The sequence below is a fragment of the Equus quagga genome, chromosome 1 (genome assembly GCF_021613505.1).
Source record: "Equus quagga isolate Etosha38 chromosome 1, UCLA_HA_Equagga_1.0, whole genome shotgun sequence".
NCBI lineage: Eukaryota > Metazoa > Chordata > Mammalia > Perissodactyla > Equidae > Equus > Equus quagga.
In genome coordinates, this window is record NC_060267.1 from 29,479,352 (window position 1) to 29,532,318 (window position 52,967).

Sequence of the window (52,967 nt, forward strand, 5' to 3'; positions counted from 1 at the left end):
CCGGAGAGAATCCCTGAGGGCGGGGCGACCCCCAGCTGCCGTTGCCCACCCCTTGAGGCTAGGGATTGCTGGAGATCTCAGAGAGGACTGGGGCTGGAGAGAGTTCCAGAGACCCAGCTTAGTAGCCTAGGGGGAAACCCTACAGGCTCACAGCAGCCTTAGGGAAAGCCTCTGCACAGCACCAGTAGAAGGCACCCAGCCGCCAACCACAAGGCTGGAAGACCCCAGGGCAAAAGCAGCATAGCTAGGTGTACTAACCACAGACTGTAGAAGATGCCAATAGCTCTCCTGCGACCTATAGAGGACAAGTGAGATTTGGTGGGTGCCGACAGCAACGGAGCGACAAATATAAGTGATCCCACCCCTGGCTGCTGGAAAAGCCCATAACACCGTTGCAGACCCCAAGGAGAGAGCACATCTAGGTGGGCTGCAACAGTAGGCACCTGCAGCCTGAAGCCCCCCTGTGACGGCCCCCACGGCAGGGAGGGAATCCAAAGGGCCACTGTGGCTACGAAGAGGGGCCCAGGCCCAGTTAGCAACTACGGACAGGATTCCTGGTTGGTGAAATATAAACAGCTGCTCCTCCCACCGCAGCAGCTGAAACAAGTGAAAGGAGCAACTAAACTCTATTTCCATGCGGAGGCACAAATCAACAACATCAAGCAATATGAAAAAATACATTAAATCTCCAGAACAGAAAGAAAGCAACAAATACACAGAAAACAATCCCAAAGAAAATGAGATGTATAACCTAAATGACGATGACTTCAAAGCAGCCATCATTAAGATTCTCAATGAGTTAAGAGAGAATTCTGACCGACAACTCAACGAGTTCAGGAGCTATGTCACAAAAGAGTTTGATACGATAAAGAAGAACCAAACAGAAATATTGGAAATGAAGAACACAATAGAGGAGATTAAGAAAAATCTAGATGCTCTGAACAGTAGGGCCGATAATATGGAGGAAAGAATTAGCAATTTGGAAGATGGCAATATAGAATTGTTGCAGGCAGAGGAGGAGAGAGAAGCAAGACTTAAAAGAAATGAAGAAACTCTCCGAGAATTATCAGACACAATTAGGAGATGCAACGTAAGGATTATAGGTATACCAGAGGGAGAAGAGAAGGAGAAAGGGGCAGAAAACCTATTCAAAGAAATAATGGCTGAGAACTTCCCAAATCTGGTGAGGGAGATGGATCTTCAGGTGACAGAAGCCAATAGATCTCCAAACTTTATCAATGCAAGAAGACCAACTCCACGGCATATAGTAGTGAAGCTAGCAAAAGTCAACGACAAGGAGAAAATATTAAGGACAGCCAGGCAAAAGAAACTAACCTACAAAGGAACCCCCATCAGGCTATCAGCAGATTTCTCAGCAGAAACTTTACAGGCTAGAAGAGAGTGGAATGATATATTCAAAAATCTGAAGGACAAAAATCTACAGCCGAGAATTCTCTACCCAGCGAAAATATCCTTCAAATACGATGGAGAAATAAAAACTTTCCCAGATAAACAAAAATTAAGGGAGTTCATTGCCACAAAACCTCCTCTTCAGGAAATCCTCAGGAAAACCCTCATTCCTGAAAAATCCAAAAAAGGAAAGGGGCTACAAAACCAAGAGCAGAGGAGATAAGTAGAAGGACAACAACAGAGAGTAGCAGCTCTACATCAGAACAGATTAAACCATGGGACGAGAAACAAAGGAAACTGAAAAAAACCGGAAAACAAGACACAAAATGGGAGTGGTAGGCCCCCACGTCTCAATAATCACTCTAAATGTAAATGGATTGAACTCCCCAATCAAAAGACACAGAGTGGCAGGATGGATCAAAGAACAAGATCCAACAATATGCTGCCTCCAGGAAACACACCTCAGCCCCAAAGACAAACACAGACTCAGAGTCAAGGGATGGAGAACAATACTCCAAGCTAATAATGAACAAAAGAAAGCAGGTGTCGCTATACTAATATCAGACAAGGTAGATTTCAAAGCAAAACAGATAAAGAAAGATAAAGAGGGACAGTATATAATGATAAAAGGGACTCTCCACCAAGAAGACATAACACTTATAAATATATACGCACCCAACACAGGAGCACCAAAATTTGTAAAGCAACTCTTAATAGAACTAAAAGAAGACATCAACAACAATACAATAATAGTAGGGGACCTCAACACACCATTAACACCAATGGACAGAACATCCAGACAGAAAATCAACAAGGAAATAATAGAATTAAATGAAAAATTAGACCAGATGGACTTAATAGATATATATAGAACACTTCATCCAAAAACAGCAGGTTACACATTCTTCTCAAGTGCACATGGAACATTCTCAAGGATTGACCATATTTTGGGAACCAAAGCAAACATCAATAAATACAAGAGAGTTGAAATAATATCAAGCATCTTTTCTGATCATAACGCTATTAAACTAGAAATCAACTACAAGAAAAAAGCAGAGAAAGGTGCAAAAATGTGGAGACTAAACAACACGCTTCTCAACAAACAATGGATCATTGAAGAAATTAAAGAAGAAATCAAATATTATCTGGAGACAAATGAAAATGAGAACACGACATACCAAATCATTTGGGATGCAGCAAAAGCAGTCCTAAGAGGGAAATTCATCGCAATACAGGCTCACCTCACTAAACAAGAAAAAGCTCACGTAAGCAACCTCAAACGACACCTAACGGAACTAGAAAAAGAAGAACAAACAAAGCCCAGAGTCAGTAGAAGGAGGGAAATAATAAAAATAAGAGCAGAAATAAACGATATTGAAACAAAAAAGACAATAGAAAGGATCAATGAAACAAAGAGTTGGTTCTTCGAAAGAATTAACAAAATTGACAAACCCCTAGCCAGACTCACCAAGAAAAGAAGAGAGAAAGCGCAAATTAATAAAATCAGGAATGACAGAGGAGAAATCACAACAGATACCAATGAAATACAAGAGATCATAAGAGAATACTATGAAAAACTATATGCCAACAAATTGAACAACTTGGAAGAAATGGACAAATTCCTAGACTCCTACAATCTCCCCAAACTGAATCAGGAAGAAATGGAGAATCTGAATAGACCAATCACAAGTAAGGAAATAGAAACGGTAATCAAAAACCTCCCCAAAAACAAGAGTCCAGGACCAGACGGCTTCTCTGGAGAATTCTACCAAACATTCAAAGAAGACTTAATACCTATTCTCCTCAAACTGTTCCAGAAAATTGAGAAAGATGGAGAACTCCCTAACACATTCTATGAAGCCAACATCACTCTTATCCCCAAACCTGACAAGGACAACACAAAGAAGGAGAACTACAGGCCGATATCACTGATGAACATAGATGCAAAAATCCTCAACAAAATTTTGGCAAACCGATTACAGCAATACATCAAAAAGATTATACACCATGATCAAGTGGGATTTATACCAGGGACACAGGGATGGTTCAACATCCGCAAGTCAATCAACGTGATACACTACATCAACAAAATGAAAAACAAAAACCACATGATCATCTCAATAGACGCAGAGAAAGCATTCGACAAGATCCAACACCCATTTATGATAAAAACCCTCAGTAAAATGGGTATAGAAGGAAAGTACCTCAACATAATAAAGGCCATATATGATAGACCCACAGCCAACATTATACTCAATGGACAAAAGCTGAAAGCCATCCCTCTGAGGACAGGAACAAGACAAGGGTGCCCACTTTCACCACTCCTATTCAACATAGTACTGGAGGTGCTGGCCAGAGCAATTCGGCAGGAAAAAAAAATAAAAGGAATCCAAATAGGTAACGAAGAAGTAAAACTCGCGTTGTTTGCAGACGACATGATCTTATACATAGAAAACCCCAAAGAATCCACAGAAAAACTATTAGAAATAATCAACAACTACAGCAAAGTAGCAGGGTATAAAATTAACGTGCATAAATCAGTAGCATTTCTATACACTAACAATAAACTAACAGAAAAAGAACTCAAGAACTCTATCCCATTCACAATCGCAACGAAAAGAATAAAATACCTTGGGATAAACTTAACCAAGGAAGTGAAGGATCTATACAATGAAAACTACAAGACTTTCTTGAAAGAAATTGACGATGACATAAAGAGATGGAAAGACATTCCTTGCACATGGATTGGAAGAATAAACATAGTTAAAATGTCCATACTACCTAAAGCAATATACAGATTCAATGCTATCCCAATCAGAATCCCCAGAACATTCTTCACAGAAATTGAACAAACAATCCTAAAATTCATATGGGGGAACAAAAGACCACGAATTGCTAAAGCAATCTTGAGCAAGAAAAACAAAGCCGGCGGAATCACAATCCCCGATTTCAAAACATACTACAAAGCTACAGTGATCAAAACAGCATGGTACTGGTACAAAAACAGGTCCACAGATCAATGGAACAGAATTGAAAGCCCAGAGATAAAACCACACATCTATGGACAGCTAATCTTCGACAAAGGAGCAGAGGGCCTACAATGGAGAAAAGAAAGTCTCTTCAACAAATGGTGCTGGGAAAACTGGACAGCCACATGCAAAAGATTGAAAATCGACCATTCTTTTTCACCACACACCAAAATAAACTCAAAATGGATCAAAGACCTAAAGATTAGGCCTGAGACAATAAGTCTTTTGGAAGAGAATATAGGCAGTACACTCTTTGACATCAGTTTCAAAAGAATCTTTTCGGACACTGTAACTCCTCAGTTGAGGGAAACAATAGAAAGAATAAACAAATGGGACTTCATCAGACTAAAGAGCTTCTTCAAGGCAAGGGAAAACAGAATTGAAACAAAAAAACAGCTCACTAATTGGGAAAAAATATTTACAAGCCACTTATCCGACAAAGGGTTAATCTCCATAATATACAAAGAACTCACACTGCTTAACAACAAAAAAACAAACAACCCGATCAAAAAATGGGCAGAGGACATGAACAGACATTTCTCAAAAGAAGATATGAATATGGCCAATAGACACATGAAAAGATGTTCATCATCGCTAATCATCAGGGAAATGCAAATCAAAACTACACTAAGATATCACCTTACCCCCGTTAGATTGGCAAAAACATCCAAAACCAAGAGTGACAAATGTTGGAGAGGTTGTGGAGAAAGAGGAACCCTCATACACTGTTGGTGGGAATGCAAACTGGTACAGCCACTATGGAAAACAGTATGGAGATTTCTCAAAAAGTTAAAAATAGAAATACCCTATGACCCAGCCATCCCATTACTGGGTATCTATCCTAAGAACCTGATATCAGATATCTCAAGAGTCCGTTGCACCCCTATGTTCATCGCAGCATTATTTACAATAGCCAAGACGTGGAACCAGCCTACATGCCCAGAAACTGATGATTGGATAAAGAAGATGTGGTATATATACACAATGGAATACTACTCAGCCAAAAAAAAAGACGAAATTGGCCCATTCACAACAACGTGGATGGACCTCGAGGGCATTATGTTAAGCGAAATAAGTCAGTCAGAGAAAGACGAACTCTATATGACTCCACTCATAGGTGGAAATTAGTATATTGAGAAGGAGATCTGATCGGTGGTTACCAGGGAAAAGGGGGGGTGGGGGGAGGGTACGGAGGGGGAAGTGGTGTACCCACAACATGACTAACAAAAATGTACAACTGAAATTTCACAAGCTTGTAATCCATCATAACATTAATAAAAAAAAAAAAATAATAGTAAACACTTTCTTTCTAGCTCAATACCTTTCCCTTTTATCTTCAGTTAAAGGTTAAAGTTTTTTTTCCCTGATGTTGGAGAAATAATTATCAGTGATGACACATAGATTAAAAGATTTATGACGATAACCATAAATCCATGTCTGATGGATAATGAGTCTGACTTTTTTGGTTTTTATTTTTGGTGAGGAAGATTGTCCCTGAGCTAACATCTGTACCAATCCTCCTCTACTTTGTATGTGGAACACCACCACAGCATGGCTTGATGAGCAGTGTGTAGGTCCATGCTTGGGATCCAAACCCTGGTCCTCTGAAGTGGAGCATGTGAACTTAGCCACTACACCACCGGGTCAGCCCAAGTCTGACTTTTTATTGATATACTCAGGCAAATTTATAAACTGCTTTTCCTGAAATTAAACTTAAAATTTTAAGGATTATTTTTGTTAGATCAGACACTGACCCACTGAAAATATAAAATGACTAAGCCATAAAACTAACAAAAGTATTTCTTTTCATTATTGTGTATAAAAGAATTAGTCACAGTTATTTTAATGTGTGTGTGTGTGTGTGTGTGTAGAGACATGCTTCTGCCTTCTGAAATACCACCGAAATACCACAGTTGACACCAAGAGTGTGATTGTCACACTTACTAACAAATATATAAATTGTGAATAACATTTTTAAGCAGCTTTATTGAAGTATAATTCACATATCATCCAATTTACCCATTTAAAGTGTACCATTCAATGGCTTTTAGTACATTCACAGTTGTGCACCCATCATCACATCAATTTTAGAAACTTTTTATCACCTCAAATAGAAACCATGTACTTTTTAGCTGTCACCCCCCAATACCTCAACTAACCACGGCCCCCGCCACCCCACCCAGCCTAAGGAAACCACTAATGTACTTTCTGTCTCTATAGATTTGCCTATTTCGGACATTTGGTAGAATCATACAATATGTGGTACTTCACGATTGGCTTCTTTCACTTAGCACAATGTTTTTTCAAGCTTCATCCAGGCTGTATGAGTAATTCATTTCTTTTTATTGCTGAATAATATTCCATACTATGAATATAGCTTATTTTGTTTATATATTCACCAGTTGATGGACACGTGAGTTATTCCTCATATTCTTTTTAACACATCAAGGCCTAGTCCTCTATCTAAGATTGCCTTTCAATTCCCAACCATTTTTTGAAGAGAGATATTTTTCCATCACTTTTATCACAGCTCCAGATGACTTCTTGGTTTGCTCATGAACGTAATTCCTGCTGAAACATTACATTCTGAATACCCATAACAAAATTAAAGGATTTTGTTTTGTTTCTTACAGTTAGTTTAGAAGACTTTTCAGAAGAAATAGTTCTGACTATACAGCTTCTCTTTCACTTTCTTCTGTAGAATTCTATGAATAAAATATTTTTAACATCAAGAGCCGACTGACTCACAAAGAGGGGAAGAAAAAGTCATCAGAAGGCAGAGCAAATGAAAAGGAATTTCTTCCAGGAGCCTTGAGGCTGGAGCATATAGAATTAGAACCTTTCTTGCCTCTCTTTTTTGGTTCCTTCATCAGTGTATGATTGCTGCAGGGTGAGCGAAAAATTAACCAAGTTTAGGAGACCTTCATCTGTACTCGTAACTCAAAAATACAGTAAGCAGGGCAGTGTTAGTCCTGATGTCTCTGTTCACATTCTGCCAATGCTACTTGCCATCATGTGTCTTTGGGCAAATTACACAATCCCTTTTTATCTCAGCGTCCGCATCTAAAAGTGAGGGTTGAATATAGGGTTGTTGTGAGAATCCTATTTACGTGATGGGATATTTCACAAAATGCAGGTATAAGTATGAGGGGAAAGCATGAAATCATATTATGAGAAAGTATTTTTCAATTTTCTCCAATTTCATGGACTCAAATCAAGAAGTCTTCATTTGTACAGCCTGCTGCTTCTTTATCTCTTCTCTAAAACATGCCAAAGACAGGAAGAGCAGGTAGTCATCCAACTCAATTTTTTAAATGGAGCTTGCTTTCACCTTTAGGAATTTGAATGAATAATTATTAATGCCACCCTCGCGAAGGTCCTTAACCCTGAGTTCTGCTCCAAGGCCCAGACTTCATGGCAGCTCAAGGACCAGAAGTCATTTAGATTTTCTTTTCTATCTTCTGCCTCTTTTAAACATAGACAGAAGTGTCCCAGGTAAACAAAATCAAGCTATAAAGTGAACACAGCTCTCCAGTAAGAGCATCCCACAAGTTAGTAGAAAATTGAAAGAAGGGAACAGGGAAAGAACAGGGAAAGTAAAGAGCCAAGTATTTTTCATTTTCTAGAAGTGTGAAATCATCTAAAAAGGTGCAAACATTTAGTTGAGTATTTACAGTTTTATCTTCATTGCCGATATTGTGGAACTGGGAACAAGCTAAGACCGATTCTGTGAAACTGTAACAACCCAAACTCTTGGTTTATTAATTCTTTCTTCCTTCTCCCTTGCCCCCACCCTATAGGGATGACGCTATAGGTCATCCATCTTCCAACTTTCCCAATGAAGTAGCTTCTCTTTAGGGACTTACTTCTAGAAGGGTGAATGTGCCTCTCTTGACTGACAGGAGTGATCCTAACGGGGTGAACCCCAAGCAAAAATTTTTTATATGTTCCAGTTTTATCTTAAATTTTTATGTAGATTTGCATTTTGTTCCAACATACACTCCTGTTTGTTCTCATTTTAAATTTATTTACCTTCAGGAAAACAATTTAAACTTTTTTGTCAAATCTTTCCATCTGATTCATACACCGTAAATCTGCCATCCCTCACAGTGGCCTGTGATCCCCGACTTCAGTAGGAGTTAAAGAATCTAGGCGTTAGAGTCAGAGAGCAGTGATTTCATCCTGACCTTCCAACCAGCTGATGGTCAGGTAGAGACTGTCTGAGATAGATGTGTTAGGCACTGAGCTCCAAATTCAAAGATGCAGTTTTTGCCTTGAAATCAAACACTAGCTGGAACCTGGGCAAAGAAAGATCAAAAGGAAAATATTTTTTCTCCAACTAGCATTCATTGAGTACCTACTATGGGCCAGGCACTATTCTACACAGCACGGAATCATGGTCAAAAGTGCAGGCTCTGGAATCAGTCTCCCTGAGTTCAAATCCCAGCTCTGCCATTTACTTGGACCTTGGACAATGTACTTCACCTCTCTGTGCCTCAGTTTCTTCCTCTATAAAAGGGGAATAATAACAGTACCTACCTCAGAGTGTTATTATGAGAACAAAGTGAGTTCCTAATTGTAAAGCACTCAAGGCCATACCTAGCACACAGGAAATGGTATATAAGTTTTCGTTAAATAAATAAAAATAGGCACTGGGAAGCAAACATATATATATTTGAGAGAGAGAGAGAGATTATAAGGTATTGGCTTGTGTGATTCTGGAGGCTGAGAAGTCCCACGATCTGCTGTCTGCAATCTGGAGACCCAGGAAACCTGGTGGTGTAGTTCAACAGCCTGAGAACCAGAGTCGATGCTTTAGATTCCAGTCTGAGTCTGAAGGTCAGAGAACCAGGAGGACCAAGAGCAGGAGATCAATGTCCTGACTCTTGGAGTCAGGCAGAAGGAAAATTCAATTTTCCCCCATCTTTTTGTTCTATTCAGGCCATCAATGGATTGGGTAATACCCACCCATATTTACAGAAGAAATTGGTGAATTCTTCTCGAAACACCCTCACAGATACACCCAGAAATAACGTTTAACCAGGTATCTGGGTTGGATCCACTGAATCCAAAATCAGGATCTTATGGCTCTAGAAGGGCCCCTAGACACAAGCTATTTGAAATAACCCAGGAATTAAGAATTATTACCCATAGTTGGTGGCATTTTGAGGGATTTTTAATTTCTTTTGAATTTTCCAAATCTTCTTCTACAGACCTGGTCTCCGTAGAATTAGGGAATAAAGGGGCCAGCCTGGTGGTGTAGCGGTTGGGTTCGTACACTACACTTTGGCAGCCCGGGGTTCATGGGTTCAGATCCTGGGCATGGACCTCTGCACCGCTCACCAAGTCATGCTGTGGTGGCATCCCATGTACAAAACATAGAGGAAGATTGCCACAGATGGGCGTGCAGTGATAATCTTCCTCAAGCAAAAAAGAAGAAGATTGGCAACCAACGTTAGCTCAGGGCCAATCTCCCTCACCAAAAAAACAAAAAAGGAGAATAAAAGAATTAGGGGATAAAACAAACTTTAAAAATTATGGAGTTAAATTCTTCTGTGTTTTTCTTTTCTTTTTTTTCAATCATTGAAAAAAACTAAAGGAAGAGAATTTATATCTCCAGATGTTGCAGGAGCTTAAGTCCTGGTTGGTTTACTCCTACTTCCAGGAGTCCTGGAACCAGCATGGTGAGACTGATAAGCCTCACCCCTTCCTGAAGGTGCTAACTGATCAAGTACCAGGACTCTCTTATCGTGAACAGGCATGCAGGAACTAGAGGACATCGGTTAGGAGAGCAGGTCATCAAAAGTGATAAGCCAAGAAAGCAAGAAGCCACCAAAGAATCTCCTCGCCCAAAGTGGCTTTGGGAATTTGATCTTGTATGAAAGGTCCAGGAAAGTGGAATTCCTCCACATCATTCTACCTAAATGTAGTTGTCGCTGAGCTGTAGCTGTAATTCGTTTGTCTAAAATTTATCAGGATAAATTTACACCACCAGCCCGGTGGTGTAGTGGTTAAGTTCATGTGCCCTGCTTTGGCAGCCTGGGGTTCGCAGATTCTGATTCAGGGCATGGACGTAGCACTGCTCCACAAGCTACACTGTGACGGCATCCCACATAAAATAGAGGAAGACAGGCACAGATACTAGCTCAGTGACAATCTTCCTCAAGCAAAAAGAGGAGGACTGGCAACAGATGTTGGCTCAGGTCCAGTCTTCCTCACACAGACACACACACACACATGCAAAAGTTATCTATTAGGACCCTCGCATGGAAAAGGATAAATTATTTTATTTAAAACACTTTCCTATATTGAGAGGACAATTATGAAGAAAACACTAGGTCAAAAGTGAGTTTTAGAAATCCATTCATCCACTCCACAAATATCTACGGAGTGCTTCCTCAGAGACAGGCACTGTGCTGTACAATAAATAAAGAGTCTCAAATAATTTAGAGCCCAGTGGGAAAGACAACATGGAACAAGCATGCAAATAATTCTATCCTCCACTGAGGTTAGTGTCAGGCAGGAGAAGGCAGAGTGCGAAGGAAGCTATAAAAAGAAGACTTCACCCAGACCGGGATGCCTGGGGATGAGTTCTAGGAAGAGCTCTTTAAGCTGAAATGTGAAGGATGAGGTTTAAAGGGGCAGAAAGGAATGTAGAAGGGGGGTGGGGGGAATGTTTCGAGAAAGGGAACTGCAAATGTGAAAGCCTTGAATGTCAGAGCAATTTGGGGTGTTGAAAGAACAGAGGGAAGCTTGAGTGTTGGGAAGCAGTGAGAGAGATGGCGAGTGCTGAGACATGAAAACTGACGCTTAGCAAGAGCCGGAGAATGCAGTGCCTTTTACCTGTACTAAGGATGTTGACAAAGTACCTTCGGAGCAATGGAAAGGCATTAAAGATCTCACACAGAGGGCCAACATAATCATATTTGTACTTTAAAGACACCGCTCCAAAGATATGAAGAATCAAAGTGTAAGAAACTTACCGTATTGTTTTCCATAAATTACCACATTAAGTTCAAGTAACTAGGAACATTGTAGACGCAAAAGCAGAGGGAATTGTTGAGCTTCTCCATTCAAAAGATGCAAGTCCTAATCGTCATTAAATACATTTACTTTTTCTATTGAGAGCATACTAATAATTATAAGGCAAAATAAAAATCTGACCTTAAGAATGTTAACAAACAAATTATTATTATCTTGGTTGGCTTAAAATGCCAAACGGGCCTGGCCCCTTGCCCGAGTGGTTAAGTTCTCGCTCTGCTTCAGCAGCCCTGGGTTCGCCAGTTTGGATCCTGGGTGCAGACATGGCACCGCTCATCAAGCCATGCTGAGGTGGCGTCCCACATGCCACAACCAGAGGACCTACAACTAAAATATACAACTATGTACCGGGGGGTTTTGGGGAGAAGAAGAAGGAGAAGGGGAAGAGGCAGAAGAAGAGGAAAAAGAAGAAGAGGAAGGAGGGGGAGGGGGAGGGGGAGGAGGAGGAGGGGGAGGTGGAGGAGGAGGAGGAGGAGGAGGAGACAACGCCAAACAAATGTTGTAATTTTAATCTGACTTAGATAAGTGAGCAGCAAAAAATTAAAGTAGGATATAAGAGTAAGATTGGATTGTAGATTCCGTGTTTGACAGAGACTTTTACTTGCCTAAAAATTATTTCAAAATGCTCATTTTGCTTTCAAAATTTCATCAACTTCCCATAAGACCACTGGGGAAATCTACTCAATCAAAGTTGAGTTTACTAAAATGTGGCTGTAAATGTAAAAATCCTTTGCCCCAAAATGGATTTGCAACAATCAATTAAAAAAAAAGGTGAGTTTACTAAATTTGCTGCCGCAGAGGTGAGGGTCACCCTCAACGTCGGACACCTGTCTTAAGGGCTGTATCCCAGGTGTGTCACTGGTTCCTAATCTAGCCGTACTACCTGGAAGAGGAGGGGGAGGGGTCTTCGCTTGTGGCAGAGTCCAGTTCCCTGTAGGGGGATCGCAGCGGGGAGAACAGCAAGGGGTTTGGCCCTGTTCCGGCCTCTGGCTTAAGCAGGTCTTAATGGTCCTTTCTTTAAGGCTGCTGTATCCTTTTTTGTTTTCTATCTATTGTTCTATTAGTTACTACGAGAGGAGTGAAGATATACCCAACCATAATTGAGAAAGTTAAATTCTCCTCTTGGTTTCGTCATTTTTGTTTTCATGTAACAGTCTGTTTTGAAACACTTTTATTAATTGCATGTATGTTTAGGGTTGTTATGCCTTTTTGATGAATTGATCCTTCTATCGTGAAATATAGCTCTATCTCTGCTAATATTCCTTGTCCTGAAGTCTACCTCTCTGATAGACATTGCTAGTCCAGCTTTCTTCTGACTGGTGTTTGCATGGTATAACATCTTTCATGCTTTTAGTTTATCCTATTTGAGCCTCCATATTTAAAGACTTTGTAGCATATGAACAGCATATAGAGCATACGTATTTAATATTAATATTTTTCTTTATGTGTTAAGTATATTAATTCTTTGCCATACTTGCTGCAATTATTTTCTTGAACTACATTTCACTGATCTCTACTATTAGTGGATTTTAAAAGGAGACTTTTGGAAAGGAAAGTGGAAATTGAGACTACCTGCCTTAATTCTTTGTTCCAGAAAATTCTTGCCCAGGAAGATAAGTCTTTAAAGAATAAATAGCTTCACTGTTTACCTCAGGATCTGCTTGCCAATCAGTGTATCTGGGCAGATCATCTGTGGGAACAGCTTTCCTATTAGGATAACAGCTGGCTCAGCCGGACAAAGAGCTTGCTTCTCTGACAATAGTTTGCTTATCAAAAATTGCTCTTAATCCTCACTTTGCTGTCATAAACTTTGCCCCGTTCCAACCCGGTCTCTGCCTTGAAGGACCATCTTTAAACCACTGGAGTTCAGACCTTCAAGCCCTTAATCCTTAACCCTTCCCTAATCTGCACGCCTCCCTCCGTCTGAGTCACAGTTGAGTCAAGGTGTCACTCACCTCCGCGGCAAAGGCAGAAGCCAGATAAGCCTCAGTGAGCAGAAGCCCATGCGGAGCCTCCCTCCCTCCTGTCACTCTATAAATGGGCCTATTAAGGAAGCACCGGGGTGGCTGGGAAAAGAAGCTGACTGACATCCACAGGACTGGATATACTGTTCATCTGATTATGGAGAGCCTACTCTGCAGTGGATGCTCTCTGATGATCCTTGATATAGGACACAGATTTGTCATACTGTGCCCATCCTGAGAGGTCTTCCACATAACTCTCCCCTTGCCAGCTTCCTGATCACCAACCTTCCAATCTTGTTCTTTCTAAGATTTTGACCAGCAGGTCCACCCATTAGTCACTGTCCATAAATCACCGTTGATTCACACATTGGGATATCTATCCATCCATGTCCAAAGTGAATGACCAGATGCACTGGTTCTGCAGCCACTCTGGTATTTGCTGAACAGGTCTATCAACCCAGATAGGGCATTCTGTACATGTTCTGGTATTTATCTAATGTAGGGTTTTTGCCTCTCTGGACTAGTCAGTTTGTAGATGCCATAAAGGTGAATGAACCATTCTTTCAGTCTCTGTTTCACATTTAATCACATCCAAGAACTTGCTCTTATAAAGGCTGTGAAGTATTTCAGTACAAGTAACTCAAAAGCTATATAAAAGAATTACTCGTACCTGTTCCTGGTGCAGGCTATAATGAGGTTGGCTTTATCACTGTCTTTTGGTATCACCACTAAGTAGGGCTATAAAATACCCCTGGCTGGAGTCAGCATACTGTAGAAACCAATTCATAAACCAGGACCTCCTTTCTTTCCTTCTCTTCACTCCTCATGAGGCCACAAGTGTGAAAGCAGAAGGAGCAGATATGACTGAACGCTGGGCCACTTGACGATGTGTTTTAATTATGCCTTCCAGACCTGCTTGGGCTAGTAATGTATACGCTATTTTCATTTAACAATGAAATGCCACTGCACCAGTCCAGTGACATAGTTTTGTGAATCAGATAACATCCCATTCATGACGGGCGGCTCAGTTTGCCTAGTCATTTTGTGCCCTAAGAACAGGCCCCAGAAGTAATCTCAGAGCTTCTTTTCAAATGGAGAACACTTGGCAGCCAAAGAGGGCACGGTGCTAGAGGTTTTGCTAGGATTCCCCTAAAAGAGGGCTGTGAGAGGCTTCATACAGTACAGAAACTCCCTGTAGCATTGGGCCAGCTGGGCCACCGGGCCTGAGGGGCAGGGCAGTTTGCACAACAGCCTGGGCCTGCTGTGCAGAATTCTCCTGCTTGGTGCCTCACATAAATGTGGAGTCATTGTGAGTTGCTTGATAAATTGCTTAGGGTAGCACATCCATATACAGGGCCTCCAGACTCCACAAAGGCTCATCCAACAGGGTGCCTCCTTCTTTGTGGTGGGTGGTACAACTTGCGCCAGACTACAACCAGACCCCCAAAACCCCACTGATGTGGCCGGTCCTGGAATTCTTGCAAGGTTTATTTTGTCCTCTGGCATGCATGTGTTTTACTAAGTCTTGCAGGATGCTTATTATTTTCTGTTTGTCAGGTCCAATTAGCATGATATCGTCAAAGAAATGGACCAATATTCTGTGGGATATCAAGATAACAAATTTTACTCTAGAGTATAACAGAAAGCAAAATGCTTGCAGGCAGATGTCTAAGCTCAAAATCACTACAACTAGATATACCCATTGCTATTGGTCCACGTCCTAGAGGTTGAAAGAATTAGGATCAGGAGGCAAGAGGGCAGCAGGTGCTGAGTCAGCCCACAGGGAAACCCAGATATGGCCTCAGACAGGCTTAACTAGGGTCGTCCTAATAACTCCCCGTGTGGGTACCAGCCTGTGGGGATCCCAATGACTGAGAAATATACTGGTGGAAAGTTTCCACTCATCTTATAACACTACATTATCCAATAAGGGACATGTAGCTCAACAGCCACATGTAGCTATTTAAGTTAATGAAAAGTACATAAAATTAAAAATTCTATCCCTCAGTAGACACACGTGGCTAGCAGCTACACTATTAGTGCAGCTGTGGAACAACTGGATAGAACTGCCATAAAAAGAGTGGGAGTGGCCAGTGATATTCTCCTCATTAGCCAATGGACAAGCTTCCTGAAGGCCTGTCCAACCTGACAGGGCATCCCCACAGAGACTTCACTAGTCAGTTGTTTGGGCCTGTCTGGACTCTGCCAGTTTGCAAGTGAATGAAGCAGTACTCTCTCTTTCTCTGCTTCTAATTTAATCACACCCAAGAATTTGTTCCTAAAAGGGCACTGGGGTGTTGTAATATAAGGAACTCAAAGGTTATTTAAAAGAGTTATTCTCATCTGTTTCTGGTGGTAAGATACAGTCAGTTGGTTGCAATAAGAATTCATTTTGTACCGGTTACATATCACACCATAAATGTTTCTTAATATTTATTATTATACAGAATAATATATATAATTATTCTATAATATATTCTGTAATATATTAATATATTCTCTATTATATGAATATATATGAATATATTAATAATATATTATAATCATATAATATAGAATATATTCTATAATTCTAATATTCTATAATATATATAGTATATATTAAAAAAAGAATTCCAAGTCCGGTAACAACAACAAAAAAAGGAACGTAGAATATCTCATTAATAATTTTTCCTTTTTTTGAGGAAAATTAGCCCCGAGCTAACATCTGCTGCCAATCCTCCTCTTTTTCCTGAGGAAGACTGGTCCTGAGCTAACATCCATGCCCGTCTTCCTCTACTTTATATGTGAGATGCCTACCACAGCACGGCTTGCTGAGCGGTGCCATGTCTGCACCTGGGATCTGAACCGGTGAACCCTGGGCCGCCAAAGGGGAACATGCGAACCTAACCACTGTGCCACCAGGCTGGCCCCAATAATTTTCATATTAACTACATGTTGGCAATATATTTTAAATATATTGGGTTAGATAAAAAGTATTATTAAAATTAATTCCATCAGTTTCCTTTTACTCTTTTTAATGTGACTACTAGAAAACTTAAATTACATATGTGGCTCACATTTCATTTCTAAGGGACAGCACTGTGCTAGACAATAGGCATTGTGAATACAAATACAGTCAGGTGCCACATAACGACATTTCGGTCAATGATGGACCATATATGCTATGTAGTGCCATAAGGTTAGTGCCATATAGCCTAGGTGTGTAGCAGGCTGTACCACCTAGGTTTGTGTAAGTACACTTTATGATGTTCGCACAACAAAATCGCCTAACGACATATTTCTCAAAACATAACCCAGTCATTAAGTGACGCACGACTGTATAATTAAGCCAGGGTCCCTGCACTCAAGGAGCTCCTAATTTGTGTAGGAATTGAGATTAATTGTAACATGATAAGCACTCTTACAGTAGTATAAAAAAATCTGCCAGCTGGTACTGTATAAAGAAACAAACGATGGGGGCGGGGGGGGGGGGCGGGTGACAAGGAGAGCAGGGCAGAAAGAGGTCTTCTCCCTCGGAGGAAAACTGACTTTAGAGAAAGGCGTTTAATGAGGCTCTTTGCAGCCCGGTGGATGCTTTGATCGATGCTGGGGGAGCTTCCCAAGCACTTGAATGCTGCTGGAATGTAGACACAGGGGCTGGATCTGAAGTGCACAGAGCGGTGACAGACTCCCCAAGTGCAGCAAATACCAAGGACTGGATCATTGAAAGGGCTCATGCGACTCCACAGGATATTCTTAGGGAAGGTTTTAGCAAAAGTAAAGGATACAGCACAGTACGAGAAAAAGCACAGGCAGAGAGAGAGAGATTTGAGGTGCTGGGCACAGCTCCCAGGGCCCTTTCTCAGTGACACAAGACATCTTTAATCTTTGGAGTGGGAACAACCGAGACAGGCATGAGGTCGTCTCAGGGATGCTGAGGCACAAGTGTACTGAAGGGTCCTTTATACTCTGCACCAGGTTGGTATAACCAGACTAGGTAACTGGTTAACCAGGTGCATCACTGTGCGTCCTTACCTTGGTCAAGGAGCCAGACTTTCAGGCTCCTCTGGAATAAGGATAGAGCTATTTGAATCTAACAGAGAGGTCATACTTCCATTCCTGTACAAAGAAGGAACAATTTAGCGGTTAATTTAGGAAAGGACTATGGTAGGCAGCCTCTAGGATGGTCCCTAGTGATCCCTACCCCCTAATATTTATACCTTGGGTAACCCCCTCACCTTGCATGTGGGCTAGAACTTTGTGACTCACTTCTAATAGAATAATATGGCAAAAGTGATAGGATGTCGCTTCTGAGATTAAGTTAGAAAGACTGTGACTTTCATCTTGCCTGCTCTTTCTCACACGCATGTTCTATCGCTTGGAGGAAAGTCAGTTGTCATCTTGTAGGCTGCTTTATGAAAAGACCAGCATAGCACGCAATTGAAGGAGGCCAAAGCTGGTAAGGAACTGAGGCCCTCAGTCTAACAGGCTGCAGGACCTGAATCCTGCCAACAATCATGTGAGTGAACTCGAAAGGGGATCCTACCCAAGGCAAGCGTTCAGATGAGACTACAATCTCAGCCAGCACCTTGACTGCACCCTTGTGAGAGCCCTTAAGGAGGAGGCACCCAGCTAAGCCACACCCACATTTCTGACCCATAGGAACTATGACATAATGTTGTTTTTAGCCTTATACAATGACGATAACTGATGCAGGCATCTAACAATGAGCTTCATTCTGCAAAAGAAGAAGCACACGATGACAGTATGTTCCAAAGACATGAAGTTGGTATGTGGTATAAGTCACAAATGAAAACAAGGGAGGCAGTAAGGGAAGTTAAGGTTACACTGACACAGGGAGCAGAAGTTAAAGTAGGAAAGCACAAGGCCAGTAGAAATTATAAATGCAAAGCCAAATACAGGTGGAAGCTGAGGACAGTCTGTGTGAATACTATGCTGGAAATACTATTTTGGGATTACTATGCTGACACATTCTGGCCAATTAGTCCAATATTCCTAATCACGGAGAAAGGGCAAGTGTTGACATCTATCATGTAATGGAAAGGTTCCTTGGTAAGAAATGGATTTTAGTGTTTTGGATCAAATGAGAAGTTGTTTGCTGACTATATTAATTCCTGGGTGCTCCTTTATTGCTTAAAAGCTGTTTGACCTTAAGTTACTTCTCTGTAGCTCAGTTTTCTCATCCATATAATGAGGACAACATAACTTCCTGGTTTACTGTGTATATTAACTAGTCATTAATGAGAGGCAATAAGCAAAGCTCAATTTATAAAGGATGCACTTGAATCTGAGCATAAAAGCCTAACTATCCGCACATTTTGTTTCCCACAAGATTCTCAGAAGCATCCAAAAGGAACTGAGTGAAGCTAATTCTCCCCATGCATAACAACTTGGTATTTTGATCAGCCAATGCAGCTATGAGTAAGTATATGATTTATATTTGGTATTTTGATGTCTTCAAAATAACTAGAGGGGCTGGCCCCATGGCCAAGTGGTTAAGTTCGAGTGCTCCGCTTCGGCGGCCCAGGGTTCCACCGGTTCACTGGGCGCGGACATGGCACCACTCACTAGCCCATGTTGAGGCGGCATTTCACGTGCTACAAGTAGAAGGACCCACAACTAAAACATATATATAACTATACACTTGGGGGATTTGGGGAGAAAAAACAGAAAAAAAAATAATTACAGTTTGGACTCCAGGAAATTATAATTATCACAAGGCAGGAGCCACATTTGGGATTCACAGTACAAAGCAAACAGAGCAAATTGCCAATGACCAATGGAATTTAACATATCAAAAATGCTGCCACAGTGACAGTGGTAATTCCGATAAGTGGGTCCCCACAATTACAATAGCAAATTATCAACTTGGAGTTACAGAGAGATCAGAGAATAGAAGACAGGAAGGAAGCAACTGATAGCACTTAGAGAAGGAAATACTAAAGGTTTTTTCTTGCCCCTTCTGACTCTTTCAATTTAGGTTGATAGTCTAGGTTTCCTGCTGTTAAAAAAAAATATTATGTCATAGACAAATCCATTCTACTTAAGTAAAACTAAAGTTAGGAGAAATTATAGATATCAAATTAAATCTCAGATATTTCATTAAAATCTACCCTGAAATATCAGCTATGAAAATAATACTCTGTCTGAGAAGATGGTGCACTGAGTGCAAGTTCATGACTCCATTACTCCCTAGATCTATGCTGGGTTGACTCAACCACTAAGAAATATGGGTTAACTTGTTCAAGACTGCTGCCGTGCCCGCTGGCCTCCAGGAAAAGGAGCTGGCTCTTGCAAGGAACCAAGGAAACTGGCCACATTCTTAGGGCAATCAATCTCCAGTTGGCCTCAAGACTTGACTCCCTAATCACACAGGCAAGGCAGGCCTCTCGACTCAGTGAAACAATCCAGAAAACAAGATTCCTGCCTCCTCTTCTCTCTTACCCAATCTGCTATCAAGTCCTACTGGCTCCCCCTCCAGAACACACACTAAAACCATCCGGTGCATTCTACTCTTCTAGCACATCTTAATTTGGACCAGCTCACATTTCAAGTGCTCAATAGCCACATACAGCTAATGGCTACCATACTGGACTGTTAAGCGCTCGTTGATTAGTTTTGGTCACCTGTGTTTATAGCACGTTTACTATGATTACAGGGCTATCAAAATGCTCTTAGCTTGTATCATTCTTAATCTTCCCTGGCAATGCTTTCTTAAATGTGTATTCACTCATTTTTATGGGACCTTCCCAATCTTGAAGTAAAAGAATCTGATATTCAGTCCCAAGCTTCTTTCACTATTTCTGGGGCCTTTTGGGTCACGATGGTCTTGCAGAACTTTTGATGTAATAGTCTTCATTGAAGTGTATAGTTCAGGTACAATCCCGACTCACACTTCATAATCTCTGCGCTGCAGTCTAAACATAATATAGAAGAGCTTTGAATTTGTCTCCAAGTTCCACTTTTAAATATCTAGGGTTGGAAGAAAATCAACCTTGAATGCATTCGTTTAGGCATGTAGACTGTAATAACGAAGCAACATTATTTGTGCTTCTATCTCTGGACTCTTCTCTTGAAGAGAACCTCAAATAAAAATTAGTTGTTAAGACCTGTAGTCTTGACTGCTTTCATCTAGATATAGGGAAGAGAAGGCATCAACCTGACTGTGGTAAGCAATCATTGGGCATTCCAAAGTCAGTAAGAAAACTTTCAAAGTAATTGTTTTTCATCTCTCTTTCGATCTCCCATAACATTTATGCCCCAAACACATATCAATTGACACTTAGACACTTGCTTTTTCTCATCTTCTAGATTGAAGGTTTCTAAGGAAAGAACTTGTTTTACTCCTCTTTGTGGCTTCTATCGTAGCACCACGCTTTCCACAACTTCATACATTACAGGTATTTAATATTTGCAAATTTAATTCCGGGAGATAAGGTATATGTAACATGCTAATCAATGTCACCATTCAGATGTATTTTCCACTCTATATTTTTCTTCTAAAATTAGTCTTCACTTACTATGGCTTTCTTTCTGTGGTCAATTCTTCAGAATGGATGTCAACTGATTTCTTGGATCTTTCACTCTTGCACCTCATTTCTTTCTACTATTTTCAATTCTCTTCTTCCTGAAAGACCTTCATTGTTCTTACTTTCATTGAGGGTCTGTTTGTTGTTCAATATATTATGCACAAAGGAATATCCTACACACCTTTTGCCCTAAGCCTCAAACACTTAAAAGACTGAATTTGTTTTTACTAATTTTAACAGTCAATGCAGTCTCCTCTCATTCTTTCTCGAAATTAACCTTTGAAATTCAACATCATAAAATATTCATTGGCACCTCTAAGGTTCCAGCCTTAACACATGAAAAAAAGCCACACCAAAAGTGAAAACATTAACTATTAAACAAAATGATAGCAGCCAACTCAGTGTTAAGTACTTATATGCAACTCTAAATACTTTATACAATTTAAGTATTTGAAAGTTAATGTTGACTTTTCAGCAATGACGCAAGACTGAACAGATCCATCTGTGTTTGTTCCTGAATCACCACTGTAACCTTAAGATATTTTTTTACAATCTTAGAAACTGAGAAATCTCAAGAGATATTTACCAATATTTATTCCATGAGGAATTATAACAAATTTTTAAGTACTTTTTATTTAAAAGTAAACCCATTACATGATTACATAAATTTTTATGAAACATATTTATCAAAAAAAAATTTGACAAGTCTGGCATTGTTGTACCTTTTGGCAAATCTCTTTAGTGTCTGACTTCATAGAGGACAGCTGAATTCTCATATGCATTCTGTCTGTTGATGAGCTATGCTGTCTTGGTTCAACTGTGTCAAGAAAATCCAATCTCACATACGTACACAGCTTTTTACACGGACAAACGAAGTGCTCTTACAGCTTTTTCAGATAATCATGCATATTCTTCTTTGATACTGCACCAAAAGCTAACAATCAGTTGGTTTCCTAAAGATTAACTCCAACATGAAAGCTGAAACCACAAGCAACTTTTCATTGTTTTATTAAAATCCATCAGTTTGCCTGGTATTCAGCATGGACCTCACTTATCACCTTGCATTGGTTACCAGAAAATATTGCTTCACTAAATCATGCAGATCCTCCAAATAGTAACACATTTTAACACACACCAAAAAACAATTACATTCCTGGGCCTGGCCCTGTGGCCGAGTGGTTAAGTTTGCGTGCTCCGCTGCAGCAGCCCAGGGTTTGTTGGTTCACAACTTGGGCACGGACGTACACACTGCTCATCAAGCCAGGTTGTGGCAGCATCCCACAGAGAAGAACTAGAATGACTCAAAACTAGGATACACACTATGTACTGGGACTTTGAGGAGAAAAAAAAAGAGGCAGATTGACAACAGATGTTAACTCAGGGCCAATCTTCCTCACCAAAGAAGAAAAGGCATACCTTAAAAACTAATGATAATAATTACATTCCTTCATATTCTCATTGAGCTGATCAGAGGTCTAGGTAGTGGGATGCTATGAAGCCCAGGGTCTCAGACATAAGTTTTCCAAAATCCTAATTTTTCTTGGAAAGCTCACATTTTATTATTGGCAACAAATTATTTTTATTTTCCTTGGAATGTTAGGCTGATGTGGCTTGAGAAAAATGTCTGTCAACGATTGCTTCAAGTAAAAACGATGTTCCATGAAATTAGTTCAGTTTACAAGTCAAAAAATTACATGCTTTTCCTCAGTGGCCATACAGCATCATTGCTCCTGTATCTCTGCTTCGAATTCTTCTGCAACGCGCACCGTTCTTCACGGGTACTTGCTATTTCATCACTTAGGAGACTTCAAAGATGTGTACTCAAGGGCTGAGATTTAACAACTTTCAGTGCTTTACCAAAGACATTGAGACTTTCAAAGAAAGTTCTGAGAGTTCCCAGCAGTAACGAATACAATGACCAATATAATGATTACTAATACACTTTGGAGCTATTGTCTTGACTGGTGCTAAGGTGCCAGCAGTTTGACTGATCATTGCTTTTCTAACTGAATCTTTCATTGACATTAAACGATCAAATACTCAGGATGGGCAGAGCTGCTTTTCCTACGGAAGCACGTTGCCCAAGTTTGTGAGAAGCTCAGTCCTCCAAAGTCTTCAGAATACATTTTCTAAACTTGTGATAAAATACACACGAAAGTTACCATCTTAAGGGTTGAGGGTACAGTTCAGTAGCGTTAGGAATATTCATATGAGCAAAACAAACTATATACCCATTAAACAATGCACCATTTCTCCCTACTCCCAGAAATGTAGTTTTTAAATGAATACGAACTATACATGTATAGCATTAAGAATTTATGGGGGCCGGACCTGTGGCCAAGTGGTTGAGTTCGCGCACTCTGCTTTAGGAGCCCGGGGTTTCGCCAGTTCAAATCCTGGGCACGGACATGGCACTGCTCATTAAGCCACGCTGAGGCAGGGTCCCTCATGCCACAAACTAGAAGGACCCACAACTAAAAAAGACACAACTATGTACCGGGGGGATTTGGGAGAAAAAGGAAAAATAAAATCTTTAACAAGAATTTATGAAAATAACCAACACTTTTGTAGTGGTCATACAGTAAAACTGAGATACATGTGAAGAATTATATTTTGCCTTCACTGCTTTCTTGCAATTTCCTGAACCTACTAAAATTTTTGGGACAGCTTAATTAACACTTCTCCTTTTAAAAACACCTTTCTAAAATACACCCTGTTGTGAGGGTAGGAAATCAAACACAAATCAAAGCATTACTATTTCAAATATATTTGTTAAAAAATAAATGTTTATTTCAAGTATGAAAAGTAATGTTTAAATGTTATCCAAAAATTGTGTTCAGTTTAACAAGTATAGAACAAGACTTCTGACAAAAAGTTTACAATCAGGTATAAAATACGTACGAATATACTTTGACATTCACAGTGAGCATTTTTGAAAATAAGTTTTGCTAATAAGTTCTAGAAAAAAAAATCCATTTACAGTCCCAGCTAACACAAACAAGTCCTTAACTGAGGAACACGCCTCCCTAGGGATGGACAGTTCGCATTTCAAAATAAGAATTGTATAAGAACTCATTTTAAAATCGTAAACTTGGTTCAATAATGTCAAAATACAATACCTTATGGTTTCCCTGACAAATGCCATCTATTTTGTATGTCTGCTACCCACAAATAAGGTTCTCAAGCCATTTTTATTAAGTAATTTCAATGATATACATAACCTAAGTGGTAACCAAGCTCTCTGAGAAATTTCAGCGTGGCAATGCTGCGTATTTCCAGCAGAGTATTCCGAACGCAAGACGACAGAAATTTTCTGGGGCAATTACAGAACCATCAGAAGAATTAAAGTCTCAAAATTATTTTACAGGACTGCTACAAAGGCTTCTGCTTCTCTTCTCCAGGTACATCTTTTTGTAGGTTTGAAACATTGCTTTTGAATCTTTTACTGGGTTTTGTAGTGTCTCTATTCCATCTGCACTGAAGCTTCTCTTGGAGACTCTTGAATTAGCCAAAATATTACCATCTAAGGAAACAGAAATTTTATTTATTACTCTTAATTAATGTTAGTGACCAATATACAACCAATCAAAATTGAGAGGGAAAACATGCATTCTTCTCTGGGATAAAACAGGGCCAGAAGTTAGAAATCTGAGCGCCAACTATGGCGCTTTACCTGTAGAATTATTATTAATTATACACACAGGACACCTTGCCTCTCCTTTGAGGGCTGTTTTCTACTCTCATCCTTCTCTTCACTGTCCAGAGCTGTTCTGCTCAGCCTTTACTCTTGCTCAATGGAATCTCTTACTTTGCATACTATAGTAAATGTGACCTTCTTAACAGCTATCTAAACTACCAATATAAAGAGCACAAACACCAGCCAGTTCCAAACAGTGAGTGGAAAGGACTGTCTCAATGTTCTGGCCCTGCTATGCATTCGGTATTCTCAGACATACCTGTACATTTCTGTTTCGTTAGACCATTTCATTGTTGCATTAGCTTCACCACCCTTTTTTTTGATGATCCCAGCTTTTCCTACTTCTGTGCATTTCAAGATACGCCTCTTGATCTCAGTAGCTGTTTCCCCTACTCAGAATTCCCTGACTTTTCATTCCTGCTCTAGTCATTCTGTTCTGGATAACAGTCTTGTTTCACCTCTTTCTGCCTGGATGGGCCAAGGATTCTGTCCTCTTAGTTCTTTTATTTGTTTCAAGTTCTTCTGTCATTAGCTTTCCTTCATGTCACTAACACTGATGCCTGAGGTGGGTCTCCGAGTCGCTTTCCACTGGATTGTTATTGCCTCTTCTGACAGTTTCACAACTGGCTCCATCCACATTCCAACCTTTGTGACCAAATTTAGATGTGTCCTTATCTAAAGCATTTCTTCATAGCTGCGTGGGAGCTCCTGACATTTGTTTCTGTCTCACTTCAGGCTGGTCCACGTTCTCCAGCCTCTTCATCTTGGTATGTTTCATCTTTCACTGTTCCCGAGTCCCATCAGACTTTTCGCAGAGCTCTGTGACTTCTAAGTTGGCTTTTCTCTCACCCTGCTGCAGATCTTATTGTGTGTGTGCCCTGGTTTGTGCTTTTTTCATGATTCGGAGTACTGATGTCCTACCTTCATCGTTTATTGCTCATCCTGTTTGTGGTTCTTTATATCTGTCCTTTAGCTCACGTTTATCTCTGAGCTTCTTTGGTCAATGCGTATGCATCTGTCTTCTCACTATTTTCAGACTCAGATTCCAATTATGCTTCTCCCTTTCTCTCGAGACAACACTTAGTTCTCTCCTATTGCCAAAGGCTTTTCTTGCCCCAATTTCCACGCTCATTTCCATCTTTCTCATTTTTGACTTCCTGGTTTGCAACTTTAGAAGAGTTTTTCCCTACTCTCAGACCTCTCACCAATTCATTTTCTCCTCTTTCAGTGTTTTCCTTCTTTCTTTGAGTCACTGATTCAACTTAAGTTTTCTCCTATATGCATGACTCAATTTCCACATGCCTACTTATGTATATTTGTTTTAAGCTCTTTTCTCAACCTCTGTCACACTTCCTCTCTTTTTAAAAAGGTGCTTCTCTTTATATTAATTGCTCATGGTGAAATTCCACTTCTTTCCATTTTCAAGTGACTCTAAACCCTTGTCTTTGTATATTCAATTAACCAAAACTAAGGTAAAACTGCCAAACCCTAGCTACTAGTTCAATGAAAAACCCTAAGAACAAAGTACATTCACTTCACTAATTAAATCAGATACTGAAAACTCTGGTTTTTCTAGTTGGCCCTGAGCCCAAATCCCTCCCCTGCAAAAATAATTTTAAATAGGAGCATCAGTCTCTCATCATCAAAATAACTTAAATTCCATACTTGAACTTGGAAGAGATGGGACCTGGTTCAAGTTCCTAGCCATGTAACTTTAGTCAAATGATCTAACCTCTCATTGATAAAATGAGAATATTCCTGTCTACCTGGTTTTGAGAATTAAATGAATTAGCTTGCAAATCATTTAATCTAGGAGTTGGCAAACAGGGTATGGCCTGCAGGCCAAGCCCAGCCTTTAGCCAGTTTTGGTAAATAAAGTTTAATTAAAACATGGCCCATACTCATTCATTAATTATTCTACGGCCATTTTCTCACAACAACATCAGAGCCGAGTAGGAAAGAGACCTTATGATCTGTGAAACTTAATATTTACTGTAAGTTCTACACAGAAAAAGTATGCCAAACTCTTAGCTAATACATTGTGCTGAGAACTACTTTTTCGTAAAAAGGAAATAGATCATTGCTTCCTTCTCCACAGCATGACAGAAAAAATAAGAAAATGTCTTCCGACCACTCATAGACACAAACACTGAATCATTTAAAAAAGAATGTGGGTTGAAAACCAAACTTCACAATAGTTTCATAACTATTAATCCAGCTTATACACCACAGAGTGCCAGATAAGTAAAATAAAAATTTAAACAGTGATTTTACCTATTTCTTGGCTGGCTTCCGGCATCCTTTTCTCCTCAGTTACACATTTTAACCAATCTTCTTTCGTACTTTTTATTCCTGAAACTATTTAAACATTTATTTTCAGATCTCTAGATACTGCTATTCATCTCTTTTAGTACTATAATGAAGGAAAATCATGTGAGCTTAAAAGAGATTTTAGAAGGCATCAGATATATTCACATATAACATAACTCTAAAAAGAGCCCGGAAAAACATTTTCTTCCAGTTGACATGCCTGAATATCTCACAGTTGAAAAATGAATTCTTTAAAAGTTTACTTTCACTATATAATCATGCTTCTCACACTTGGGCTGAAGACCAACACATCTTAAGGTATTTAAGGGCACATCTGATAGCAGTTGTCATTCACACAGCCCCCAACCATTTCCAATGTTCCCGTTACACCCATGCCTCGAATTCTAAGCATCTAGTTAAAAGGACCAAGTGTAATCACCAATACTTTACAAAATGAATTTTACACTCTATTTAATTATATCCTTATCACCTTCCAAGAAAATGTACCATATTTACGTTCAACAGATACCATCTGAACAGCACAGGAGAAACTAAGATTTCCATTCAAATCCTTTCGTTTTCCAAACTGGGTTTCTCAACACAATGTTTTAAATATAATATCTACAACCCCTAAATGTTTCCTTACTGCAGCAAATATTAGTCATCTAAATTTTCTTCTTCCTTCCTGCACTACATTGAGAATTCTGTCATTCAGCTAACCAATAATCATGTCTGCTCTTCTGGGTTTGATGACTCAACATTGGACAGTACTGGTTCAGCGGTCCTCTCATTTCAAGATTAGACTAGACGTTACCAGTTTAACTTTACTGATAACACAGGCACCAAATGCTTCAAAGACGACAATAGCTTAAAACCATTTCCATATGTATCAAAAGATTTCACTAAAAATAATTATATATGTCCTAACATTTAGATCAAAATTTCAAATTCACAGGGCTTTGAAATTCCAAGCCCAAAGGAGAATCAACAAAAACAAGACTCCTGAGATAATGTATACTTGACAGTTTTCTAACTCAGCACAAAGAATGTTTTTCACGATATGGCCTTCTTGGTACAAAATGAAATTTTCGTATTTGGCAAACCTTACAATTTTATATACCTCAACTTTAGTACAAATTACATACAATTTACAATAAGGAGGAGATAAACTTAAATATTGCCCAACAAGCCACTGATTTACGGAGGAAAAACAAATACCAAGTAAGGGCACTCAAGTCTTGCCTAGCTACCCAGATAGCATGAGAGGTGCCACTTGCTGACCCACAATACTTTACAATGGTGCGGACACTAACTATCAAAAATTCATACCAGACCTTGCACAGGAGCCTGCTTCTTTCTAGGACAAAGCTGCAGATCCTTCCAGTCTTCAGCAGGGTTTGTATTCTTTATTAGTCCATCTGGACATAATTTAAACTCCAGCATTCTTGATTTTTCTGTGGTATCTTTCACAAGCAAAAGGCTCTTAGGTTTCTTTTCTGGTCTCTTCTCTTTATTAAGCTTCCTGGGTGAACCGTCCAATTTCGTGAGACAGATGCTCTCCTGTTCAGTGCATTTAAAGGCGACTCGGTTCAGGTAGAGTTTCCTTTGATCCTTGGCTTGGGAAGACGTTTGGCTGAATTCAACTTCATTACTTACATTGGCTAAATTTTTGTCTAATTTGCTTTTATCAATCCACATTTTATCAGCCTGCTTTCCACCCACTGTTCCTTTAACATTCCTCGAAATGTATGTTTTAGACTCCTCAGAATGGTGGGTTTTGAGGTTTTTATCAAGGCTTACATAAATATTTACAGGTTCTTTCGAGGTCTGCATGCTGCTAATCTGTCTCTCGTTTGGTTTCCCACAACTCCCTACTCGCATAGCAAGTTTACTGGACCTGATGTATTCAGAATCACATGGTACATTCTTTGCATATCTTTTTAATGCTTTGCTACCCCTAGCTTCTTTATACTTCTGCCTTTGTAAAAACTCCTTCTGTGCTAGAACTCTATTAAATTTAGATGCACTATCCTTGGGGCCCGAAGACTTAACATTTGATACTGTCTTTTCTTTAACATTGGCTCTTTCATTTGAGGTTGCCAAAAAATTACATAACTTAAATGTACCACCTCCCACATTTCTATTCTGCTCTCGTTTATCACATTTCGTCTTCTTTATCTCTGAAACAAGTTGGTTTCCTTCGTCTAACTTCCTTTTTTCCAAAATTTTTTGTGTGCAGCCTCCTGCTTTGAGTTTTCTCTTTTCTGGTGATACTGACAGCAATGAACCTTTCTTCATATGTAGATCTTTATTCTTACTTGTCAAAAAACCCATCTTTGTTTTCAGTGGACATGCGTTTGGTGCCATGAGCCTCTTCTGCAGGCTCTCTTGTGAAAATTTTGTCATTTTGTGACCGGAGTGAAAAGTTATCTCATGAAACTGCAGTTTTCCTTTTCGTTTGTAACTTTGCAAGGAATCTAGTTTTTTATCACCTTTAGATAAAAACTGACTAGATGATTCTTGTTCTGACCTTGGTGAGCTGTTACCTTTTAGTTGGGATATATCTGTTATATTCTTGCCTTGTTCCATCAAAGGAAAATGCTTTCTACCATCTGGAGGAGACAGAGGAACCTTCGGATCATTATTTAGAGGACTATTAAATCCAATAGGGTCATCGCTATCAGAGGTGCCCTCTCCTTGTTTACAACTATTGGTCTCCGAAGGAGGACACTGATCTTTCCCTTTTTCTTCCTCTGAAGTCAAGTTTTTGACGGAATTACACTGGCATTGGGGTACTCCTTCATAAACCATAGAGAGCCACCCCAATGCACAGCAACGGACATCGTCTTTCTCTGAATCCACCGTTACAGAATCAGAACTTTCTCCATCTGTACGTGCTTGTGGGTCACACTGGCTCCCTTCCTTTGTGACAGGCTTTTCTTTCTGAGGTTCTGTCAACTTGTCTGCCTCACAGGCTTGATCATCCTGTTCTGGAAATAATTCTTTCATTTCCTCTGAGCTTAATATAGTAATTTGTATTTGGTCTGTTGAATCTGTTGAGTCTTTGGAGTCACAACCAATCTCATCACAAGTTTGATCTTTTGAGATCTGGTCTGTTAATTTGGAGGCCACAGAACCGTTACGTCTGTTCACAGCTTCAATACCATAGGGAAACTCTTTTAAAAGTTCTGATAGCTGATCACGTAGGTATAAGATGGATGTCTTATCATCAAGAACCTCATTTCTTGCAGGATCTTGGGCAGTGTAATCGCAGGACATATCGATTTCCTCCAGGAAACTATCCTGCTGACTAGCAACCACCGAACACAGATCATTGGCCATGCTCTCTGTTTTAGTGATGTGCTCCAGATTGCTTTCCTCTACAATGCCACTATCTGCCTCAACATTCTTTAAAGATGATGATTCTGCAAGTTGCAGTGACTTTGACTGATCAGGTATTTTATCTGAGCTATCTGTGCACTGTCCAAAATTATCCTTTTGAAAACCAGAGTCTCTATTTTCAGTGATGTTATCTAATTGTTGTTCACTACTAATCACTTGGTGATTGGGGAGAGAAGGTGTCTGTGCCTCAACCTTTTTCAAAGGGGGTGAGTTGAATATCTTTGCTATTTGGGAATTATAAGATGTATTACCTTCAGCAAGAGAACAGATATTATCAATCTGTAATGCATCAACATTCACGATATCACTGTCCCTTGAGGTACAGGAGGCTTGCCAATCACCCACAGGATAAAGGATATCTGGTTCTGATTTGGTATGCTTTCCTTGATTAGTATTAGGTGTGCCTTCTAAATGACCCTTAGTTGACTCATTTTGCTTTTCCTTCTGAAACAGTGGGAAAATCTTGGTGCTTGCTGTCGTACTTGCTACTGGTTCATTAACCTTCAAAGCAGCAGTAACTCCAGGATTTTCTGCCAACTGATTTTGTAAGCTACAAACACTGCCTTCTTTAATAACTGGATACATTGCTTCAGGTGAAGCTTCAGGTGTTATTTCTTTGACAGATAACGTTTTGACATCTGAAAGAATTAAGGGTGACACTATAGCAATCTGAAGTTCTGTTCCCTTTGTAACAGTTGCACCTGAAGACTCAGAATTCTGCACTACCATTGACAAAGCTGATTCTTGTGAACTGTTTACCTTCTTATTCTGAGAATTTCCCACAAGTGAAAATGGACTTTTGTCACAGATTTCCACAGGCTTTGAAATTCCAACTGCTGTTGTGTTTGTTCTTGACCCATTACACTGTTTTTCTTCTGTAGTTTCTGAAGGTTGTTTTTTCCACAGAGAAAGACATGTTGCTAGCAATTCCATGGGACAGTGACTGTCACTTTTAGAAGACATTCCATTTGCTGAGGATTTACCCTCAAGGCAAAATGAATCGTCTGAAATCTTGGCATTTATATTACAAGTACTTGGAGTTTCCACGGTTTTCAAATTCGGCTGGTTATCAATGATTTGGGTATTTGGATTCCTTTCAAAACTATGTGGTTTAGAATCCTGAATAGTTTTATTAGCATCTTTTGATAATTTCCTCTGAGTTTTATCTCCTTGTGTAAGTAGACTGAGAATTAGTTTATTTTTATTTGGATATCTTGAAACATATTCCTCAAAAGACGTAGACTGAGGAAAAGAAGTTGTTTCAGAATTTGTTGGCACATTTTGTTCAACATCGACAAATTTTCCGGATGAAAACTGAGTGTTATTTAATGTTGCCTGGGTAATCTCAACAGCTGATGTCTTTAAAGAAGTCATAATTTTCAACTCATGTAACTGGTTTGGCACTGGCAACTTTTCTGAACAGACAGGATTTTGTAAAATGGAATTGACTTGGTTAAAATTTCTGCAATTGGTGTCCTGAATGTTGGAATTCAATGTATGGTGTGTTCGATTTGTTTCTTCTATAGATTCCATAGCTGGTGGTGGTTTATCCTTTGCAGCCTCTAGAGTGACTGGGGTTACCAGTGGTCCCGACTGGATTTGGGCAGTTTGATGAGACAATTCAGAATTTTGAGCCAATTCACTATAAGAGGTATTAGTTGTTTTAACACAACCTGCTGCCATCAAAAGATTTTTATTAATTTTAATTTTCCTTGCGAGTTCCGAAAACTTCTTTTTTATTTCTACTAATGTTTTAATATCTCTCACTAACTTTTCTTTCGTGACACTTGTGTCTAGTACTTGATTTGAAGTTAGATTGCAAGCATCCACTCTTTTCTCTGGATTATTTTCAGGAAGAGTCTGAACGCCATCCAGCGAAGATCTAATGGGTTCACTATAAGGCTGACTGACATTGGAATTTACTTTCAAGTTACAGGAATTTCCAGTCCTGCTGACATTTTCGTTAAGGTTTTGCCACTGCTGTTGAAAGCCTCTATAAAATTCTTTCCTCATTTCAGGTAAATGCATTTCTTGACTCTGAGGAACTTCCACGGAAGAGTGTTTAATAATATGCTGAGTACTTTGCAAAGGCTGGCTGGCATATCTACAGTCATAAGGAGGAGGAGGTCTTCTGTCAGTTTGAGCAACCGCATATTGATATGACTGTATAGTTGCAGCTTGCTTTGACTGTAAAGTCAGTGCAGAATTTGGAGGGTGACTATTTTTAACTTGTAATGATGCAGCCGGCAGAGAGTGTTGTTTCTGAGTAGGATCTTGCAAATAGCTTCGTGATGAATAACTGTATTGCTTTGGAAGTGTTCTATAATCTGGATAAGTCAGTCCATTGGATGGATACTGTTGTGCCCAATCAACCTGTCGCTCTGATAAAGGTGGGTTAAGTCTCGGGTTTCCCTGATAAGTTACAGGACCGCTTCCAGAACTAGAAGGGATCATCTGTAGTTGCATAGAATAGGTATCTGATGTTACAAACTGATTCTGTAGTGGGTGTACATTGGGCGCATTTGTTCCAAAACTAGTTTGCTGAGAGAGATTTGCCCCTGTATGAGAAAGCACAGAATTCCTCACTGGTGAGTTCAACCATACATTTTGTGTAACTCCTGAAGACATTTGCAAATTGTGATTTAGTTGTTTGGGTCCTTTAACATTTGCATACGTTATTCTTTCTACTGAAGTTTGTGAGGCCACAATCGTCCCACTATGCATATCAGAAAGAGGGATTTGTTGAGGAGTTTTGTAATTTCTCATGTTGAGCAGCGGCTGTGAAACTGGATTTGAATTACTGAAAAACATGCATGCTTCTTGATTACTTCCAGGATAGTTTAAAGAACTTTGAGATGGTGTGTTTATCAAAGCCTGCTCCAAAAAAGATGTTTGGTTTTTAGGATACTGTGGTGGTAAGGCAACGCTCTCTGGTTTTGTATTCCAATTCATTGTTGGTTTGATGTAGTAGCAGTGTACTAAAGCCAGTTGTTTGAATGTCAGAACCTGTAGAAAATAAAGATGTTTTATTAAAAAGCTGTTTTGCCTAGATAGAACTTCTGGGAAAATTAGTTAACCTTAACACCAATGCTGACTCTACCTATCGCAATTCCTGAAGCCTCAGATTAGACAAAATCTCATCTTTAGTTCGAGGAAGATGCAACAATAAATACGGCAAATGACAATGAAATTTCTGGGGTATTTAACAGGAATTCATTCTACACAATACAGGTAGCATTTTGTTTGTTACACTTAAGTGGTAATCACTTTCTGCTTTTAACTAGGTCTTTATTCTAAATAACTCAAGCTCACTGTAAAAAGAAGAAAAAAGACAAGTTCAAACATTTAGTAAAAAGTCCTTACTGTTCACGCCCAATGTCTAACTCCCTAGGATATCTATTGCTATCTCGTCTTTCAGAAAATTTCCATACATAAAAAACACTAATACATAAATAAAACCTCATCTTTTGAAACAAACGGAATCCTGCCAAACACACTGGCTACAGTTTGCCTGATTCTCACTACTATACTTAGGATTATGTTGTCATTTCACTACACATATATCTATTTCATTGTCTGCAATAACATTCACTATATGGCTATACCTCCATTTAACCAGTCCTTCATTTTGATGGATATTTGGTATTCTTAAGTTTCTGCACTTATAAACTATCCATTAGTAAGCATTCTTCTGTTTATATGCTATTATATTTGTGATAAATGTTTCCAGAAATTCCTAGAAATGAAATCAATGTGTCAAAGGACATTAAAATTCTTTTCATAGTGATAAACTGCCTTCCAAAAAGGTTGAAATAATTTACACCCTACCAACAGTATATCTAAAAACAGACAAATCCATAACCATAGTAAATGATAGGGGAAAGACAGATTAAAGTAACAAAATTAAACAAACTTCACTCAAACATATTAAGAGGACACCCAACAACTGCAGAACACACGTTTTTGCCAAGTGCGCATAGAATTTTTACCAATATTGACCACATGGCTGGGCCATAAGCAATTCTCAATTTTCAAAGGATTAAAATAATTCAGATTAATTCTCACAAGGGAATTGATACAGAAATTATAGAGAAAGGTAAGCAGAAAATTGAGAAATAAGGAACTGACTTTATACTCATGCAGAGAGAGAGAGAAATAGAGAGCTTTTGCAAGAGTGAGCTCCCTGGTGTTTCTTCTTGTACTTATAAAGGCACAGGTCCTATCAGATCAGAGCCCCACCTTATGACCTCATTTAACCTTAATGACCTCCCTAAAGGCTCCATCTCCAAATATAACCTCCAAATTTAGAGGTTAGGGCTTCAACAAGAATTTGGGGCAACACAATTCAGTTCATAACAGGCTCTCATCCCCATGTTCAAATAAGACTTGAGGACAATTTATAACATTAAATAGATTTAGTTTTAAAAAACTGGGAAAGAATGTCCGCATTTATCACAAGAAGTGAGAATAGTAACAAGTTAACCCAAGGAAAATGAAGTCAGAGTGCAATAAACAAAATAATAAACAAAAACAGAGATTCAACAAGTCACAAGTTGGCTCTTTAAAAAGAATAATAAATACCAATAAGCCTCTGACAACTGATGATTAAAAAAAGGAAACACAATATTGTGAAAAGAGGCTATCACTACACCCTACAGACATTAAAATGGTAAGTATTTATTCTGAGTAACTTTATTCTGATACATTTAAAAATTTAGGTGGAATGGAGAAATTCCTTGAAAAGCACACCTAATCAGGACTGACATAATAAGAATACCATATCTCTTTAAAGAAAATACAACTAAGTATCTTTTCACAAAGAAAATGCCAGGCCTATGTAGACTTTACTGGAGTATTCCACCAATCACTTATGGAAGAAATAATCCAATATAACCTCTTTAAAAGGATAAAAGAGAAGAAATTTCGCAGCTCATTTACTGCTGCTCTCATATCAAAAGCTGAAAAGAACAAAAACGAAGAAGCGAATCTCTCAGAAACAAAAATGCAGAAATCCTAAACGAAATGTCAGCAAACCAAATGGGGTGATAAACGAAAAAGATGATAACCATGAACAAATTGGGTTTATTATAGGAATACAAGGTTTGGTCTTTTCAAAATTAAAGTAATTACATTATGATAACTTTTAAAAATCCTGATCATTTCAGTAGATGCAAGAACTTTTAATAAAATTCAACATCCAGGGTCCGGGTGGTTAAAGTTCTGCATGCTCCACTTCAGCGGCCCGGGTTTGCGGGTTCAGATCCCAGGCATGGACCTACTCCACTCATCAGCCATGCTGTGGAGACATCCAGCATACAAAATAGAGGAAGACTGGCACAGATGTTAGCTCAGGGCTAATCTTCCTCAAGCCAAAAAAAAAAAAGAGGAAGCTTGGCAATGGATGTTAGCACTCAGGATGAATCTTCCTCACCAAAAAAAAAAAAAAAAAAAAAAATTCAACATCCATTTATTAAAAGAACAATTTGTATCAAACCAAGAATGAAAAGAAATTTCCTTAATTTTGATAAATGGTAGCATGAAAAATTTAGGGCAACAACAAGACAAAGATGCCACTATCACCCCTTCTATTCATCAGTACCAGAGATCCTAGAAAGCATAAGAATTGGGAAAGAAAACATAAAACCAACTATTCACAGAGGTTATGTAGAAAATCCAAAACCATCAAAGATCTTTCAGATCTATTAAGTTCTGGGTCACAGTGTACTCACTAACAGACTGAAAAAGACTGGGACATTTTTGGATTAAAAACAAATCCCAAGATAAAACATCTTACAGTCCTCACCTGCCTTCGCCCAGGAAAGTGCCTTAATAGACAACGGAATGATCAGGTAGGAGTGTAGCACAAAGTCAAAAGCAGCACTTCTGCTAATGAGTTAATAATACCCCCCTAGTTCTTAAGTGAACTTAGGGGTAGGAGGCTGTTATGGACCCAACTGTGTCCCCCCCGCCCCACCCCACCCCCCCCACACACACACTCTTCCTATGTTGAAGCCCTAACCCCTAGTGTGACTGTATTTGGAGATAGAGCCTTTAGGGAGGTAATTAAGGCTAAATGAGGTCATATGCGTGGGTCCATAATCCAATAGGTCCGGTGTCCTTATAAGAGAGACACCAGGTGTATGCACACAGAGCAAAGACTACATTACATAAGATCACAGAGAAGGTGGCTGCCTGCAAGCCAAGGACAGCGGCCTCAGGAGAAACCAAACACCTTGATGTTGAACTCTAAGAACTCTAGAACTGGAAGAAACAAATTTTGTTGTTTAAGGCACTCAATCTGTTACTTTGTTAGGGCAGCCCCAGCAGATTAACATAGAGCCTGTGGGTAGGAAGACAATGACCTTAATGAGTAAGTTGGGGCTTTCTTCCTTTCCTTCTCCTTTGCGGCACAGAAGAAAACAAATGTGGAAAAGCACCCCTGCACAACCTAAATGACAGGGAGGGAGTTAAAAGTTTTTTGACTCAAAGTCTCTAATTTTGGATACAATGTATTCCTAGACCTTTTGAGAATATATTGTAACTGAGACTTCCAGAGAAAGGATTCCCTGGGTCTATCATTTTAATCTCTCTTAGAAACATAGACTCTTCTGCCCCAAATCTTTACCCTGCCCACTCATCACCCTTCACCTGTGACAGCAGTGAGACTCACCGACAAACCCCAGCTACGGCTGAACTTAAGAATCTCCTTCTCTGCACAGGAGTAGCCGAAGTGTTCTGGGGGAAGAAAATCCACAAGCCAGTAGACAGATTTTACTTCATGAACACAAACAGCAAACTCAACACTGCCCAACAATTCTACTTCATTTTAACAAAATTATATTAATACTGAAAGTAATTTTATTTTCCCATTCTCTAAGACCTTTGCTCTCCCTCCCTGGTCCCCAGTCACTCCAACCCATACATGTGCACCCCTACTCAGCTGCTTATATTTCAGAGGGAAAAAATAGCCCCATCTGCCATCCTCCCATCCCCAAATCTAGAAAACATGCATCCTTGTAAATGTAATCTGTGTTTACAGGGACAGAAATGATCTTCCTCTCATCAAACCTCTACATTTTAAATCCTGCTCCCCTCCCCCTTATTCCTAGGATCAACCTGTCTCTACTGGATTAGGTCATTTACGCATGTGCACACCCACACACACACACACACTCTAGGACCGCTAGTATTCAAAGAACACAACCACTAACTTCACTGGGCCCCACATTCTTCAACTCTTCACCCCCACACCAGTGACAGTCTTTTAACTTGGTTAAAAATCACAAGTATAATAAATCAGATTTTAAATGCTTAACGCCTTTAAAGGTAGAAATAAGAATGATTTTTGGAAGTAATCTGTGCCTTCATCTAAATTTTTAAGTAATTAAATAACTAAAAACCATATAGTAAAAAAATCATTAAAGAAATTAAGATGTTACATTCGAAAATATTCACCTAATGCAAAAGACAATAGTAAAGGAAGAACAAAAAGACATAAGGCATAGAAAACAAAAAGTAAAAACAGCAGACGTAACTCCATCTATATCAATAACATTATATGTGAATGGAATAAATAATCCCAAAGACAGAGAATGTCAGGTGAAAAAAAAAAGCTATCTAACTATACGCTATCTCCAATAAACACACTTTAGATCCAAAGGTACAAACAGATTGAAAGCAAAAGGATGGAAAAGGTATCATGCAAACAGCAGTCACAAGAAAGGTGGAGTGATTGTACTATTATCAGACAAAATAGACTAAAGCAAAAAAGTTACTAGAGATAGAGAGACACTTCACAACCATAAAAGAGTCAATCCACCAAGAAGATCTAAGAATTGTAAACATATATGCACCTAACAGAGCATTAAAATACAAGAAGCAAAAACAAGGGAGAAAGAGGCAATTCTCAGAGTCAAAGACTTCAATTCCCCACTTCCAATAACAAATAGGAACAAATAGGCAGAAAAATCAACAAGGAAATAGAAGTTTTGAACACATTATACACACCCACATTTGTTTCCAGTGGGATTAAAAAAAAAAAAAAGAGTATCTTAAATTATAGATTAGTGAATAATTAGCCACTGGCTGCTCTGTAGGTTTAGGGTTCTCTCCTCTGGCAGTTACCGTGGATCGGATCTAGTACGCCAAGTACTCTTGTCAAGTGTGAAAGGGTCAGCAGCCCAGTAACAGGAGCAGGTGCCATCAGGCTATCAAACCACCAGATTCCTATATTCTGTTGTGGGTAATTCTCCTAGGAACATCCTTGCCATGACTGGCTATTTTTGTCATGCTGTGGAGTCAGTTCTGACTCCTAGCAACCCTGTGTACAGGACAGCAGAACCCTGCTTAGTTTTGTGCACCATCCTCTCACCTTCCGGCACTATATCACACAATGTTCTGCTGCTACTCGTAGGGTTTTGATGGCCAACACTTTTCGGAAGTGGCTGCCCAGGTCCCCCATCCTAATCTGTCTTAGTCTGGAAGCTCCGCTGAAGCCTGTCTACCATGGGTGACCTCGCTGGTATTTGAAATACCAGTGGCATAGCTTTCAGCAACACAGCAACACACAGCCACCACAATATGACAACCAACAGATGGGTAGTGTGGTTCCCTGACTGGGAGTTGAACCCAGGCCATGGCTGTGAGAGTGTCGAATCTTAGCCACTAGACCACCAGGGCTGGCACAGATAAATTAGGGAACTCTAAACAGTGATCCTAGATACACTACTTACTGCAAAGTTTGGTTCTACTAATCCGATGCATTTGGCTGTAGGTTTTACAGTTTGAAGAACTGGCAATACTAATATGTTGACACTGATAAGATGTGGTGGCCCTCACTGGGAGGCAAGCAGCCCTTGTGCGTTCATGTTGATAAAGTGCTATGTCCCAAACTGGGGGAAGTCGGAGCCATAATTCACATACTCCTCAAGAGACAGTCCGTGGAGGTTGCCTGTGTGTCATCACGAACACAGCCTTTTTAAATTTGAAATTAAAAACATCTTATATCCTGGAAGTAGACAAAGTCTATCTTTTCAGTTTGACAGTTTTTGATTTAAATCTTATATGATATTACTATTACTTCCTGTAAGAAAACTGGGAAGAAGCAAGTCACCAAAAATCCAAAGTATAGGAAGTTGTGAACAGCAAGTTGTGAATTGCAAAATTAAGATTAATTTGTGAAGCAAGAAAAAAAGGGAAGTGAACGGCTACAGGAGACAATAAACATAAGAACCCATGTGGATTTTCACATAAAATTTTCATAAAGACCTCACTAAGGTTAAGAAAAGATTTGTGAACTTTTTTCATTTTAAAATATTCTATGTCCACACAATGCACAGAATGTAGTTTAACTGAAAATTCGTCAACCCAGCAGCTTCTTTTATTTGTAAGTTAGCCTTACGAAAGAAAATAACAAAGCAAAGAGATAACCTAAAAATCATACCTTTTAGGAATAATCATATTAATATCTACCTTAAACACAAATGCACAAGCACACACACTCATAAACAGAAAGAACTCTATGAAAATAGACCTTATATTATGGTTTGCCACAGCCAGGCCTGCTATAGGTCAGATGAAATAGTAAGAAGTAGAAGATGAAAGGACAAACTGAGCCACATCAAGAATTGTCTTATATCCAAGGATGACCATTAATTTATCAAAGAAACTGCAACACTATTAGAGAGAAAGATAATGTTATTATAGCCAAGATGACAGGCATAAGAAAAGATTGTGTCTCAGGGTCATCCAAAGGATGCACCTATCTAGACAATGTCTAGCAGGCTTCAGTAATGTCAAATGAATAAACATTATCTATAATTGCTGAACACCAACTTAAAGAGAAGTCCCTATTTAAACTTGTAGATGGGAAAAAGTTCCCATCCCTCCCTTTACATCTATGTCAACCATAAACATTACATGATTTCCTCCGTAAGCATTTCAAGTACCTCAAAAATATAGGCCCTCTTAAGAAATATATGTCATATTCCTCTCCTACCTGAAAAAAACATAAATCTGTTTTGGTATTTTAAATTGGAACTTTCCCTTATGGTTTTGTAAGTTCCATTTCTAATGTGGTCCACAAACCAAAGTTTATTTGGAGAGTGTCCACTGATGTGGTTAAATGGAGGAAAGCCAGAAGTTTTCACTGAAAAACTGATTTGCATTAGAAAAAGCTACAGATACTTCTATAAAAACCAACAAAACCACAAACACCACCACTTCAGTATAAAAGCCACTTTTTTCAGGAATTCTGAAAGCATCCTGATTGACTCAGCCTATTCTCTCCAGCTCTGGCTTTTTGTATCTTTACTCACAGGAGAAATTATGCTATCAGCCCTTTAATTGGGCTTTCAAGAATAGATTATTCTAAATTGTACATTATTTTATAATACAACTCCACAAATAATAACAGCTAACATTTGAGAATTTACACCACGTCAAGAAGTGTGCTGAACGCTTTACATACATTGTCACATCTAAGTGTAACAACAAATGAATGAAGTCCAGGAGTCCTCCCTAAGCAGTAGGGTCATGGCTAGTAGGGCCAGAAGTCCCACTAACACAACTGTTAGGCAGGCTCTCCACAGTGCCATAGAAAGAAAGGAGACAACACTAAATGAATTCACATATAGTTTACTACTTACTGGAACAGCAAAACCAACCTCAGTGTCTCTAATCCCACTGATACCAAGGTGACACCAAGGTGGCTACCAGGCTGCTGAGGAGCCAACTCTAACCTATAGCCATTTTATAGCCTGCAGCTACACCCCAAGAGGAAGGGAGGTGGGAGAGTCCTGTGCTCAACTGACACTAGGGAGGCAGAGGAGAAACAACCTTGGGGCTATCTCTCACAAGGCTGCTTATCAGTCTTTGTTCTGGGAGGACCTGCAGGGTGTCCTGCCAAGGTGTGGGTCAGACTGAGATTACACTTTGCCTCTGCAGCCTATGAGAAGAGAAAGGTCATCAAGGCACCAGGAAGCTGTTTATCTACATCTCGACCTTCCAATTTTTCATGTATCCAGCTATAAATTCTATTCAGAAGCCCAGGCCACTCAACCAAACACGCCAATTAATTGTACTTTCTCTTAGGCAACACTGGGGAGGAGTGATTAGACTGTGACTCCCGATACGACAATCTGGCCTTATGTGGAGGTCAGGCCACAATCAGGCTACTCATAGGGAGCCAAGCCAGCGAGGTACATCCCAGATACCACCGACGTTCACCAGTGAGAGGCACACGGCTTTCTCCCTGAGAGAACAGGGGAGAGGGAAATAAACTGCTCTCCTTTTCCGGACTTATTGATCTAGGTACAGCATGGGGTATTGGCAATCACATATATTCCACCACGACTGGCCAGCAGAGAGTTCAGAGAAATGCCACTGACTATCATTCGGGCTAGAAAGTTTACACTAGTTTGTGATGTCTCCAGTGCAGAGGTCAGAGACGAATTTCAGAACACTTTGTCTAGCTATATTATTCCCTGAAGTGGGAAGGAAAGATCACAGAGCACACACAAAGAAGTCAGTTATCCTTCTTTGGAGTTCTGCCTCGCAAGTCATTTTAGAGCCCTCTGGGTACCCACCTCAAGGAAACATGATCCACTGGAGGGATGGTGGCCTCAAATATCTAGGAATCCCTGACAACTGCCCCAACTACACGATCAGTGTTTGCCAGGCAAGCGTAAGCTCCACAAGGCGCGATATTCCATTGGGGTACAAATTGTATCAGGAGTCTAAGCATCACTTATTACAATGGAGTGAGCCAAATCTGTGCCTCTTGAGGAGGACAAACTCTTTGAGTAGAACTGAACAGAAAAGCAGGCTGCAATGCCTCTGAAGAGAAATCTGATAAAACTGTTACCCCGTCAGTTAACTTCTGTCATGATGGGCCACATTCCAGTGTTCACGCCGGTTGTCCCAGGTTCTGTTGAGAGGGTTGCAAGAACCTCAAGAGAGGCATTTTGTAGGGATGGAATTAAGATCCAGATTTGATAGAACTGAAGGTTGAAATTAATGATGCAAGGGGATCTCAAGGACCAGAAAAGATCTATAAGACAGAATCTACCTTCTTGTCAGCAGGGTCAGGTAAGGCATGTCCAATCCAGCAATCAGTTAAACTCAGCACCATAACTATAGTCTAGAAAATGCATACAAGACAGATGTGCTTTCCCTTAATCAGGAAGTCATGACTAATAGGATGAGGTATTCAGACCTTCAACCTAAGGACATCACTCTCAAGCACATCCGCTCTCCAAGTCAGCAGCTGCTGAGAGTCTCTAAGTAGCTTAGATTAAGAACTTCCACTGGCCAGCAGTTACGTTGAGGATGGTGGCAAAAGCCTGGGGTAAATTAGGATTAATCGTCCCCCCACCACCCCCCCCGACCCCTGGGGTCTATTGACTTCCTTCCCCAACAAGCATAGGGGAGTTATGCAGCTTCTGCTGGGTGAGAAGGAATAGCACTCAGTTGTGAACTGATCGGTTGCATGCTCCAAGCCACCCTAGCCATAACTCTTTGTCCAGTGACATGGTCATGTAGAAGGAAAATGTAACAACTGCTAGAAATTGTGGCAGTGAATCTTTAGGGCCACAATAAAGCACTTGACCTACCTGTGATGAATTTCTGTCATCTAATAAACACCCTTCAACTACTTCAATGAAAACATGTGGCAAAAACAGAATAAGGAAGCAGATAGAAGAATCTATTTTGTATTAAGCCAGACATCAAAGAGTAATGAATAATTGAAAAGCAATAGGATATACTGGAGCATATGAGGAAGCCATCTGGTTTAAAACTAATTCAGCCTGAACTTGTTTTTCCAGAAAAGCCTGACGTGGCTTGTTGAGCATGCACTGTACATCTGCTTTAGACACTAACAACATCCCAAAGCCAAGAACGATGCCCTTAAAGACAGTGACGTGGGGCCGGCCCCGTGGCCAAGCAGTTAAGTTCGCACGCTCTGCTTCAGCGGCCCAGTTTGGATCCTGGGCACGGACATGGCACCGCTCATTAGGCCATGCTGAGGTGGCATCCCACATCCACAACTAGAAGAACCCACAATTAAAATATACAAGTATGTACTGGGGGGATTTGGGGAGAAAAAACGAGGAAAAAAAGATTGGCAACAGTTGTTAGCTCAGGTGCCAATCTTCATTAAAAAAAAAAGAAAGATAGGGATGTTGACTCCCCTCTTATTAGCATTTCTTTAAGGATAAGCATTTCTTCCCAGAAACTAAGGATTAATTCCTGACCCACCGTGCTCATCTCATGACCACTGACCTACTGACCAGACTTGCTGTGCTCACCTTGTGACCGCTGACCTGCTGTGCTAGCAAAGCATTCCATGACTGTAGTAAAAGAGATAGTCCAGTCATATGTGATGTGTGGGAAGGAAGCCCCAAGGCTACAGTCCTCAGACCTGGCTCACCTAATAGACTCACCTCAATTTTGATCTATAGATTGATTATGGATTATTGGCGTCGATAAGAGATCTGCAAAAATACAAAACAATGTCACTATTTTCACTATTGTTTTTGGAAAATATTCATACTAACACGTAAGGATTGTTACTTTTAAATGAAATACTTTAAAGAATTTCTCAGTTCTAGTTCTTTATGCAGTAAATATTATTGTAACCCATATAAATGAATGTTTTTTTGGGGTCCTAAAGAATTTTTAATGGAGGGGCCTGCCCCGTGGCCGAGTGGTTAAGTTCGCGCGCTCCGCTGCAGGTGGCCCAGTGTCTCGTTGGTTCGAATCCTGGGCGCAGACATGGCACTGCTCATCAAACCACGCTGAGGCAGCGCCCCACATGCCACAACTAGAAGGACCCACAATGAAGCATATACAACTATGTACCGGGGGGCTTTGGGGAGAAAAAGGAAAAAAATAAAATCTTTAAAAAAACAAAAAAAAGACTTTTTAATGGCTATAAATGCTTCCTACAGTCTACAGGTGCAGAGAAAGCATGTCCATGCGGTTCTCATGGAGGGAGAACCCAGAAGATGCACCTGACCACTATGGTCTTCGCCTGTGCATATTTTTTTTCCTGTTGGTCCTATATTGTACCTTTGTGGTCATAAACTTTATCCATGAGAATACAAAAATAGAGAAAAGGTACAAAACCACAAGTTGGGTGTTTGAAAAGATCAACAAAATTAATAAACCTTTCACTAGACTGACCAAGAAAAAAAGACTCAAATTACTAAAATCAGGAATGAAATAAGGACATTACTACCAACCTAGCATAAAATGAGAATACTATGAACAACTGTATGCCAATATATTTGATAATTTGGATGAAAAGGACAAACTCCTTGCAATATTGTAATTTATAATAAGGAATACAGATTTGGTCTTATCCTATCTCTGGCACAGAGTTCCTAAAACCCTTGGATTTTCCTAAGTGAGGAGAGTGCTAAAGATGTCTTCTGTTATGTTAATAAGGTGACTTTTGGACTGCACTGAAAGATGGGGGCTGGTTGCCAGGAGGACCAATCATGTGATTAGGGGGTTGGAACTTTCAGTACCATCTCCCCCCATCACCTCCAGGGAGGGGAGCGGAGCTGGAGGTTGAGTCAATTGCCAATTGCCAATGATTTAATGAGTTGTGACTATGTAATGAAGTCTCCATAAAAACCCAAAAGGAGAGGGTTCAGCGAGATTCCAGGCTGGTGAAAACATGGAGATCGGAGAGAGTGGCACGCCTCAGAGAGGGCATGGAAGCTCTGCGCCCCATCCCACATTGCACCCGAGGCATCTCTCCTATCTGCCTGTCACTTTGTTTCCTTTAATATCCTTTGCAATGAACCAGTAACCTAGTAAGTAAACTGTCTGTTTGATCTTGTGAGGCGCTCCAGCAAATTAACAGAACCCGAGGAGGGGGTCACAGAAACCTCTGACCTATAGTCAGTGGGTCACAAGTACAGGTAAGGGGGTTGTAGCTGGTGGATCAGAAGCACAGGTGACAATCTGGGGTGAGGGCAGTCTTGTGGGACTGAGCCCTCAATCTGTGGAATCTGTGCGATCTCCGGGCAGATAGTGTCAGAATTGAGTTCAGTTGTAGGACACCCAGCTGATGTCCCCAGAGAATTGCCTGTTGTTGATGTGGGGAGAAACTTCCTCTCACAAACACACACTGGAATTGGGCATAGAACCCTAAAAGACCCCCAAAGACACAGTGACTAAAACTGACTCTAGGAGATATAGAAAATCTAAATAGACCTATAAAGAGATTGAATTAGTAACCAAAAAACTACCTAAAAAGAAATGGTTAGGCCCAGATGGCTTTCCTGATGAATCATATAAAAAAACTGCAAGGTTTAAAACTAATTCTAGGGGCCGGCCCAGTGGCCAAATGGTTAAGTTCACGCACTCAGCTTTGGTGGCCCAGGGTTTCGCCAGTTCACATCCTGGGCATGGACATGGCACCGCTCATCAGGCCATGTTGAGGCGGCGTCCCACATGCCACAACTAGAAGGACCCACAACTAAAATATACAACTATGTACCGGGGGGATTTGGGGAGAAAAAGCAGAAAAAAAAACCTAATTCTACACACTCTTCTAAAAAATAAAACAGGAGGGAATACTTCCCACCTTAATTCTATGAGGCCAAGATTACCCTCACACCAAAACCAGAAAAGAAATCAAAATAAAACTATAGACCAGTCTGTTATGAATATAGATGCAAAAATTCAACAAAATACCAGCAAACCAAACAGAACAGCATATAATTATACGCCATGACCAAGTGGCGTATCCCAGAAATGCAAGATTGGCTCAAGTCATCAAAAACAAATCAATGTTATGTAATTTATCAACAAAGGACAAAAACTACATCATAATCTCAGTACATAAAGATAAAGCATCTAATATGATGGAAATTAAATGCATTTTAAAATCCAACACCCTCGCATGATAAAAACATCAAACTAGAAATAGAAGGGACCTTCACCTTGATAAAATGCACCTGAAAAACTCTTACAGTTTACATCATACTTCATGGTGGAAGACAGCATGCTTTCCCTCTAAGAGATCAGGAACAAGACAAGGATGTCTGCTCTTGCCATTTCTATTCAACATTGTACTAGAGGTTCCAGCCCTGGCAGTTAGGCGAAAAGAAATAAGAGACATCCAGATTGGAAATGAAGAGGTAAAACCATTTCTACTTGTAGAAAGACATCATCTTGTATATAGAAAATTGCAAGGAATCCACTAAAATGCTCATAGAACTAGTATACTAGTTCAGCTGGGTGTGAAGTACAAGCCCAATATACAAAAATCAAATATATTTATACACAACATTTAATCTAGAAAATTAAGAAAACAATTCCACTTACAGCAACATCAAAAAGAATAAAACACTTTGGAAGAAATTTAATAAAAGTGAAACACTCATACTCCGAATATTATAAAACTTTGGTAAAAGAAATTAAAGACCTAAATAAATGGAAGAACATCTCACATTCATGGACTGGAAGATTTAATACTGTTAAGGTGGCAATATTCCCCAAATTGGTCTAAGGATTCAGTGCAACTCTTACCAAAACCGTAGATGTCTTCTTTGCAGAAATTGAAAACCTGATCCTAAAGTTCATTTTGAAAAAGAATAAAGTTGGAAGACTCATATTTCCAACTTCAAAACTTATTACAAAATTACAGTAAACAAGACCATGTGGTACTGACATAAGATAGACATTGATGAAAGAAACAGATTCCAAAAATAAACCCTCACATTTACAGTCACTAGTAAGGAACTAAAATCCAGAATATATAAAGAACTCTTACAACCTGACAATACAAAGACAGTTAAAATTTGAAGTCAACAAAGCTTTTGAATGGACACTTTTTCCAAAGAAGACATACAAATAGCCAATATGTACACAAAAAGACATTCAACATCACACATCATCAGGAGAATCAAAACCCCAGTGAGATACCACTTCACTCTTACTGTGATGGCTATAACCAAGAAGTGTTGGTACGGATGTGGACAAATTAAAACTCTTACGCACCGCTGTTGAGAATATAAATGGTTCCTCCACATCAAATAACAGTCTGGCAGTTTCTCAAAAGGTCAAAAATAGTTACCACATGATGGAGCAACTCCACTCGTAGGTATACACCCAAAAGAACTGAAAATGTATGTTCATACAAACACTTGTACATGAATGTCCACAGCAGCATTATTCATAGTACCCAAAAAGTGGAAACAATCCAAATGTCCATTCACTGATGAAAGGATAAACAAAATGTGGCATATCCATACAATGGAATATTACTTGGCAATGAAAAGGAATAAAGTACATCCATGCTTCCACACGGACAAACCTTAAAATGGAAAACCTTAAAACATCATGCTAGGTGAGAGAAGACTCACAAAAGACCACATGTTATGATTGGCAGCTATATAAAAGGTTCAGAATATGCAAATCTAGAGACAGAAAACTAACATAATGGTTGTCTGGGGATGGGTGGGTTGGAAGCGAATGGGAAGTGACTGCTCAAAAGGATAGAGAATCTTTTGGGGTCAGGAAAATGTTCTAAAATTGCAGTGATGGCTGCACAATATGTGAATATACTTAAAATCATTTTACACTATAAAAGGGTGAACTGAATTATATAAATATAGTATGTGAATTATATCACTTAACAGCAGTTTTAAAAACCAAACACAGTATTTCTGCATTATTAGCGCACACAGGAATGACTCAATGAGAGCCAGTGAAATTTAACTGTAGTCTTTTGGTAGAGCAACCAGACAAACGGTTTGCTCTGTGCAAGATGAAGCTGACTGGATATATACCTGGAGGTGCTGGGGCCACCCAACGAAGGGAGGTGTGCCTGAGAATGAAGTCAATGCTGAAGACAGCAGGGCTCAAAGAGAAGGCTATGTCTCAATCCTTTAAAACTTTATGTAATCCAGTAAATTCTCTTCTGAGGCTTAAAAAATAATAATCTGCTTATGATTTCTGTTTCTTAAAACTTAAGTGAATGATACAGTTTCTTCTAACACTTTGCAATTTTAACCACAAGCTGAAGATTTTATTTATAAATGACGTCTTGTAATTTAATACATCTCAAGAGAGTCTTAGTGATTATCATTAAATCTGCAATCATAACAACTATGCACAAATGTCTCACTTGAGACATTTGCATCAACAGGCCAGCCTCCAACACTGACCTTCAATTTACAAGCACTTAGGATCTCAAGGATAAGCACACTACACAGCTGCCTCCCAACAGAGCATTTAGAATCCTTCAAGATCCACAAGACTTATTACAAAGTAATTTTTAACTTGCATTTCTATAGACAGAATTGGTAAATTGTTCTCTTTATCTCAAATTGAATACTTTCCAGGTCTGTTTCACAAAGAGTATGCCTCCAAAGGGGGATTGCAGGAAGGGTGGCAACAGCATGGTTAGACAAAAAAGATTCTTGCAATTCACCTTCATACCTTCTCAAACAATAAGTTAGATCAATTCCTTAAATATTTGCGCTTCTATTGTGTCCAAGACATCGACAGTCTAAGTGGGAAGAAAGATCCCTGTACATCACACAATAGGGGAAAACAAGGCTTACAGGCAAATCTTCCCTGGCTGGAGAATTTAATGGAGGCATTCTTTTTTTTTTTTTTAAAGATTGGCACCTGAGCTAACAACTGTTGCCAATCTTTTTTTTTCTGGTTTATCTCCCCAAATCCCCCGTTACACAGCTGTATGTCTTAGTTACAGGTCCTTCTAGTTGTGGCATGTGGGATGCCACCTCAACATTGCCTGATGAGTGGTGCCATGAGTGGTGCCATGTCCACGCCCAGGATCGGAACCAGCGAAACCCTGGGCCACCGCAGCAGAGCACATGAACTTAACCACTCGGCCAGGGGCCGGCCCGTAACGGAGGCATTCTTGGTTTCAAATAAGGCTGCAGATCAAAAGTACAGCTGGGTCTGGCACTTCCTTACAAAACTAAACCTACAACAGGATCTACGGTGAAGGGTTTAATCAACACAAAGCTGATAAATTGATTTAGAGCTTAAATGTGCAAACTGAATTTCCCCTAAGATGGTGTTGTCTGGGGCCATAAAACATACTTCCTCTAACGTGACAACAGCTAGGATGTATTGAGCACTTAACATGTGCCAGCAGCTCTTCCAAGTGTGTTATGTGTAGGAAAGTCATAATTTAGCACACAACAATCCTATGAGGTAGGTACTACTGTTATCCTCATTTTACAGATGAGAAAACCAAGGCAGAGGGGTTAATCATAATTCCCCAAGGTCATACAGATAGTAACAGGTAAAGCCAAGATCTGAAGCTCAGCAGTCTTGATTGCAGGGACCATGGTCTTAACCATTACAGGTTTCCTAACACAGCATGGTGTTTACAGAATGGAAGCCCTAGAGACAATCGCTTTGGCTTTACAGGTTGATTATCTCATGGAATGGTTCTCCCAGAGTTGTGTTCTATGCTGCCCTCCCCCAACCCCGTGTGCCAGAAATAATAAAAGAAAGACAACCAAATAAGAAACAGAGCATGTGGAGAATAATCTTAAGTAGACTCTGCCTAAGTTGGACCAAAGTCATCTCATCATAAATGTCTCCTCTTCCACATCCTGCAAAGATGAACAACTGAATTTCCCAGGCTATGACAATCTCAAGCTTTGTCACTGAAGGTGAGCAGAATATGCCATCCCAAAATATGCCACTTTGGCATTTTGATTATTTTGAATTGAAGTTACTTAAGAAACAGCCAGTGCAAGGACAGTCTGATCGCCTTTGTCCCCTGAAAGCAAGAAATAAACCTCCCTATGAAAGATAGCCTCCAAATACTAAGAGGGTAGAGGGCATCCTTATCACCAAAGATAAGGAATTTAGTGCTGAGAACTCGGTATTAACAAATCTCGCTACTTCTTCACTAACTTGCTACCCCAAGCCCAAATCCCTGTCTTGTCAATTCTTCACAAATTTATTGTTTCCTTGTCTACAAGATATAAAAGCTGCCTGTCTTGATCACTTTTTTGAGTCTCATATTTTCATGGGCTCCCGTACATACAAAATTAAATTTGTTTTTCTCCTGTTCATCTGTCTTACGTCAACCTAATTATTACACCAGCCAAAGAACATTAAAAGGAAGAAAGGAAGTTTTCCTCCCCTACATTATCAAATCCATTGTGTTCCATTAATTTTTAACCAGTGCTGATTCATTTCATCAATAATTCTACTCCATTAACAGATAAATTAGAGTAGGCTACTTAGCGGTGACATACTTACCTTTAAATACGATGTTACTCTTCTATTACTGTATATGCTTCCATTTCCCTCCAAATATGTCAGTGCCTCTCTACACAGTGTTTACTTCTTTGGTCCTAGGGACAGCGAGAAACATTTTGTAACCAATAACTTAAAATAGTTATTATATTTACTTATATAAAATTTACATGAAATTTATAATAAAAGTCCATGCTAACGTTTACTTGATGTAACACTGCTGTGCAAAACTGTGTTCTTAGATTGCACCAAAAGCATACTAAGTTTACTGAATTTTTATTAAATGTACAAAGTAACAGAAACCAAATCTGGTCTAAAATATCATTCACTTCTTAAGTTAGAATTCATGTGCGCTCCTCCAGGTCCATATTGTCCTAGCATTCCTACACAAAAATACTTCATCTTAGCAATTTTCTTTATTGGATTAGTAAAAGAAAATCCGAGTGTACAAGAAAAAAAGAACACGTAACTAAAACCTTAAACTTCGTGCATGTTAACACTGAATAAAACTTAAGCATGATTTACAGCTAACAGCAGCAGAAAAAATCCCCAAACAAGCTCTGCGGTGCGCCTGTGAAAATGCACCTCAAGCGCCTACACATCACCTGCCGTTCTCTTTATTTTGGAGGTAGGCGTTGAAAGTACTACAAATCAATTGTTTTCACTGCAACGATTCCCCGAAAACTTGCTACTGAACTCAGGGCCCTAAGGACATTTGCTTAGGGATTCCGCGGCCCTCCAGAGCACTTAAAACCGGTATGCATTTGTGCACTTAAAAATGCCTCGAGGCACTAGCATTGCTCAGGAACAGACAGCATCTCCGGGATGGCCGCGTCCGCGGGCCACTTGGAGATGCAAGCGGAGTCGATTGTTCCGGGGGTTCCGCATCACGGGGGCGGGGAGGGAAGGAGGGAGGGCACGCTCCAGACACAGTCAATGCAAAAACAAAGATTTTTTTTTTCACACCAGCGACAGGAAATAATTAAAAACACAGCTCGTCTCCCACCCACCCGCCTGAGAGTTTAACAAACGCGTCCCCGCGCTCGCCCGCCGCCACCTCCACCGGGAGGAGGAAGGCGATGGAAGCCAAACAGCCAGGCGCCGCCCTCCGCCTCGAGCTGGCCGTCGGCGGCGGGCAGAGCAGCGCAGCGCAGCGCAGGGCAGGGCAGCGAGCGGGGCGGCGGCCGTGGGAGCCGGCGGGGCCCCAGGCCCGGAGCCGCCCGCAGCCCGAGCGCCCGCGGCCCGCTCCCCGCTCCCCGCTGCAGAACAAAAGCGCGCGGCCCCGGCCCGCCGGCCCCTAGGCTCCGAGCCCGCCGCCCCGCCCGGGCGCCCGCGGGGCGAGCGAGGGGCAGCCGGGGCCGCCCCGCACTTACCGCCGAGCGCAGCTCGCAGCGCGGGCCAGCAGGGAAGGGAAAACGCGCCGACCGCCCGTGCCCCAGGATTTAAGTCACCTCGGGCCCGCCTCCGGGGGTGGGCCGAGCGCGGGACCCCGCGCCGCCGCGGTCCTAGTGCCGCCGGGAGCAGCCGCCGCCGCTGCCAGCCCCGCCCTCCGGTGCATCGCGCCGAGGTTTGCAAAGTTACATTCACGTGTCTGATGCAGGAAACTGGTCGAGCGGTGAATCTCTGCCTTTAACTTGCATCAGAATCGCCCCGGAGGGCTTGTGAAAAGAGACTGAAGAGCACCCCCTGGGAAACTGCCAATTTCACTAGATCTAAAGTGGGGCAGAAAATGTACATCTCTAACAAGTCTCCCGGACAGGCAGTTGCTGCTGGTCTCAGAACCGGTGATCTAGAGTATGGGGTCGACAAACTTTCTGTAAAACGTTTGAAAGAAAGTGCACCAAGTGGAACGTAAGGAGATGATTTTTTCCAGGCTATTGCGGTAGAGAGAACATTCGTTAATGCGGAGGAACTTTCTCAAAGAAAAGGAAATAGAGCTTTTGTATGGGAACTTATAGGAGAAAGTAAACAAGGGAATCCTGTCTGAGTGATTAAGAATGAGGAAGGGCTGAAGCGGTTAGTCCTTGCGATATGGAAAGCAGGGTATTTCTTTGCCCTTGAAGTTCAGATCTTGGCTCTGCCGCTCGCTAGACATACAACCTTGGGAAAATCGCTTAACCTGTCTGTGCTCGGTTTTCTTATCTGTAAAAGGAGAATAACACTGATACTTACCTCACAGGATTGCTGAGATGGGTACATGAATTAGCACATAACTTAGAGCAGCTCTCAGATAAGGGATTTTCCAGTGCCTAAAGCCACACAAATGAGCAAGCAGGAATGAACCCAAGGGAGAGGGAGTTTTGTTGCCAGAAAG

At 40.2% G+C, this 52,967-nt stretch overlaps 1 protein-coding gene across 5 annotated transcripts; it reads right to left on the reverse strand.

Annotated features, from left to right (window-relative positions):
* Nucleotides 1-23,742: 23,742 nt before the first annotated feature.
* On the reverse strand, nt 23,743-52,075 carry RESF1 (retroelement silencing factor 1). Of its 5 annotated transcripts, XM_046662477.1 has the most exons (7): nt 52,027-52,075; nt 50,657-50,751; nt 43,828-43,878; nt 37,056-37,120; nt 28,318-33,391; nt 26,948-27,031; nt 23,743-24,499 (listed from the first exon to the last, which is right to left on the reverse strand). In XM_046662477.1, the coding sequence occupies exons 5-7, from the start codon at nt 33,335-33,337 to the stop codon at nt 24,333-24,335; spliced, it is 5,271 nt and encodes a 1,756-aa protein (XP_046518433.1). In that variant the 5' UTR covers nt 33,338-33,391; nt 37,056-37,120; nt 43,828-43,878; nt 50,657-50,751; nt 52,027-52,075; the 3' UTR covers nt 23,743-24,332. The 5 variants fall into 5 exon arrangements, with proteins under 5 accessions (XP_046518433.1, XP_046518441.1, XP_046518448.1 ...); XM_046662485.1 differs by lacking the exon at nt 43,828-43,878; XM_046662492.1 differs by lacking the exon at nt 37,056-37,120.
* Between the last annotated feature and the right edge of the window lie 892 nt (nt 52,076-52,967).

Coding starts and splice junctions, on each gene's coding strand:
- RESF1 (XM_046662467.1), bottom strand. CDS start 33,337: ATGAATTGGAATACAAAACCAGAGAGCGTTGCCTTACCACCACAGTAT. Junction 27,032..28,317: donor GAAGCAGGCTCCTGTGCAAG/GTCTGGTATGAA, acceptor ATGTTTAAATAG/TTTCAGGAATAAAAAGTACG. Junction 24,500..26,947: donor GGAAGCCAGCCAAGAAATAG/GTAAAATCACTG, acceptor CTGTTTCCTTAG/ATGGTAATATTTTGGCTAAT.